Source organism: Megascapheus bottae, chromosome 3 (genome assembly GCF_031878675.1).
Source record: "Megascapheus bottae isolate mThoBot1 chromosome 3, mThoBot2.hap1, whole genome shotgun sequence".
Classification (NCBI taxonomy): Eukaryota; Metazoa; Chordata; class Mammalia; order Rodentia; family Geomyidae; genus Megascapheus; species Megascapheus bottae.
The window spans coordinates 3927130-3988077 of NC_143511.1; the positions used below are offsets into that span (position 1 = coordinate 3927130).

The window sequence follows — 60948 nt, forward strand, 5'->3', positions numbered from 1 at the left end:
GGAAATTAAGAGGGGCTTTCCCTCTTTTTAAACAGTGAATTGATTCCAGAAGAGAGAATAGTCCTAAGAAAGAGTTGTCTGTATAAACTGTGGATCTCCCGAAACCTGAGTTCATGGCATCTTTCAAGAAGACCCTGGAGAAGAGAACCTGACATGTAGGTAGGAAAATGAGGCTGTGGGTTTGTCAGCAAAAAGAGAAACTCAGAGTTTAGCAGAACCCAACAAGAGACAATCTATCATGGGGAAACTTTTGGCCATAGCAAAGGAAAGGGTTAAGGCCCTGTGTCTGCAATCAAGAAGCTGTCCGTCCTGGCTTGATGTATCCTAAGTGTTGGATGAATCCAACAAGACCAAGCTCCCAGGAGGTTTTGACATTCAAGAAACAACATGATCATAGATTCACTTCCTTTACCCCCTTCAGGTGGTGAAGATGCTAGGTCCCCCTACCTAATGATTTAATCACCCCTTGACTTGAAGAAATGCCTATATCAGTTGCTGATTAGCATCAAGCACTAATTAGGTTGAGCAGAAATGGTTTTAGCATCTTGTTACTGATACTGGAAGCCTTCCCACTTTCTTTTCCACCTTTTTTAACCTCCCTTCAAATACACTGGTTTTCCTGAATGTCAGGGCTTGTCACTGGGGTGCAGGAAACCTACATTCTTAGCTGTTATTATGATTCTGTTCTTGGCTGAGGGATTTGGACTTTCCCAACACACTTCCACTTCAAGACAGTCCAGAACCAATTCTAGAGACTAAAGTGTGTCTAGCAACATAGCAAGAGAGAATGAGCCTTTCCTATTTCAGTTTCTCTTTAGTGTGGTTTAACTTACGTTTTTGTAATTTTCCCTGTTGGAGGCTTTCAGCCTCTTGAGAAAGTAAGATTATAAGATGGTGCCTGGCAGCTTGCTGACCAAGAATTACTTTGCATTGGTTGATTTGTTTCTTCCGTGTTTGTGGATAGAGCGTGATCGCTAGATTTTTCCATGTATGCTTGCTGCATGCGCAGATGACCTTTATTGTGATTGGCTGCTTCAGGATATAAATAGTGGAGGATTTCTGGGAAAGGAGAGAAAAAGACAGAAACAGAAAAAAACCTCTGCTTATAGCTATTTGAGTCTATGATCATTCCCAGTCCGTCTCCGAAGTGAATAGGATTCAAAAAACCAAGGTACTTTTAAGGTGAAATTTGCTCTTCCTGAGATTTCTTATACAATGAAAGATGCACTCCACTTCCTCTGTTGCCTGTTTTAAGCTCCTTGTAAATAAACTGGCTTTCCTATTCAATTGGCAAGGTCAATCACTGAGTAGATGCAGAAGACAGATCCTACTGAAGTGGTGATAAAAGAATGCAACACTTAAGATGGAGACTTAAGAGTTTTAGTTGCTACTATTGATTAGGGCCTGAGTATAGCTTAGTGGCATAGCACTGGTCTAGCAAAAACACCTGGGTTTAGCTGGGCACTAGTGGTTCATGCCTTTAATCGTAGTTACTGAAGAGGCTGAGAGCTGAAGGTCACCATTCAAAGCCAGCAAGAAAGATCATGAGTCTCTCATCTGTAATAATCCACCCAAAAATCCCCACCAGAAGTGGAGTTGTGACTCACGTGGTAGAGCACTAACCTCGAGCAAAAAAGTTTAGGAGCAGCACATAGGCCCTGAGTTCAAACCCAGGATGGCACACACACACACACAAAAAAACACATTCCTGGGCTTGATCATCAGCGTAGTAAAATCCATCACCACAAAACAAGAACAACTGCAACAAAGAAAAAAGAAAGGAAAAATTAGATTATACTAAATATGGTAACTACTATTTGAATGTAGTTTGGAACACTTAAAATACTTAGGAGCTAAGTCAGGCACTGTGGCTCACGACTATAGTACTAGCTACTCAGGAGGCTTAGAGTTCAAATTCCATGACCACCAATAACAAAAAAAATCCTTGGAAAACCCTGGGGTCATGGACTTGGTAGGACAGGCAAGGAAATGTCTCATCATGAAAGCTACACTACCTTTCCTTCAGTGGCTAAACTCTCTACTGTGATAGTATAAGATAGCATATGATTATTGGAAAATCAGAGCACCGAGCCTGAAATAAGAGGTAATACTTTGCCAGACCACCCCTAGCCTCCTGTAACGGAACTCCTAAAAACACTAAAAGCACTATCTAAAGGGAACGAAAAAGAACGTGTTGGAGAATTCTGGTTATATGAAATCTCCATGTTTTTTTTTGTTTTTGGTCTGTCATGGGGCTTGAACTCTGGGTTTGGGCATGTCTCTGAGCAATTCAGCTCAAGGCTATTACCCTACCTCTCGAGCCACAGTGCCACTTTTCTAGTGCTTAATTGGAGATAAGAGTCTCCCAGATTTTAGTGCCCTTGCTGGTTTTGAACCGAGATCCTTAGATCTCAGCCTCCTGAGTAGCTAGGATTACAGGAGTAAGCCACCACACATTTTTTTTTCTTTTTGCCAGTCCCGGGCTTGAGCTCATGGCCTGAGCCTTGTCCCTGGACTTTCTCAAGACTAGAGCTCCACCACTTGAGCCTCAGCAGCACTTCCAGCTTTTTTTCCATGCATGTTGTACTGAGGAATAGAACCCAGGTCTACCACTCTACCACTAGGCCAAACTCCCAGCACCTGGCTCCACTTTTTAAACTGGACAAGGAAATCTGTTGGGAATGAAATTTCTTAGCGGGAAGTGTGAAGGAAGTATGATGGCAGGAGCTGATGAAACAAATTGAAATACAATATAAATATATGCAATGCAACAATGAAATCTATACACACATACACAATTAACATATGCCATTTTTTAAAGGCAAAACAAAGAAAAAATAAAAAGGAAAGAACTCTCCAGAATATACCAATTAAAAGATCTAATCCTTGTGAGATAGCCCATGTCTACAATATTAACATTGAGTCAAGAAGATCACAGTTTAGGGCTAGCCTGAAGTACAAACCTAGATCACCACCTTTTTATTTTTATTTATTTATTTATTTATTTATTTATTTTTTTGCCAGTCCTGGGCTTGAGCTCAGGGCCTGAGCACTGTCCTTGGACTTTCTCAAGGCTAGAGCTCTACCACTTGAGCCTCAGCACCACTTCTGGCTTTTTTCCTATGTATGTGGTACCGAGGAATCGAACCCGGGTCTTCATGCATGCTAGGCAAGCACTCTACCACTAGGCCAAATTGCTGGACCCTGATCACCACCTTTTTAAATTGAAACAAGTAAACAAGATGTCCAGTGCTCTAACAATCAGAGATACTGTCTGGAAGAATTGAGTGGGTTCAAGTTTTCATGAAGCTCCTTCTCATTGTGTAAAACTATTAACCTCTTGGGTCTCAGATTTTTCATCAGAAAGCAAGAATGACATGGTATGTATGCACTGCATACAAACTGGATAGTATATGAACATTCATCAAAAACTGCCTGCCTGTAAAATGTTGCTATTGACATAATGCTTACTCCTAGTATCATTCTTTCCAGATTCTTTACAAGGCTAAATGTTTAAGGAATACAAAGATTCAGAACAAGGCTGTAAAACAAACAAAAAACCCTTCACTCTTGAATAACTTCATCAGAATCTCCTTTGCTCTTCATATATTATGGGTAAGAAAAGCCATTATAGTCCCTGATTCAGACATTGTCACCTAAAAGAGAACTGAATCATGAAAGTTTTAAAGTAGTACAGATTATACAACTATACTAATAAAAACCCTAGCTACTTATCAATACCATTTAATCTCTCAAAAGCTAAAAGAGAAGTATTTGATTTCTGGTTATAAAATGTCACTCTAGAGGCCAAGAGTGTGGTCTAGTGGTAGAGTGCTCGACTACCATGCACAAAGCCCTAGGTTCAATTCCTTGGTACCACAGAAAAAGCCGGAAGTAGTGCTTGGCTCAAGGGTAGAATGCTAGCCTTGAGAAAGCTCAAGGACAGTGCCCAGGTTCTGAGTTCAAGCCAAAGGACTGGCAAAAAGAAAAAATGGTCCTCTAGGAACTACAAATGGAACAGAAAAAATAATTTAAGAAATTTAACTATTACCCAATCATTAATCAGTAGGAATCCAAGACAAATGATGCAATGACAAGATAATACTGAGAGAAAAAATACTACAATCACTACTGCTAAAACAAAACAAAACAAAAACAAACCCAGCAGCTTATATGGTAGTTTATATTTTTTCCCTTTTTCTATTTCTTTTAGTCCTAGACATACACATTCAAAATATAGTTCAATTACAATAGAAATAAAAATTTTAGCTGGGCGTGGTGACTCACACCTGTAATCAATCCAGCTACTCAGGAGGCTGAAATCTGAGGATCAAGGTTCAAAGCCATCCCGGGCAATACAAAGCCATGATATTCTTACCTCCAGTTAATCACTAGAAAATGGGAAGTGGGGCTGTGGCTCAAGGGTAGGATGGTAGCTTTGAGCTGAAGAGTTCAGGGACAGCGCACAGGCCAGAGTTCAAGCCCCATGACCAAAAAAAAAAAGAAAAAGAAAGAAAAAAAGAAAAGAAATAAAAATCCCTTTTTAAATGTTGGTTGTGGGACTTGAACTCTTGGCTTTGGCGATCTATATAATATAACATAATGTCTATAGAGTGTATATCTCATCATTGATTTGTATGTCTATGTCCATGACCTTGAGTACCCGAATATTGAGTCCTCGCTCTTGTACTGTTTGGATCTAATATCCACATATTAAGGATATCATGTGCCTTTTCTTCCTTTGGTCTTGATTTGTCTCACTCAACATGATTCGCTCTAATTTCATCCATTTCCCAGCGAATGCCATTATTTTTAAAGGTAAAATGAGCTTTAAGAATAACCATCCCCTCCTTGTTAGCATAGTGCTGAAGTGCCACCATGAAGTGATGGAGAAATTTAGCTGGATTTTCATTAGATTCCTGGGTAATCTCCAGGCTCTCCAGTGACTTGGCATGGATGGGCTGCCCGTAAACCCAGGGCATAGGGAAATCATACAAGATTGGCAGGGGGAAGGACAAGCACAGAAAGCAAGGAAAGCATGAATGTATAGAACATCTAGCTATTTACCATTGGGACAGCAAAAGTTGTCTGGATCTCTGAGAATATTATAATCAAAAGTTCTGGTTTTTGGCCATGGAGACTGGCAGTCTTACATTTTCACTAGGCCTTATTGCAATAAAACACAAGGCACTTTGGCTTTATGGATTCCGTTAGTGAGAGGACATCTAGAGAGGGCAGGAGCGCATCCCAGGGGAGTGTCTTACCTCTGGTGTGACTGGCAGCACTCCATCTGAGGGAGAGACTTGGGGATGGAGTCTGCTGAGTGTAAAGAGCTTAGGCATGGAGGGCTATCCACCCATAATGCCTCTTTCAGAATGAGGGTCAGATTCTGTATTCAGGCATCCTGACAGACCAAGGAGACATAGGAATGCTGTGGCATAACACCACATCTAGAGAGACAGGGGCTCAGAGTAGCACTCATCAGAGGGAGAAGAGGGGTGGTAGGAGACCCATGTCAGGAAGGCAAGGCCAGCAATGATAAAAGCAGGAAGTCCTTGGCAGAGTTCCTGTGGCAGTTTGGTTTGTAAGGTAGGGTCAGGATGGGAATTAGCCCTCAAAAAAAAAAAAAAAGCAAGCAGGTGGCATGGCCCCTCCTGTGTGTCTTTGCCATCAGTTGTAAAGTTTTGACATAAAGGAACTACCATGTGGTTCAGGCAGAGAAAAGTTATATCTGAATTACTGGCCCATACTGGGTGGAAGCTGTGAGAAAAAGGGGGTTAACATCTGGAGGAACTGGGGTTCATATAGAGAGTGGGCCGGGAGGAAGTGTGACCACAGTGGATGGAGATGTGAACTCAGGGTCTGGGAACCTCTCACAAGTCTGTAGGAGGCATGAGTAGGGCAGCCCAGGATGCGACCTCAGAGAAAGGGAAGGACACTGCCCCAATGTGTACAGGTCACCTAGAGAAGGTGACTTTCTACATGGAAAGCAAAGCAGCAAGGGGGAAATCTATGTACACACTCCCTTAGAAAAAGTGGCCCTTTCCTCCAGCAGACCTAACACTTCCACCTGAGGAACTGGTGGTATTAGCAGGCTGAGAGCTGGGGCTGAACCCAGCAGGCAGGGGGTACCTGTCACCCAACCATCAGGCCTTTGATTCCAAGTCTCCGCCCCAGCCAGATCTGGGTCAGCCTGCAGCTCTAGAAGCCAGGTGAAAGTTCTTCTGTTCCTTCCTGCATATCATCAGTTGTTCTCAGCAGGTTTTTATTTTATTTTTGAGGCTGAGAAGACACAAGCCAGAATCGCCAGACCCATGGATGGGAACAGAGCTAAGGAAAATCCAAAGTGGTAGCCAAGGCAGTGCTGAGCCTGGGGGCGGGGCGTTCCTGAAGCTGAGGTGACTGATTGGCCAGGAGCAGGATCCTGAGAGCGCCCTGGGGGCCACCTTAAGACTAGACCCAGTCAGCTGAACTGACCTTGGAGTTGAGAAAATTCTACAGAGGCATTGGTCAGAGGTGACAAAGGAGTTTTATTACAGCTGGCCTTACCCTGGGCTACCTCAGAACCGAGAGCAGCCCTTCTTCCCGGATGTTCCTAGATTACCGTCTCTCGGTTCCTCCGGGTTCCTCCAAACCCTGTCTGGATTCCAGCTCTGCCCGGCCAGTCCCGACACTCCTGGCTATCTGGAGATGCAGGACGGGCCTCGTTCCCTCCTCCTGGAGGCCCAGGCCGGCTCTCGGCCGCGCTTCCCGGGCTGCCAGAGACCTCAGCCTGCCTTTGGCCCTTTGCCTCGGGCTGCTGCCCCAGACCCTGTCCGTTCCCCCCCACCCCCAACCCCGCGCCGCTCCCGCTGGAAACTCGCTCGGACTAAGGCCACCATGCAAGTAACCGGTTACTTCTGGTTCTCGCAGGGCGCAGGCGCGAATCGAGAGCCCGGTGGGCGGGGCGGGGCGGGGCGGGGCGGGGCAGAGGGAGTCTGCTGCACAGAGCTCAGGAGCGGCGGCTGAGGTGACTGTGGCCCCGGGCTGCCTCTGCCTGGACACCCCAGGATACCTAGCGGTTCCTTATTGCAGGCTCCCCGGAACCATTCACCGAACCCTCAGCCCCTCCTCCAGGTCTGCCCCGGGACCCCAGCCGGCCCTCGGTCCTCGTCCAGAGGAGTTGTGAGACACGGCCCGGCCCGCGGCCCCGCCCCCTGTCGCCCCGAGACCCTGGCCGGATCCCGCCTCTGGCCCGGTGCTGCCCCGCAGTTCCGACCCCGGCTCTTGGCCTGGTGTTTCCTGGAGACCCGATCCGGGCCCGGGCCCCTTGGCGGGGTCTGGGGCGTCCCAGGCACTCGCCTGCTCGGCCGCCAGGGGAAGGTTTTGCTTCCTCTGTGTGTTTTGGAAACAGACCAACTGTTAGCACTGATGGCAACTAGATGACCCAACTCCCCACCTGACCTTTCCTGTCCCTTCGTGGGGTGCTGAAGAGCACTGGGAACTGAGAGAGTGCTTTTGGGGAGTGAGCCTGGCTGCTTCACATCCCTTCCATCTCTACAAGCTTTCTCCACTTGATAGGCTATTTTTCCTTCTGCAGGTTATTTTTCCTTCTGCAGCTCCAGGAATATCTTGAAGTTGTTCATCTGTCTACTGAATGAACATTGACAAGACACACAGGTTGTGACCAGCTCTTAAGGAAGTTGGCTCATGCCCTGCACTGATTGCTTTGGGCTCTAGGTTCCTAGCTCTGTGCGCTGCTATATGCTAGAGGGGATCTGTGCATATCCTCAGTAAAACAAAGAGGGAAGAGGTAGGACTCAGAGAAGCCTCTGTGGCTGCATGCAGTTTATGGCTCTCCTCAGTGTGAAGCTGTGGACCCAGCTGCCTATGACAGGATCCCCCAGTGCCTGAGTGTTTTCCTGAATCCAGCGGGACAAGGTCCTTGCTGGCCATGTCTTAATACTTCTGTCCTCTGAGAGCTAAGTCGATGTGAATTATTGTGACTGAGTGAACTGCATAGGTTTTTTGGAGGGTAGCACTCGTGTGTGCCTTCCCAGATGATCTATCCTGTGACTTTCTGCTTTGATTGATTTATTGATTGTATGTATGTGTGTGCATGCGTGTGCACATGCGCGTGTGGGCACATGTGTGTGTGTGAACATGTGCTGATATTGGTGCTTAAACTGGGGGCCTCTTGTTCCTGCTTAGCTTTTTTTGCTCTATATTACTTGAGCCACAGCTCTACATTCTTCTTGCCAATTGTAATCTTCAGATCTCAGCCTCTTGGTGTCTCTACTTGCAGAGGTGGTTTTCCCATCTCCTACTGCTTACTGTCCCTTGTTCTCTGTGCTTGCCTCCCACAGGACCTGAAGCAGAAATTGTGCCTGGAGGAAAGAGCAGGGCAAAGTTGTCATGAGGAACATGAAGTCTGAGCTGCTGTGGCTGCCCAGGGTGGATTGGGAGCTGAACTGACAAGAAAAATGCACCCTGGTGTGGCTGAGCTGCCTCCAGGTGCATTGGGAACCCTAGGTTCCTTCCCAGAGTGTGGCTATTGGTGTGACTATTGCCAGTCCTGCAGGAAGATGAGGGAGAGACTGATGGGCTCCTCACACGGAAGCTGGGCCAACAGGAGAAGCTGCAGAAAACTCTGGTTGACCTGGAATTGGAAAAGTAGGTGAGGGTAAAGTGAGTGAGCTGAACCTGTGGGGCTGCCTTCTGACCACGTGACTGTGGTCACTTTAGTCACATGCAAAATTTGCTTACCTGAAGTTTGGCTGCTGCTGTACTGGTGAACCTGGGAATGTATGACTGTGAATTTGCCTGTTGGCTGAGTTGTGACCAGTTATGATCCTGGGTTGTCTGGGTGGGCCGGTGGCCTCAGGGGGGTAGGGAGGAAGGCCTGCCCCAGCTTCTGCCAACTGTGAGTATAGTGGGAAGAGTCCCTGAGTCAAGGGATATAGGTGCCTCTTACTGCTGGAAAGTAGAAGATGGGTCCTCTCTGGGGCTTCCAGAAGTATCACAGCCAATCTGGTACCTTGTTTGGCCCAGTGAGACTCAGTTTAGATTTCTCAAGTGCGGCAGTAAAAGACTGGATTATTGAGGCTGCTAAATGTGTGCGGTTGTCCTAGCATCAGCAGGGACCTGGCACAGGGAAAGAAAGGCACAAGACATCTGTGAGAGAGATGTGGTGGACTACTGTGTTTCTTCTCCCAGCCTCTGCTGGCACTTGGCTGGTGCTCTGCGGGTAGATGTGCATGAAAAGTTGCCTTGTGAGTATGGAGGAAACTGAGGATCAGAGAAGCCTCCTCTCAGCCAGTGTACAGCAAGCTGGCACTGCACTAGGCCTGCTGGCTTCAGCAGGGGGCCATCTGACTTTCCTACTGCTTCTCACTGGTGACTCTGCTGTGCCCAGCCTACACCAGGCTAATGTTCATGAATCCTGTCCCAGTCTGGAAGACAGCTAGTAGACAGCTGTCTACCATGTTGGCCCTTGTCAGCTGTTACCACCTCACTGCCACTTCCTGAGATGCCCCTATTTGGGTGGTGAAGTATCTATTTTTTCAGGATAGCTAAAGGCTTGCGGTTACCATAAAGCCTCTGACCACTTGTACTGTGCCTCACAGACAGCTGGCATATCAGGAGCCAAAACAGCTCCACATCAAGTGCCTTTCTGTTTCTTTGCATATAGTATGGTTTGTTTTGAAATGGATTTTGGAAAGATTTAGGGCTCTAACATCATTGAAGTATTCCAGGAATGCTTGCTGGCTGTGTGACATCTGTTCTGTGTGCACAGTGAGGAGTAGTAACAGCATCTGCTCACACTAAGTGCTTAGATCAGATCTGCTATGTAGTGATGTAAGACCACTGGCTTTGGAAGGTTACCCACCCTGTGCCTACTATAAACTTAGAAGCAGTGGTTGTAGTCCTGTGCTGATCCAGTGCCCATGATCCTCACGCATTGCTTCAATTCCAAAGGAGCAGTGAGGCTTAGATTTCTGGAGTATGGGCCAGCATGTAAATGGGCAGTGATGCCCCTTACCTAGTCCTTTAGTCTTGCTGGTCCTTAGCTTGCCATGAGGTTGCAGAAATTTGTCTTTGGTATTAAGTCTAGACCTTGGCTTACACCCAAAGTAGATGAGCTGCTGCCCTGACTTCACCCCTTTGGTGGAAGCCCCCTTCTGCTGTGGTTCTGCCTCTGGCAGGGACCTTCACCTCCTCATTTGTATTTTTTTTTCCTGTCTGAAAGGGAACAGAAGCTTTTGCGCCACACTGTCCAAGTATATCATGGGGCTTCGACAGCAAGAGGAAAATAGAGCTGAGTTATTTAACTTGTTCAAGTCTTAACACCTTTGTGGAAAATTCCCACAGAGGTGAGCCAGTGTCTGCCCTGTACTCTGTGTGCTGAGGAACTATTGCTTTGGAAGATAGTCATTCCTTTTAGATAATGGTAATCAGTGGGGGTGCACTGAGATTTAGGACTAAATCCCATCACAGACAAGCTTTCTTGTTCCACTCTGGTCCCTTTAACAGACGTGCTGATTGACAGCAGATAGGTAGAGGGATGCAGAGTGGCCTGTTGGTTGGAGCTGTTGATGGCCTGCCCTTAAGTGCTGGTAGTGTGACATAGCACAGGGCCAGTTCTCATAACCTATCCCTTCAGTCTACTGTTTTGTCCTTTTGGGGGCCACTGTTTATGTTATACAGTGTAGGCTTTGCCTGCCTTTCCACTAAGATCTACACATGGGCCACTTTCCATGCTCCAGGTCTCAGGGAGGTGGAGCACTCATCCTTCTGGATGAGCCATTGAGTGTGGGCCCAGGCCCATGGAGTTTGTTTTCTGTGCTCAGGATTTAAGACTTCCAGCTTCTTGGTTATTTTTCTTGCTGCTCTGGTAAAGGAGGCGAGGACTGAGACTGTCTACTACCTCTCCATCGCAGAACTGGCTTCAGTTCTCCATCTCTTGACAATACCGCTACATTTTCTTTTTGCCTTGAGAGGTCACAGGGTGCCGCCTGGGTGACTGTTCCCCTCTGAACTCCACCTGCAGAACTGAGGCTAATGGAGTCTATCCCAGCAGGCTGTTGCTGGGGCTTCCTCCTCTTCTCTGTGGGAGTTAACTAGGTGTCCCTTCTGCAACTAGGGCCACTCTGGTCTGATGAGAAACCTCTAGGCCTTGTTAGGAAGAGTACAGGCTGTGTGTGCCTGTCTGGACCAGCCCTGTTGAATAGATGGCATGCTGATGTGCCCAGTGTCTGCCCCATAGCACGGGGCATCAGGCGCTAGGAGCTGCTGCTCTGACCAGAGTGGTATAGGCTTCCATGGTCAGTTGGAACTTGCTCTTTCTTACTCCTCTGCAACAGTTTCTCTTTTTTCATATATTTTTATTGTAATTAATAGAAGGGTTACATTATATTCACCAGACAGATGGTGCATTACTTCCAAACATTGATACCCTTTCTCATGTCTTAGTCTCCATTTCCTTTCCCCCACCCCCCTCCACATCTTGTTTTTCCCCTTCCCTATCCAATTTCAAATAACCAGATAAACATATATACGTATATACAGATAAACGCATATATCAGATAATAAGGTGAAATTCTGTAACAATATGAGATAACCAAGGGACAGCAAAAGAGATGAGAGATGCTTAGTACATTAAGGACAATAATCACTCATTACATGGCTTTTGTTTCTATATCCTGTAGATCCTTCCATTTAGCCTCATACTATATGGCCTTATGTATCTAGGTTTTGCTCTATTGTAAATCTCTGCTAGGAGAGCCCAAGGTTTCTGCTGATTATGACAAATGAGGGAAACCATTGAGCCTATGTTCCTTTGAGTCTGGCTCACTTCGCTTAATATGATTTTTTCTAAGTCTTTCCGTTTCCTTACAAATAGGGCGATGTCATTCTTTCTGACAGCAGCATAGAATTCCATTGTGTATAAATACCACATCTTGTTGATCCTCATCAACAAGAGGGGCATTGGGGTTTGTCCATGTCTTTGCTATGGTAAATATTGCTGCAATGAACATCGTTGTGCTTGTGGATTTAATATGTCCTTGTTTGTGGACGATTGGGTAAATGCCAAGTAGTGGAATTGCTGGGTCATAGGGGAGCTCTATGTTTAGCCTTTTGAGGAACTGCCATACTGCTTTCCATAGTGGTTGAATGAGTTTGCACTCCCACCAACAATGTAGTAGTGATCCCTCCTGGCCACATCCCCTCCAGCATCTGTTGTTATTAGTTTTCTTGATCCTGGCCATTCTAACTGGAGTGAGGTGGAATCTTAGAGTTGTTTTGATTTGCATTTCTTTTATGGCCAGAGAAGTCATTTCTTCATGTATCTATAGGCCATTCTTATTTTCTCTTCAGAGAAGACTCTCTCTGCAAGTATTTCTATGCTCAAGGTCTCTGATGTAAGCATGGCTGATTCTTAGGTGGCTGTGGGCAACATCATTTCTTGTGCCCTTCTCCTGTTTGTTCTGGTCTAGGCTCCACATGGGGTTGCCTATGAGTAGGAGGAAGGAGCTGGATTTTGTCCATGCTTTTTCATTGAGGAAAGTATATCTGCTAGGTTCTGGCAGCATCTGTCTGTAATCTGTAGTTACTCAGGAGACTGAGAACAAAGGATATGAGGATTGTGGTTTCAAGGTGGACAGGGGAGAAATGTATGGGAAACTTTATGTCAAATTAACTAGCCCAAACATTGACACTGGCCGCAATTTTTTAAAAATAGTATGATTTCTCATATAGAGACTCCTAGGTGTTAGTGCCCTCCCAAGGTGATGAGACCTCCTCCAGGGGATGAGGTTTCTGCAGATGATGGCATACTTCCTTCCTCCCCTCTGCCACCTGCTACCCTGCTTCTGTGGCCTGCTCCTGGGTCCTGCTGTGATGAGCTGGCAGGGTCACATCTTGTCCTAAGGAAATCCTTCATGGAATAGGTTTTCTGGGAGGTGGAGGGAGTTTGGATGCTCCTTGCGGTGTGGCTTCTGTTTAGGAAAGATTCTCCGGTGATTCACCTGTTGTACTACAGTTTTGTAGCTCACTGTGGGGAGCCTAGTATTTTGGAAGCCTCAGTGCTGTGTGCTTGTCTCCTTGTGCAGTCTACCCTGTCCTACTTGCTGTCTGGTGAGGCTTGAACTCAGTAGGTTTGGGTTCTACTCCCATGTTCTATTCTTCCCAGTGGTAAGGCAGACCTACTAAATTTAGTCTCACAGGAATCATCTTGAGCTTGAGGGAAACCAGGTCATATGCATAGTCTGTGTCAGGCCCTGAGTTCAGATGACATGGGCTTCTTGTAACAGTATCAAGAAGTGGAATAAAAAGGTTTCCACTCTAAGGTGGTATATCTGTAGTCCCAGCTACTTAGGAGGCTTAAGCAAGAGGACTGCTTGAGCCCAGGATTCTCATGCCAGCCTAGGTAATATAGTATAAGTCCTACGTACTCCCAAAACATGCCGCATGGAGTTTGGAGAAAAACAGATTTTTTTTACCCTTCTTGCATTTTTGTGGTGGGGGTGGGGGGCTGGTGGGAGGTTGGCAGTTTGGGGGCACCTATTGGAACCTTCTGTGCAAGAAAGTGACTTGAAGAAGCCTATGCCTAGTGAGGTTGAAGGTGGTGCTGGAAATTGGTGTAAGGGGTTTTTGGAGCAGAGAAGCATTGGGCACTCTGCTGTGGCTTGTGTCCCTGCAGGAGAAGTTACACATTAGTAGGTTGGGAAGTCATGTCTAGGTAGTTCAGGGACCCACTCCTAAAGTAGCTGCATGAGCCGCCTGGGAGTGTGGCCGTGATTGGGAGCAGAGGGTAGGGGTGGGGGGTGTACATGTGTCAGTACTAGGGCTTAAATTCATGGATTGGGCAATCTACCTTAGATTTTTTTTCCTTTAAGGCTGGCAATCTACCACTTGAGCCACAGCTCTGCTTCCAGCTTTTTGGTGGTAAATTGAATATATGAGTCTTAAGGTCTTTCCTCCCTGACCTGGCTCTAAACCACCATCCTCATTTCTCAGCCTTCTGAGTCTCTAGGATTACAGGTGTGGGCCACTGGTGCCTGGCTGTTTTTCTTTCTACATATGATTGTATTATCTTTAGTTGTCAAAGGGGCTACCATTCAGTTTGAGTCTTTTTAGGCCTTGCCAATCATTCAGGATAGTCTGATCCAGTATTCTAGGTTCTGAAGTATGACTACCACGAGGCAGAATTCTGCTCCCTATGTGATCTGGCCCCTTTTGTGGTTGTGATGCTTGAACCTGAGGTCTGGGCACTGTTTCTGAGTTCTATTACTCAAAGCCAGCACTCTGCCACTTAAAGTACAGTGCCACTTCTGGTGGTTAATTGAAGATAAGAATCTCACTTTTCCTGCTCAGGGTGGCTTTGAGCCACCATGCTCAGATCTCAGCCTCCTGAGGTTGGGTTATAGGCATGAGCCACTAGCACCTGGCCAGTGTGGCTTTTTAAGGAAGTTTTGTGGCCACCTTTTGTAGGCCTCCTTCAGCCCCACTGCTTACCCATAAGGGACTTGCAGCTAAATTCAGAGGTTTGGCTGACTAGAGTGAGTGATCTTTGTCCTGGAGTCTGCCTACAGTGGCATAGCACATTCCCTCCCCATTTTAGGGATCCTTGTCTCTGGGGTCCAGGGCAGAAAGATAATTGAAGTGTGGCTCTTCTCTGTGGACAAGGGTCTGACTTCCTAGAGGGCTCTGTTTCCTCAGCTCTAAGGTGGGAACTGTACTCTGACCTAACATTGTTTCCCACAATTGACAATGGTCATCTTTACAATTTGGATTTCTGATAGCTAAGAAATCCAGAGGATTAGGGGAGGTAGAGGCAGATAAGTGAGTGGGTCAGAGTAAAGCACGAGGAAGAGGCTTTGGACTGTCCCTCTCATGACTGTCCCAGGCTGTGATGTATCCTGAACCCAAGGTCATGTGGCTTGGGGGAGCTTGGGCTTGACATTGAGAGTCAGTGGAGAATGGCAGTGGGTATATATGAGTGCTGTGACATGGGACAGCAGAGGCCTTGTGTTAGCTTGGGGCCCTTTTGATCTTCAGGGGTTTGGGTATTACTGAAAGATTTCAAGTGTAGGGCAAACATGGACAGTGGCCATATGATGAACTTGGTCTCCTGGTGTGGTTTGTCTGGAGAGTGACAAGTATGGAAAGTAGAAGAACAGAGAGCGCTATTAGCTGAACAAGGTTATGTGGGGTCTTGAGGAAGAGTACAGACAGGTCCCTGGGAAAGATGAGACAGGGCCCTTTATCTAGGACAGGATTGCAGCTGCTGTTCTACAGGAAAATTAGTTATTTTAGTAGAATAAGGCAAGGACATACACATAGATCACAGTTTAAGCAAAAGGCTCCTCCGTTATCATTGAAATCTCAGCGTATAGGAAAGAAGGGAAACTCCATACGTGATTGATTCCCAGTACTTGTGCCTGAACTCAGGGCCTGGGTACTGTCCTTTATTAGCTTTTTTGTTCAAGGCTGGTACAACTTAACCTCCACTTTATTTTTGCTTATAGTGGTTAATTGGAAATAATAGCTTCACAGACTTCTTACAGAGCCTCATTTCAACCTCCAATCCTTAGATCTCAGACTCCTACATAGCCAAGATTACTGGTGTGAGCCACAAGGTTTTTTTTCTTTTTATAAAACATACAATGACTACAATACTGAATTTAAGACTGACTGCTTCTCTGGCATTGAGGATGAGACAAAAGTGTTCTGAGCATCCTCACCTGTGAATTCAGGTAGGAGAAAGAAAGTCAGGACAGACCAGATGTAAAAGTGTCTCTATTTAGAGAATACAAAATTATGAAGGAATTCTCCAGGTATCAATACAGAGTTATTTGCACTAATTAACAAGGTTAACGGAGTCACCGGAACCAGGGACAATGGACAAAATAGGTTGCATTTCCAGATAATAGCAGTAGGCCACTGAAAGGACATCCAGTTTATAATAGCATCAAAACCATGAAATATCCCTCTTTCCTTGGCTCCATCTTCCCCTCTTGCAAGTACTCATTTCCTGGTACTTTGTTGACTTTGGTTTAGTCTTTTAAAGGAATTGTATAATTTGTGCTCTCCATAAAGTCTATTACACTCAAGTTAATTCATTTGTAACCCATTGCTTACCACCCAGTGCATTTGTAGATTGATAGGTACAAATTAGGTACAAATTAAGGGAAGGGGATGGGTTGAAAGAAGCTGTTGAAATGGTGATCCAGATCAAGATGCATTGTTTGTTACATGGCAAAAAAATTAATTCATAAAACATGTAAGGGAAAGAGGGGTTGGTGGACTGGGAAGGGTGGTGAGAATGTTGAAAGGGATGGCATTGATCAAGATGGAATGTATTCATAAACTGATTCAATCAATAGCAACTCCTTTGTCAGTACTCTCCTTTATCTCAGAGCCCTGTCGGAGTGCTGTGAAACCCTGTTTTTTTTTTTTTCCACCGTGACTTTATCATGTAGGCCTGAGCAGTTACATGATTCGCCACTGATGATCAACACTGCCTTGACCTCTGTTTCTCCAGGTGCAAAGCCCCAACCTTTTTCCCCCATATATCTTTTATTGTAATTATTAGAAGGGTTACATTATATTCACGAGATGGAAGGTACATTACTTCACAAACATTGATACCCTTTCTCATGTCTTGGTCCCCATTTCCCTTCCCCCACCCCTGCCCCTCATCTTGTTTCCTCCCCTTCCCTATCCGATTTCAAATAACCAAATAAGCATATATACAATATATCAGATATTAAGGTAAAATGCTGTAACAATATGAGATAACCAAGGGACAGCAAGAGATGAGGGATAACATAGTACATTAAGGACAACAATCACTCATTATTTGAAAGCCCCAAACTTTTGATGCAGCTTTTGGCTTTCTGGGTACAAGCCCCAAACTGAGGTTTCTATGGGCTGCCACTCATCAGCTAGCTCAGCAGCAACACACACCAAATACCACTGGGGATCTCAAGAGTTTTAGCAGCTGTGCACAGACTAGATCTGCCTCGAAGGTATTACAGGCACCACATTCATGGAGTGAACTGCCAGGGTATCCTGGCATGCCATGTCCTATCAGGATTTTAGAAATTAGCAAACTAATTTCTAAAGTTTCTATAGATGTGTGTAAGACCTGGAATGGACAGGATAATTTTTTAAAGGATGAAATTCAAGAAATGTTACAAAGTGCTAGGGACAATGACAGGTAAATGCATACAACAGAATGGAAAATTCAGAAGTAGTTGAAGAATTCTTTTTAAATCCAAAGTGTAATAATTCAGTGAAAGATCGAGGATCACTCCAAAAGGTGGTACAACACAGAACATCTGTGTGGAAGGAGATGAGGCCAAACTGCAGCTTCCACACCAAATAAACTCCAAATGGCATGTGGGCTATAGAGAAAAGCCAGAATTCTGAAAGCTGAAGTTTGTCAAGGACATAGAGCATGAATTAATTATATTTGGGAAAAATAGAATGCATTGGACTTTAGTTTGCTTTCAAAGGGAGCTAACAAAAGGACAGACTATAGAGAACGTATCCGCAATATGTCTACATCTGTGTACCTGGATGAACATGTGTACCAAAAGTGAATAAGGATTTCTTTTCTCTGGTATTGTGGATTGAGGCCCTCAGCACTTGCTGAGGCCAGATTAGAAAAGGCAGAAGTTGGGGCTCGGTGGTGAAGAAGCTGCCTAGTATGTGCATACTAGGAGATGAGCCCCATCTTCCTTTTTTGAACTAGTGCTTTTTTGAACAGTCGCTTTATGCGATATGGCATATGATTGCTAAATTAGGACATGGAAAGATGTAGCATCAGTAGTCATTAGGGGAGGCTCTTGTTAAGATCACAGGTGCTAGACTGGGATGAGTATCCCACAAAGACTTAAGGTGCTAGTGGAATGGGGTGGGATCCTTGAGATATGGGCTTGGTGGAAGGATGTTATGTTATTGGGGTGTGCCCATGCAGGAGATACTGGGGCTCCCTTCCCTCTCTGTCGTTGTCACACAGCTGCTGGGAGTTAGCAGGCTCACTTCCACTAGGTTGTCCTGTATTGTTACAGGCCCCAAAGCTGTGGTGCTAACTAGTACATACTGAAACCATGAAGGTGTGATCATCCCACTGTAGCAGAGAAAAATACAGAACACACATGTTGATGATGAGCATAGAAAATAGTACAAATAATCACTTTGGATAGTTGGACAGCTTTGTCTTAAATAATTTTTATTGTGATTAATAGGAGGGTTACATTATATTCACCAGAAGAAGGTGCATAACTTCACAAACATTGATACCTTTTCTCATGACATGGTCCCCATTTCCCACCCACCCTCTCCCACTCCCCCCACCACGCATCTTGATTCCCCCCCGTCACTATCCAATTTCAAATAACCAATTAAGTATATTATATCAGATAACAAGGTGAAATATTGTAACAATATGAGATAACCAAGGGATGGCAAAAGAGATGAGCACTAACATCGTACATTACGGACAACAATCACTCATTATATGGCTTTTGTTTCCTTATCCCAGAGGTCTTTACATTTAGTGTCATACTATTTGGCCTAAGGTCTCTAGGTTTTGTTCTGTTGTAAATCTCTGCTAGGAGAGCCCAAAGTTTCTATTGATTATGACAAATGACGGAGACTATTGGGCCTATGTTCCTTTGAGTCTGGCTTACTTCACTTAATATGATTTTTTCTAAGCCTTTCCATTTCCTTGCAAATGGGGCGATGTCGTTCTTTTTGACAGCAGCATAGAATTCCATTCTGTATAAATAGCACATCTTGTTGATTCACTCATCAGCTGAGGGACATCTGGGTTGGTTCCAAATAGTGCTGCAATGAACATCATTGAGCTAGTGGATTTAGTATGCCCTTGTTTGTGGATGATTGGGTAAATGCCAAGTAGTGGAATTGCTGTGTCATAGGGAAACTCTATGTTTAGTCTTGTGAGGAACTGCCATACCACTTTCCATAGTGGTTGAATGAGTTTGCACTCCCACCAACAGTGGGGTAGTGATCCCTCCTGGCCACATCCCCTCCAGCATCTGTTGTTATTAGTTTTCTTGATCCTGGCCATTCTAACTGGAGTGAGGTGGAATCTTAGAGTTGTTTTGATTTGCATTTCTTTTATGGCCAGAGATATTCTAGCATTTCTTCATGTGTCTATAGACCATTATTGTTTCTTCAGAGAAGACTCTCTTTAAGTCTTTGGCCCATCTTTTAATGGATGGTTGTTACTTTGGAGATTAGTTTTGGAGTGATTCAATTTTTTTGAGCTGTTGATATATTTTAGATGTGAGCCCTTTGTCCATTGTATGGTTAGTGAAGATCTTCTCCCACTCTGTAGGCTTTCTAGTTAATTTATTAGCTATGTCCTTTGTTATACAGAAGTTTAATGCAGTCCCACTTATCCAGCCTTTCTCTGATTTGTTGTGTTTCTTGGTTCTTATTGAGAAAGTTTCGCCCTGTGCCAAGGAGGCCTAGTGTGCCTCCTATTAATTCTTGTAAAGTTTTCAGTGTGTTGGCTTTTACCTCGAGGTCTTTGATCCATTTGGAGTTAATTCTAGTGCAGGGTGACAAAGAAGGATCCAACTTTAGTTTTCTGTAGGTGCTTAACCAGTTCTGCCAGCGCCACTTGTTGAAGAGGCTGTCTTTCTTCCCTTCTATTTTTTTGGCTCCCTTGTCAAAGATGAGGTGGCCATAGGTCTGTGGTTTAATATCTGGGTCCTCAGTTCTATTCCATTGGTCTACAGGCCTGCTCTTGTGCCAGTACCAAGCTGTTTTGATAATTAGAGCTCTGTAATAGAGTCTCATATTGCCTCCTGAAGTAGGCAGATACAGCTTATGAGGCCCTCGGGACCTGGCCAGCAAGATCCCGGGTCTCCATATCAGTCCTGAAATCCCATCAGATCATCCAGTAACACAGAAGACTCACAGGGCTCTGTGGGAGCCATTTCTATTTCCATAAACTCCACTTTCAGGACTTGCATATACCAGGTCAGACAAAATTAACTAGATTCCTCCTGGGGAAATGATTCGGAATATATGACAAGGTTGCCCCCTAGTGGTCAACTGGCAAATAGCAAGGGAGGGCGGAGCTGTGGGCAATCCCTCTTCACACTGCCCCTCCCCCACCCTCAGAAGCCTCTGTGACTCTGCCTTGCACTGTGATGCAGCCCAGGGGGTATTGATGAGCCCCTGCCCTGTAGGGGCTCAGATGCCTCAGGCAGCCATAAGATCCAGAACATGGAAAATGGTTTCTCTTTTCTGAAGAGTCATATTGAGTCATGGCTGAGCTTTGGCTCACTTCTCTTAAATGGAGACCCCAGGTTCACCTTTCTAAGTGCCTTGTGGTTTCTACTCCTATGTCTGTGCTACCGGTTATTGAAACCTCCATCACCAAAACTCCTGAAAAAGGACATCCAACAGGTAAGGAAATACGAGAGAATCCCCCAGAGATTCTTTTGGGTTTCCCATCTCTAGCTTGACATCACTGAATGAATGAGTCAGTCTATCTTACAGAGATCTAAGAGAAAGTCCGAAAAGAAGACAAAGCACCCATGTCATAGGGCGTGCTGCCTGGCATGGAGGACTTACGGAGGATTAAAGTTTCCATCTGAAATCCATAGACCGCCTCTCTGCGTTGGAGGGTCTTAGAGAAAGGGCTTACATGGTGACACTGTGGCTCTCATTTGTTTAGTGATGTGAAGAACAGTGGCTCCTAACATTTGGTCCTGGGTGCCCCTGTACCATCACCAGGCTTTTCTTCCTGTTGAGATGGTCACGAGAGCAGCGCTGACCTCTTGAGATCCTCTGGGCAGAGCCTGGCACCTGAGTTATGCCCACAGTTCAGAATCCTCTTTGGGGGAGTACAGTGTGGGGAGTACAGTGGGCTGTTGGCTGCATATTCTATGCCCTCCTCTAGCAGTCTAGCCCAAAACCCCAGTGATAAGACCTTCTTTAAGAAGACAAAGTAAACATACTTGATCATCTTTAGAAGCTAATAAAAGGAAGAATCAGGGCCTGGAATTTGGCCTAGTGGTAGAGTGCTTGCCTAGCATGCATGAAGGCCCAGGTTCGATTCCTTGGTACCACTATATGGAAAAAAGCTGGAAATGGTGCTGTAGCTCAAATGGTAGAGTACTAACCTTGAGAAATGTCCAAGGACAGTGCTCAGGCCCTGAGTTCAAGCCCCACAACTGGCAAAAAAATAATAAAAAAATAAAAAGAAGAATCAAATCTGAATTTAATGTGGAGACATCTTATTATTGAATAATGCTTAGCAGAAATCGCTACAAAGAGGAGCAATAGAAATGAGTCCTGAGACCTCATTCTTTTCTTTTTGCTCTCAATGACAGGGAATAATGAAGAGGAAGAGGAGGAGAGCATTTCGAGGTACGTTGTTTTCCTATCTGATTTAAGCTTACCAAAAATGATTTTTGTCAGAACAGAGGGTGCACCGTCTCTTTCAATATGGATATTAGATCCAAATAATGCATGACTCAATACTAACATACTCCAGCTCGTTGACATGAATTTGGAGATATAAATATGTCTAGATAGACATACAAGTTTATGATGGGATATATATTCTATAGACATATCTATGCCATAAAAAACACTCAGCTTAATTTAATTATGTTCCTAAATTTGTGTCAGTGGTTGCATGTAGAGATTCCTTTTTTGCATACTTGTTTATACAACATGACATTTGAAATATGATGTAAAACCTCACTGTTAATAAACATTTAAAAAAATGCCTTTTGTCATTCTCTTGTTCTCATAGTTTCTCAGGACATTAGCTACTAGGCTACTAGGTTTTTCTCAGAAAATGAGCCCTCCAAGGAGAGGCTCACAGAAAGGCAGACCAGACACACAGCTCAGAGTCCATACTCTGCCAACCATGAGCATGAGGCAGTTCTACACCCAGGCAGTGGGTTCTGCTCACTAGGGGGCCAGGTGATATGTCAAGCCACAATTTCAGTGTGCAGGCATTGTGGAGAGCATTACTCCTGGGTGCTCAGATTTATGTCTGAGGTAACCACTGACTGCAGGGCTTCACATGGTGGATTTGTGCATCACATGGGATGAGGTAGAAGGTATTTTATACATGATGCTAGCTTCATATGAACCTTCTTAATGAAGGAAACTGATCATTTGACTTTGTCTACTCATATTTGGGGATTTTAGCATTTATATCCTAGAGATTGATAGGATTCTTATGTTCCTACTTTTGTTACATGTAATCCATTGTCCTGGTTTTCCAGATCGGAGAAGTCACCGGGAAGAAGTAGAGGAAGGGAGGAAGCTTCTTTCTATTCTGAAAAGGTGATTATGATTTCCCATTCTATTCTGATCTCTGTGTCCTGGGGATGAAGTGCCACCCATCTCAGTCATGGGAGGGATAGCCAGAAAAGGTATGTGAAGGAAGGTTCTGGGGAGAAGCTCTAGTCTGTGTTGAGAGGTCCTAGATGTTAGAGAACATGAAGAAAGTAGCCGGCAGCCCAACAACCACGGGGTCAGTGGGCCTGCTCATCCTTGTGCTAATCATAGATACAGCTTGGTCCCTTCTGTCTCCTGCAGCCCCCTGAACCTACAACATGATACCACCCACTTTCGGCAACTGCTCTGCCCTGACCCTTTCTGTGAGGTATGCAACAGAACAACTGCTGAGGTCAGTCGTCTGCTCTCCCAGGCATACCTGAAGGAAACTGCATGTGCTCTGTCCCCATCCGCTTCCCCAGCTCCCATGAAAAAGTCATCATCTCTGACTACTGCTCTTTCAGCAATTCCTTCAGAACAACCAATCCGAGCCCCTACGCCTACCTTTTCTGTACCCTCACCAAACCAAGACATTCCCTTGAAGGACTTCAGTTCATCCTCACCACTGGAAGAGTCTGAACCATCCAAACCAATTTCTCACAAAGAGATCAAATTCCCAGTGGACCCCTCACCATCTGAGCAACTTGCCTTAATTTCCCCTCCCCTAGCACATCCTACTCAGGGAGGAGAACTTGTTCTCCAACAAGTTTGCCCTTTGTCTACTGTGGACAGCCCTGATAGGTTGTCCACCTGTGACTCAACAATGAGAGACCCTAACTCTTCCAGCTTCGAGGTGTCAGGATTCTCCTGCAGTGAGCCTATTGTGAAAAACACACTCTCTTCCGATTTGGTAGAACATAAGGCCAGGCAGAATTGTCTTGACCTTCATTCTTCTGAGGCCTCTGCAGGAGATAGCACTCCAACCTACTATGTAGAACCTTGTAACCTCTCATTTGTTGGACTTGATGTCCTTAAATTCCTGGAATCACAAATTAAGAAGAGAGAAGGCTTATTGATGTGGAAAGAAAGGGAAAACAAAATTGCTTCCTTTTCAAAACATGATACGCTATTGAGTTCTGTAGGGAAAGTGTTAGGGTCTGTTGCTGAGGAGCAGGACCTGGCAGTTTCCCTTCCATTTGGGATGGCCAAAGGCAAGCAAGAGGAGCTACACAAGTACGTGCAGGCCCCAGGTCCAAATCCCTATGAGGACCACTCACGACAAAAATCATCTGCTAAGCACTTCTGGGGCCTCCCATCACTACACAGTGAGTCCCTGAGCCCTGCTGTTGTTGCCTTAGGTGACTGTACCCTAAAACTTGTCTTCTTTAATATAATCTCCAACGTCGCCACAGCCCATGAATCCCCCATCTTCCCTAACCCTAAACCTTTGCCATTATCTGATATCCAGTCTCAAGTCTTACCTGAAACCTTGTGCCAAGATCTTCCAATGTCCCAGGCCCAGGCCCAGGCCCAGTTTCAATCTCCACTTCCAGTCCTACCACCTTCTCTCTTACCCCAGGTTAGGGCCTGTGGAGTCTGTTTTCATGGACCACAGAGTGAGACACAGATCCTCACAACCTCTGAAATTCATCACATGGAACATAATATACTGCGGAAAAAGCAAGAGAATGTGTGGGGTTTACCCTCTGTGGTCCGGGGATCTCAGGAAGACTTTTGTTCTCCAGCTCCACAACTTTCATTGGCCAGACAATATTCCCAGGCCAATGTTACAGTGTCCATCCTTCCTGGTGATTTCCCCCTCACCAGTGAACTGCGGCAAAAACTAGAGCATCACCTTCGAAAGAGGCTCATCCAGCACCGCTGGGGCCTGCCACACAGGATCCAAGAGTCTCTGTCATGGATAAGTCCTAGGACAGACATTCCCCAGAGCTCTAGGGCAGACATTCCCCAGAGCTCTGAGTCTAAGAGCAGTCAGGGACTCTCATGGTTTTCCTCCCTGAAATGTCAGAGCAGCACACATCCAAACTTTGAATCGATTGAACCAGAAAGCGTTGACGAGAAGAACTCAGAAATACCTCTGCTAGAAGAGGAAGTGGGGAAGGAACAGGGATACAGTCCAGAGATTGGCCCCACAGACCATCTATCCAGTGATTCAGAGGGTGATTCTCATAGTAGTTCAGGATCTGACTCAGAGTCAAGCCCAGAAAGTTACACAGAGAGTATGTCAAGGAATACTGTAAATACCTCACTGAGTCATAAACAACTCAAAGATGCCCTGGAAAAACACTGGGACAAGAAATTTGCAGAAATCAGTAAAGGTCAGATTCCTGGCACTGCAACTGGTTCACTGATGTTCAACAACATGCAATTTCCCTCCCGGGAAAAATCCCCTAGCCAAATGAAACAGACGGCACTGGAACCGTTAATGGGGGTGGAGAGCAGCTTGAGCATACCCCCCAACATTTCCTTCCATGATTCCAGCAAGCAAACTATTTTGGAAGACCGTATTAAGTTTTTCTATATGAAGATGATGCATGGTCTTCTCCAGAAAATCCGGGAAACCGTAGAAATTGTTAATGAAAAAGAAAATCCATACCAGGCCTGTTCCAACTTGAAACTTCCCTCCCCATCCAGTTCCATTTCTGGGGAGGATTCTCAACTTAGTTTCTCTCAGCCTCTTAGCAAAAATTTTGATAGTGAAGAGAAGATAAGATCAACAAATTCAACCTACGTCGTAGATTTTCCTGATCCTGATGCCTTACCTGAAAATAAACAAGAGGAAGGATCCCAACCACTCCGTGTTGTAGATTTTCCTGATCCTGATGCCTTACCTGAAAATAAACAAGAGGAAGGATCCCAACCACACCGTGATATGAAGCATGATCCTGTAGATCTTCACAAAATGGATAGAAATTATCCTTTGCTTTGCCAAACACAAAACATCACCAACAAAGCCATTCAGAAAGTAAAAATAAGGTCAACTGAAGCTGTATCTGAGCCACTGAGTAAGAGAGAAATTTCTGATAAAAGAGTAAAACCACCTCAGGAAAAAAGCATGAGGTTGGGAAATATTTCCATGGCTAGCACAGAAAAATCTAGGGAGCTATCTAAGGTGGAGGATCTCTGTTTTTATCAATCACAAGCCAGTACCACCTTAAAGGTCAGCAAGTGCAAGAGCTCCCTAAGGACAGATGTTGATATGAGAAATGTGGAAACGGCACTGACTACTCAATGTCCCTTAAAGGGAACATTGGGTCCCCGTGGTCCTGATCTCCCAGACTTAAAATATCAACTTTTTGATGAGTTGAAATTGAAAATGGAGAGCAGAAAGAAAGGAAAGGCCCAGGGTCTTCAGGATGACCAGCCTCTGGAGTCAGATAACTTGAAAAACCCGAGTTTGTTTACTTTTGACTCTGGTGATTCCAGTGGGGATGTGGCAACTTCCCATGTGCTACATGCTCTACAGGACAAGTCAAAGATCAGCAGGGAGCAGGCACAGAAGCCTTGCACCACCAGTGACCTCCACAAGAGCCGAGGCAAGAATTTGCCACAAGTTAAGAAGGGCATGAGCCCTGCAACACCCAAATCAAGGGACTTTGGTGGAGGAGATACAGGGCTGGCACCATCACAACCCAGAAAGCAGACCCAGCATCCTCAAGAGAAAGCAAAGGAGAGGCCTGGGACAAAATCCTCCCACCCACTGTCACAGAAGGTACGGCCTCCTCATGAAAACCGCTTCAGAACCCACATGAAGCAGTTTTTTCAGTGGCTTAGTACAGGTAAAAACAGTAAAGGACAAAGTTCCCTGGGAAAGGGCAGTTCTCCATCTGTGCAAGCCAGAAGCCTAGGTAAAGGGAGAGCTGCTATTCCAGCCAACACTGAACATCAGAAAGTCCCCAGAGACACTGGGAAAGTCCCAGGGGTGAAAGGAGTGCAGAGGCATGGAGTAGATACTACGTGCTCCCCAGGACCCTTTTTGTCTTCCGTGAAGTCTGGGAAAACTCAACAGAAGGCAGAAAAGCAAACCCAGCCAGATCATATTCAGGGCCAGAACCTCAACGAGAAAGCTTCCTGCTCTAGCGTGTCATGTGTCAAGTCCAGGATGCAAGAAGCTGCTTGTCCTGGTCAGAGTAACCTTGAGAAGAACAGGAAGGGCACAGGCTGGCATGGAGAGCCAACAAATGTGCTATTTGCTAACCACAGGCATCTCACAGCCATGGCACACAGGGAGCCAGTACTCCATGGCAGACCCACCTGCAAACGTCAAATGCATCAGGTGCCTCCGGCTGCCCCTTCCATTCCTAATGGCAGTGTGTTGGAAAATGTTTCCCTATTGAAAGAGAAAATCTTCATCATTCTCCGGGACAAAAGTTCTCCTCCCTCAACGTAATTCATTTCCTTTCCCCCAATGAACCTTCAACACATTGCCTTATTTTCACCTGCAATAAATGTTCTGACAGTAGTTCTGCCTTTTGCATCTTGTGCATATGAGTTTTGTGTAACTCATGGCTGGTACTTAGGACTAGGGAGCAGTTTGTTCTTACTGATTTTCTCTGTTGTCTTTGATGAGTTGATTGTTGGAGCCCTTGCTGAGAAATCAATGACTAGAATCCAAAAATCTCCTTCCCTACCTAATAAAGCTTATTTTCCATCTTCAGATATAGTAGGGAAGAATTAGCATATCTGTACAAGGGATTAAATGCAAGTATGTGTTTCAGAACAACTTTACTCTGTGTGTGTGTGTGTGTGTGTGTGTGTGTGTGTGTGTGTGTGTGTGTTGCTCCTGGGGCTTAAACTCAGGGCCTGAGCAATGTCCTTAAACTTTTCCTGAAGGCTAGTGTTCCATTAGAGTCACAGCTACATTTCTGGCTTTTTTTGGTAGTTAATTAGAGATAAGAGTCTCATGGAGCTGGCTTGTTTCTGTACCTAGATACTCAAGAAGCTGAGATCTGAGAAGATAGTTCAAAGCCAGCCCAGGCAAGAAAATTTAAGACTTGTATCTCCAATTAACGACCAGAAAACCAGAAGTAGAGCTGTGGCTCAAAATGGTAGAGTATTAGCCTCGAACAAAAAAATCTCAGGAATTGTTATTCATTCTGACTTTGTTACCTAGTACATTGTATACAAGTTTGTTTATTTGAAATAGGAAAGGGCAGGGGAGAAAACAAGAGGATTGGGAGGGGACAGAGGGAGGGAAATGGGGACAAAAACATGAGAAAGGGTATCAATGTGTGAGTAGTAATGCACCTACTACCTGGTGAATGTGACTGTAACCCCTTTATACATTACCCAGACAATAAAAAGGAAAATCTCAGGAATATCACCAAGGCCCTGAGTTCAAGCCCCATGATCTCCCCCACACACACACCAAAAAGTCTCATGACTTTCCTGCACAGATTGGCTTCTAGGATTACAAGTGTGAACCACCAGCAACCAGTAGACAGCTTGACTTTTTTTTAAAGAGGTCAAAATATGTGTATTTTTTTAATAATTTCTTGACACTATGGGTCTTGATCTATGGGTTGTAGGGTAAAGAGGGGCAGTAGAACAATCAAAAGGGAAACAATACCTAATGGAAGTGAAGAAGAGATCCGAAAGATAGGCAGGGCTTCCGCCAAACTAAAGTGCAATTGGTTTGCATACTCTTGGGAAGAAAGCCTCCAGATTCCTTTTCTATGGAATATTGGGAGGAAAAATGATGCAGCCTGGGTGGAAATAGGATTGAAGGCAAAAATGAGTGAAAGTCATAAGTAGACACTGAGCCACTGGCAGGCTGACCACAGATAGCAAGTCTCATGAAAAAATAAAAAAGCTGAAGGGTTAACATAAAAGCTGCAACAGTGCTATCTCTGGAAGATTCAAGAGGATTCAACTTTCCAACCGTTTTGACCTATAGTTTTTTAACCATAAACATGGACACATCGATAAGTGTACATACATACACATATATACTGATTGCTTTTCTTGGAAGCACAAAAATATTTCCAAAGGAAAGCACAATGGGGGCAGCAGCATCTGGACCTCACACAGGCTAACATCTCCCGCCTCTGTTCACCTGACCTGGAAGAAGGCAAAAAGACCTTGACTAGGAGGAAAAGGTCTTCCCCAGCCCTCTGCTTCTCAGCTATTGGTTCTTTTCCAACTTATCCTGGGCACCAAGTGGCTACAATATCAGGAAGAAGGATGGGACCAGAACTTTTGCCTGGGTAACTGAAAACTAAGATAACTATCACCTGCCAAAAGTTGTATCTCTGACAGGAACTGGGGCAAGAAAATGGTGGTGAGGAAAGAGGATAGGTTAGGTAATGGAGTAGGAAGATATATACTCATATCTGTATGAGTATGTACATGTAGATACATATGAATGAGAAAAATCCAGTTATAGAACGAACTAGGGACACAGCTGAAGGACCTCCATGTTCCTTGTTAGATCAGGTTCAAGGGGGGATTAAAATAGATTGGAAACCCTAAGTCAACAGGGAAATTGTGGCAGGAAGGACAGAAACAAGAAACGGCCTCACAAGAAGTAAGATAGTCTTTCCCACCCCTGCCATCCTAGCTCCCCCGCCATCCTAGCTCCTCAACTTTTAAAAAAAACCAATCATCAAAAGGAAGAAAACACAAAGCTTAAGACAAAGGAGGAGAGAAAAAAGTATTCTCATACTAAAAATTCTGCACACAGAAACATCTGTGTGCAGATTTTTCTAATTTCTCCAGAAATTATGGCAGGCTGGGTGTGAGGCACTAGGGAAAGAGAAGACAGAACACACATCACAGAACTAGATAAGACTTCCATTAAACTCTGGTTTTATTTCCAGTGTTCCCATCACAATAGTAATACACAAACCAAGGCAATATTGGTCTTGAACGGAGAATCACAGAGTCCCCTGGCCCTGGACTTGGTACAATATAACTTTGTTATTGCTTCTGGGTCATTTTATCCTCTTGATATTTTGGGGGATCATGTCCTATAGAGTTATATACTGATTTCTCAGCTCTGTATATGATAAACTGAAGGCTGATGACATTTTTTTCTCATCAGTCTCTGCCACAGTGTAGCGATAGTTCTCCACATGGGCATGTTTAGCTATTTTAGAAAACAATTTGGCTCTTACAGTTTAGAAATCTGGCCCAGAAATGGAGCTTCATTCCCAATCGATTTTAGCTTTGCAACTTGTCTCTTCTTCAGTAGATATCCCAAAGTAGTTCTCATTGTCCATCCTGAGACTCAAGAGCTGGACACACATTTAGACTGCGTTACATTTCTGGGGAAGCAGCCAGATCTCAGGTTTCATTTTCTCAAGAATGTCCACCAGCTGCTGGTTGCCTTTTCACATCCCATTGAACATCACAAATATCTTAGAATATCTCTTCACATCTGTCTGAACTTCACTTCCTATAAGTGAGACTATCCAAACCATCGTGGATATTGGTGAGAAGAATGGGGTCAGGAACAGGGAGAATCAGGTCTAAGTAGAGGAGTTTGGTCATGGATGTCTAGGATTGGTTCTTTAAGGTTTGAATACTTTGTGAAAAGTTGTCACCACGTCTTCCACCTGGCTTGTGATAAACTCTGAAAGAATCATCCTTGGGCTTCACTTCCTGATCTACCTTCAGTGATGAGGCCATGGCCCAGCTGGACACTCTGCTAGAGACCAGAGGCTCTAGGGAAGAGGACCAGAGGAACCTGAGGTATCTCAGCTGCCCTCAGGACCTGGTCACACTCACTGGCTTTTTCACTGCTTGTTCATTCTTGCCTCCATCTGCCCAGTCCACCTGTACCCCAGTCTACCCAGTCTCTCCATCTGGCTGCCTGCTATATACTCGCTCCTGAGCTCACCTTCCTGGCTTTTGCCCCTCATGATGGAAGTTACATCACCACAGCTAGATTGTCACATAAGGTTTTGATTCTATTCTGTGGTGTTTGGCAGACAAGTTTCCTCCCTGAAAATAATTCATTCTTTCCCTCAATAAATGTGCGCAGAGCTGGGAGGGGGAAGAGTATGGGAATGGAGCGAGTATTGCTGAAGAATGTGTCATATGTCACATGCTAAGATTCAGAAGCATTCTTTGACCTTCTTGTAAAGATTTCTGGCAAGTCATCTATGGATGATTTTTTCCTCCTAATTATGGGTGTGTCAAAGTAAAAGATTTCTGCTATTTCCTCTCAATATATCTTTATCTCCGGAGTTTTGCCATTGACCCTACCATTCTGACTCCTAGGACTCCAAAAACGTGCAGATTATATGAACATGCTCCTCCTCAGAAGAGGAAGTGGGGACATTTTGGAGGACCTCAATATTCATTTTAGAATCAATTCCCCTATTGTTGGTTTTTAGGGTCCTTTATTTCTATGGAAGTCAGTTTATGCCTTAATTTTAGACATATCGCCAAAAGAAAAACAGAATAATCTGTTTTCTGTGGTGATATAGTTTGACATTCTTCCCCGTTATCTCATTTTTTCTATTTCCAATATTAGTCAAAATTTTCAATTCTAGATTAAATTAACTTTATTATTTTTCTACTATTTCATATGCTATGCTCTTATACTTGTTTCCTTTATCCTAAAGGTTTTATATGTAATCAACATTTCTAAATGTTATCTTCAGATAGGCTTTATTAATTCCCTTTATATCTTTTGTCTGAAAAAATACACATGTTGAAAATCTACTGGAATCATGAAGTTATGGTCAGCTCTCAGGCTCTGCCCTCTCCCAGCTCTGTGCATGTATATTGGGGAAAAGAACGAATTACTTTCAGGGAGGGAATTTTTCTCTGTCATTTGTATAATAGAATCATAAACCTATGTGACACTTTAGCTGGATATATATATATATATATTTTTAAGTCTACCTGTGGTGATGCAACTTCTGGCATGAGGGGCAAAAGCACTATTCGCAATCTTTTATTCCACAAATCATTACCTTGTGCAAATAACTTTCATGGTGAGATAGTTCACACCAGGATTAACAAAAATGAGTAGATAAAGGCTAAAATCCTGGAGAAATTGGAAGTATCTCTCACAGCCAGTAAAAATGTAAAATGATCCAGCTGTTTTAAAAATCATTTTGCCATTTCCTCACATGTTAAGCATAGCATGGCCATATCACACAGCAATTCCATTTCTATTTCTATGCCTGAGAAAAATGCCTAAGTTCACACAGAAACTTGTATGTAAATGTTTATAGCTGCATCACAGCCCAGACCAGAAACAGCTCACTTATCCAACTAAAGAATAGATGAACAAAATGTTTATTAGAGCAGAAAATAGCTTTTAGTAATAAAAAGGAATAAAATATTGATACATGCCACAATATGGATGAACTTTGAAAACACTGTTAACGAAAGGAAGTCACGTGCAATTGACTATATATGATTCCATTACACCCAGAAAATGAACATTACATTTACAGAGACAGAAAGACTAATGGTCGATGAGAGATGAGGAGGGATAAGTGTGAATAAAATCTCAAGGTCACAGAGTCCCCTTTTAAAGTCATGAAAATACTTTGAATTTGACTCTGGTATGTTTGTACAGCATAAAAATTATACATGACCTAGGTGGGTGGTATGGTATGTGTTATGGTACATTTCAATACAACTTAAATGATATAAAAAGTAGAAGTGCTTAAAAAGTGAACGACAGCTAGAAGCAGAGGAAGCCATCCCAAAATCATTCTATGAAGCCAAAATCACATTCATCTCCAAACCAGGGAAAGACCCCTCCCTACAAAAAGAGAACTACAGACCAATCTCTCTGATGAACACAGACACAAAGCTCCTCAATAAAATACTAAGCAACAGAATCCAGAGACAAATTTCAAAAATTATACACCACGATCAAGTAGGCTTCATCCCACAGATGCAAGGTTGGTTTAACATTTGCAAATCAACTAATATAATACATCATATCAATAGAGCTAAGGTTAAGAATCATATGATAATTTCTCTGGACACCGAGAAGGCATTTGACAAAATACAACATCCATTCATCTTGAAAGCACTAGAAAAAATAGGAATAGCAGGTACATTCCTTAAAATAATTAAAGCCATATATGACAAACTACAGCCAGTATCATATTAAATGGAGAAAGACTAGAATCATTTACTTTAAAATCAGGAACTAGACAGGGATGCCCACTTCCTCCACTTCTCTTCAATATAGTGCTGGAACCCTTAGCTATAGAAATAAGACAAGAGAAGGACATCAAAGGGATCCACATAGGGAAAGAAGAAATCAAACTATCCCTACTTGCAGATGACATGATCCTATATCTGAACAACCCAATAAACTCCACTCCTAAACTCCTAGAACTAATAAATCACTTTAGCAAAATGGCAGGATACAAAATCAACCTGCAAAAGTCAGTAGCCTTTCTATACGCCAAAAATACACAAACAGTGGGAAAAATCAAGAAAATGATCCCTTTTGCAAAAGAGTAAAATGTTTAGAGATTAACTTAGCCAACGATGTAAAGGAATTATTTCATGAAAACTATAAAAGCCTAATGAAAGAAATCGAAGAGGACATGGAACAACATCCCACGCTCATGGATAGGAAGAACCAATATAGTGAAAATGGCCATATTGCCAAAATTGATATACAAATTCAGTGCAATCCCCATCAAAATCCCAAAGACAATTCTTTACTCAAATAGAAGATACAATCCAAAGGTTCATATGGAGCAACAAAAGACCTAGAATAGCCAAAGCAATTCTAGGCAAAAAGAGTAATGCAGGTGGTACTGTAATACCAGACTTCAAACTCTACTATAGAGCCAAATAACAAAAACAACATAGACAAGAAGATCAATGGAACAGAAGATCCAGAAATAAAACCACATACCTATAGTCATCTTATATTTGACAAAGGAGCTAGAGATCTACCGTGGAACAAACACAGCCTATTCAATTATTGGTGCTGGCAAAACTGGGTAGCCACATTCAGAAAACTGAAATTGATCTCAGCCTGTTGCCATGCATAAATGTTAACTCAAAATGGATCAAAGATCTCAATATCAGACCTGAAACTCTGAAAGCGTTACATGATAGAGTAGGAGAGACATTGGAACACATAGGCACAGGCAAAGCCTTCCTGAACAGAGTCCCAGATCACAACAGAGTGGAGAGATTTGACAAGTGGAACTACCTAAAAATAAAAAGTTTCTGCACAGATGAAAACATAGCTACTAAAACAGAAAGATAGCCAACCAACTGGCGAAAGATATTTACCAATAATACATCAGACAAATGCCTAATACTCAATATCTAAAGGGAATTCAAGGAACTAATTCCCCCAAAGCCAATAAACCAGTCACAAAGTGGGAAAGGGATCTAAACAGAGACTTATCAAAAGAAGAGGTTAAGATAGCAAAGAAACATATGAGAAAATGCTCATCATCCATGGACACAAAGGAAATGAAAATAAAAACAACCCTAAGATACCATCTTACCCCAATCAGCATAACCAATATTCTGAACTCAGACAGCAACAAATGCTGGTGGGGATGTGGAGAAAGAGGAACCCTACTGCACTGCTGGTGGGAATGGAAACAAATTCAGCCACTCTGGAAGGCAGTTTGGAGGTTCCTCAACAAACTAAATATAGACCTTTCCTACAATCCAGCCATACCACTCCTGGATATCTACTCTAAGCATCATAACCCAGGATATGATAAGGACATCTGCTCAGCCATGATCATAGCTGCACTAGTCACAATACCCAAGAGATGGAAACAACCCAGATGCCCTACTAGAGATGAATGGATACAAAAAATGTGGTATGCATATATACAATGGAATTCTATATAACCACCAGATAAGATAAAATAATGGCATTCACGGTGAGGTGGATGAAATTAGAGTGAATCATGTTGAGCGAGATAAATCAAGACCAAAGGAACAAAAGTCATACTGTCTCCTGATATGTGGATCTTAGATTCAAATAGTACAAGAGTGATGACTCAATACTTTTGGCCTTTGAGATATGAATATAACTATATGGACATATAAATCTATGGTGGGATATATATTCTAAAGACATTATGTTATATTGTATAGAGCAATGCATATCTATGACGCAGTTTCAGCTTAACTTTAATTTTGTTCCTAAATTTATGTGCCTGTGATTGCATATAGAGATTCCCTTCTTGAATATTGTTTGTTAAACTTGACATTTGAAATTTGATGTAAAAAAATCAGTATTAATAAAATCTTTTTTTTTAAGTGAATGTCAGGAATAGGAGAGGCTATTACAGAAGAGCTCAATATATTTTTGAAATCTGGAGGAGAGGTAATGACTTAGCAAAACAGAAAAGCACCTTCAAGCTAGATTCTACCATGAATCCCTGAAGACAGATGATTCAGTAGGAACCAATAAGAAAGAGACCTGGGGCTGGGAATGTGGCCTAGTGGTAGAGTGCTTGCCTAGCATGCACGAAGCCCTGGGTTGATTCCCCAGTACCCCATACATAGAAAAAGCCAGAAGTGATGCTGTGGCTCAAGCAGTAGAGTGTTACCCTTGAGAAATTCCAAGGACAGTGCCCAGGCCTTGAGGTCAACCCTCAGGACTGGCAAAATAGAAAGAACGAAAGGAAAGAAGGAAGGAAGGCAGGAAGGAAGGAAGGAAGGAAGGAAGGAAGGAAGGAAGGAAGGAAGGACAGGAGGAGGAGGAGGAGGAGGAGGAGAAGGAGAAGAAGAAGAAGAAGAAGAAGAAGAAGAAGAAGAAGAAGAAGAAGAAGAAGAAGAAGAAGAAGAAGAAGAGGAGGAGGAGGAGGAGGAAGAAGAAGAAGAGGAAGAAGAAGAAGAAGAAGAAGAAGAAGAAGAAGAAGAAGAAGAAGAAGAAGAAGAAGAAGAAGAAGAAGAAGAGGAGGAGGAGGAAGAAGAAGAAGAGGAAGAAGAAGAAGAAGAAGAAGAAGAAGAAGAAGAAGAAGAAGAAGAAGAAGAAGAAGAAGAAGAAGAAGAGGAATAAGAAGAAGAAGAAAAGGAAGGAAGGAAGGAAGGAAGGAAAAGAAAGAAAGAAGAAAAGAAAGAAAGAAAGGAAAGAAAGAAAAAAGAAAAAAAGGAAGGAAGAAAAAACCCAATTGTTACATATTTTGGATGTGATTCCTTGAAATTTTGGTTTCAAGGAATCAAGATTTTCCTTGGAACAGAGTTGAGACAACCATTTCGAAAATGGTGTTGGGTGTACCTGTGGTGTGAGGAAGTTGTGGGAACCAAAGCCAAAAATTTTAAAAGTTATGCCAGGCTCAGTACAATGTAGTCAATGGTCAAGTTAAAAATATAGTTGTTTAAAGCTGGGCACCAGTGGCTCACATCTGCAATACTAGCTACTGAGGAGGCTGAGATCTGAAGATCGTGGTTTGAAACCAGCTCGGGCAGAAAAATTTGTGAGACTCTTATTTTCAGTTAATCACAGAAAAAGCCAGAAGTGATCTTGTGGCACAAGTGGTTGAGTGCTAGCTTTGAGCAAAAGCACCCGGGCCCAGAGTTTAATGTTCACGATCAACAAAAGGAAGGTAGTTTAAAGTGAAGAGTGTGGCTCAGTGGCAGAGCATCCACATAGTAAAAGGCCCTCAGATCAAATCCTATTATCAAGAAAAAAATGTATTTAAAACAAACTTGAAAAAAGTTAAATTGATCGTAAATAACAATGTATAATTTAACTGGATTTACTTCTTGCTAATGTTTAACCCATTTGCTGGTTTTTCTCTCTTCCCTCATGTATATTTATATACATATGTGTATATGACATGTTATTTGTTTACATGTATATATGTGTATCTTTGTACACACATATATGTAGGCAAGAACATATATACAAAAATAAATTTATATACTTGAGGAGAAATTTCATACGTATGAATGGTTATATTTCATCTATTAAAATAATACTAAATTTAACACTTAATACTTGATTATCTTTCAGTAACGTTAACACAGTTACAATTTTTATTATCTTTAAGTAGTTATAAAATTTTAAATCATTCATCCTTATTGTATATGTAGTATGTATTTGTGCTTTTCTTTTCTTTTCCAGTTGTGGGGCTTGAACTCAGGGACTGGGTGCTATCTGTGAGCCTCTTTGTGTTCAAGGCAAATGCTCTACCACTTGAGTCACAGTGCCACTTCTGTTTTTTAGAGATAAGAGGTTAATTGGAGAATAAGAGTCTTATGGAGGCTTCTCTGCCCATCTGGCTTGCAATCATGATGCTCAGATCTCAGCCTCCTGGAGTAGCTGGGATTATAGGCATGAGTTACTGCACCCAGCTGTTTCCTCTTTTCTTTTCTTTTTATTTTTTTAACATCTCCATTACAAGGGCAGTCTGTAATTTCCTATTGTGTTTAGCTGTGTGACATCAGTCTCTTTTAATCTGGAATAGTACTTTTTTATGACCTGATCTCTTTTGAGGAATATACCTATTGTTTCAGTTTTATGACCCCTCCCCCAGGTTTACTTTTCGTTTTTTTAAATTTTATTGTTGGGGTAATGTATAGAGGGATTACAGTTGTAATTCGTCAGGTAGTAGGTGCATTACTTCTCACACATGGATACCCCTTTTCATATTTGGCCCTGTTTCCCTCCCCCCCACTCCCTCCCAATCATCTTGTTTCCTCCTTCCCTTCCTTATTTGAAATAAACAAACAAACATATATACATACTATACCAGGTAACAAAATCAGATACGTTCACTTTTGTGATGAGGTTTCTCCTGGTCATATATTAAAGGATATTTTTGTGTTTGTGAGTTTGCTTGTTACAAACAACAACAAAGCAACACCAGGAATGCAAGGCTATATAAGAGGTATTTCTGAACAGACCTCCTCTAGTCAAGGGAAGGCAGATGGGAGGAAGTCGGCTTGACAAGACAATGGAGAAGCTACGCATGCAGGACAGGACAAAGAACAGTCTAGTATTTCTGGTAAGCTTTCATTGTAAGAAAAAGCAAGGATTGGGTGTCTGGGGTGAAGGTGGATTCATCAAACCTGATGGCTAAACAATACTATGAGGGAACAACACAGGGCTTAACCAGTTTATAAACTTCTGAAGCTAAAAGATCTATTTTTGGTGGTACTGGAGCTGGAATTTGGGGGCCTCAGGTGCAATACTGCTTACAACTCTGTTTTTCACTGTTTCGTTTGGTTTGGTTTTGTTCCTGTCTAGGTATGCATCTGAGCCACAATCTGCCTCCATCGTGGATCACAGGAATGTGCCACGGTCCAGTTTCCGCCATGGAGGAAGAACCTCACGGATTTTCCTGACTGTGCTGTCCTGCCACTGCAGTCCTCCCAATCTCAGCGTCCCTTCTAACTTGGGATTCTGCTCTAGCTAGCTTTGAACTGCAATCCTCTGGTCCTCAGTATCCCATATAGTGAGGATTGCAGGTTTGAACTATCAGAGCCTGGCTGTAAATACATAAGTTTTAAGAGTTTTAAGGGTTAAGTGAACTAATATTATGAAAGGATAATAGATATACTATACAATAGCCACCAAAATAACATCTCTCTCTCTATATGAACCAATGGAAATTTTGGTGAAAAGTTACAAAGTAGATGGAGGAAAAAGCTCATAAAGTAACCATAAATGTGGTTTAAAGCAAAGGGCCTTGCCAAATGAAGTTCAATCAGCCTAATTAGAAGACCCATGATGCTAAGGTGAAGCCTACCCCTCACATCAGGATGGATCTGGTTGTGTGGGCTTTGGACATGTACAATTGCTCTGTACAACTGATGCAAAACTATGGGAGAGGGAAGGCAGAATGAGGAGGAAGCAGGGTTGGAGAGAGAAAGAATGATTGAAAACATGTTGAAAATGTTTGTTGTGTCGTCTCCCTTTTATGCTTTTTTGGATTCTGTTCATTGGTGTAAAGTACTGTGCTCTCTACAGGCTTTTAGCATTATCACTGAACCTTTTGAGAAATCTCAAGGGGTTTTGTGTTCAAGGTTTCTGTTTTTGTGCAGGTAAAAAGCATTGTGTATTTGAGGAGCTGTAGGTGAGAGCAGAATAGAACTTGTAAGTCCCTGAGCATGCAAAGCTTTCAAAGATTACATGTTATCCAAAGGGAGATCACAATGCAATAAAAGGATCTCTTATAATATCTAGGTAGTAGGTAGAATGATTAAAATATTGAGGTAAACACACTCTATTGAAAGGGTGTAGTGAAGGCATCTATAGGACACAAGAGGGATGAACAGATTAGCATATCTGGGTGATGGAGGGAAGCTGTAGGTTCAATTCCCTTATGTTGTTTTCTCCACCACCAGCCTTAAGAATCTTTGCTTTCTGCTCAGGCTCTGTGATGTGGCGTGGAACTGTGTGTAATTTAGAATGTGTACTCAGTGCCTGGATTCTGATGTGGATCTTCTTCTTTGACCTCGAAGCCATACCACAGCATAACTGAACTTCAACTTGACTTCTTGAGTATTCCTATCTCCGACTTCCTGTCTGGGTTTCTCCTTCTCTCTCTGTGCTAACAGAAGAGGAATTTGTATTTCCCAATAGCCTAGAAACAGAGAGATCTCAAACAGGTAATAAAACTAGAGCTGCTCCGAGTGTAATACATGGATTTAATGTGATAAACTTCCCTTTAAACACTACCTTTGCCGCATCCAACACATTTTTCTAAGTTGCATTTTCATTTTATTTACTTTTACATATTTTAAACCTCTCAAAAAATTTGATCAATGAGTTAATGCTTTGTTTAATCTCAGATCATTTTGGGATTTTTCTAACTACCTTTCCTTTACTGATTTCTATTTTAACAGCTTTTGGCCTAAAAGCATATTTCATATGGCTACTGTTCTTTTTTATTTATTAAGGCATAGCTTATTTCCCAAAATGTGTTATATCCTGGAGGATGTACCACTTGAGCATGGGGAAATGATTATGTATTCTGTTCAGCTTGGGGAGATTATTTGATAATATTAATGATATCCAAGTGATTGAATGTGTTGTTTCAGACTATGTCCTGATGATTTGCAGCACAACCAAGCTTCAATTTCTGTTATAAAGTTTGTTGAAGCTGTTAACAATATCAGTAGGTTCATCTATTTCCTTTCCTATTTCTAACAGTTTGTCATACATTTTGACAATCTGTTATTAGATATATACACAATGTTTTCCTTATGTTGTTGGAAAATTGAACCCTTCATTATTATTTGATACTTCTTTTATCACTGGTAACTTTTCTTATGCTTTGCTTGAAATTAATACTATTTCTGTTTCCTTTCCTTTTTTTCTTTGTGGGTCATGGGGCTTGAACTGGGCCTGGGTGCTGTCCCTGAGCTCTTCAGCTCAAGGCTTACCACCCTACCCTTGATCCAAGCCCCACTTCCCATTGTCAAGAGGTTAACTGGAGAAAAGAGTCTTAGGTCTTTTGTGCCTGGACTGGCTTTGAATCTTGGTCCTCAGATCTGAGCCTCCTGAGTAGCTAGGATTACAGGCATGAGCCACCACACTCAGCCTGTTTTCTTTTGATTCATGGCAATATTTCATGGCAAATATCTATAGGATTTATATGTTAAGAGTATTATCTCATATCTTCAACTTTAATATTCATTATACCCAATCTTCCTTTTTATTTTCCCTTTTTTTCTCCTTTACGTTATCTTAAACAGGAATTTTGTTTAATTTTATTTGGATCCCTTTTTCTAGAAGTTCTAACTGTGTATTTTTAGGGTATATAACATGATGCTGAGTATTCTTTCCTATTTATCTTCCCATTTCCTTTTCCCATACCGTGGTGACCACTCTTACAGCCTTACTCTCTATTTATATGTATTCAGTGTTTTTAAAATAATTCCTGCCAGGCACTAGTGACTCACACCTATAGTCCTAGCTACTCAGAAGGCTAAGATCAGAGGATCACTGTTCAAAGTCTAGGCAGGAAAGTCTGTGAGATGTTTATCTCCAATTAATCACAAGAATATTTTAAATGGCACTGTGGCTCAAAATGATACGGTACTAAGGCTTGAACTTGGGGCTTGGGAACTGTCTGTCCCTTAGCTTTGTTGCTCAAGGCTTGCACTCTACCATTTGAGCTTTTTTGATGGTTAATTGGATATAAGAGTCTCATTGATTTTCCACCTGTAGCTGCCTTCAAACCAAAAACCTCAGATCTCAGCATCCTGAGTAAGTTAGGATTATGGCTGTAAGACCCTGGCACCTAGCAATGGTCTTTTTCACTCCCAGAGAGGTCTTGGTTTCAGTGATAAAACATGTGATCATTCTATTTTGTAGGATCCCAGGAAATAGCTTTGGGCACTTTGTGAGTTTTCTGTTGTTGTTTTGATTTTTTGAAAGCCATTAATGATGTTCACTAATAGGAACTACTAGTGGTAGAATTTATGTTAAGTTCCTAGGAACTGGGCTGTGTTTAATGTTTTCTATAGTTATAACCATCAGAGTTTCAAATTTCTTCTAGTACCCAGGTTTTGTCTCTGGTGCTTTAGTTTTTCATAAGGTTACTTCCTTAAGTAGAGCATTCATGACACAGCTCATGTTGGGTTTAAATCTCCTATTTCTAGTAGGTATGAGTCCCTGGGCTGTGGGGTTCATTCGTGACTTTAGGTTTGTTTTTCTGAATCTTAGGGTAACACAGGGTGGGTAGAAGAGGCTGGAGATAGGCAACTTTCCTTCTCCCATATGACATAGCACCTAGTGTTGATGTCTTCTACTAAGAAGGCTCCTGTTAAAGAGAATAATTGGGGTCTGTTTGAAAATGGTTCCTTTTCTCTCTTCCTGATGGAAATATGAAGGTTTTCCCATGGATCTTCACTATGAGAGCCTGACGGGGAATCTTGCACGAAATAAAATGTAGGAAACTGTGTAAGATTAAAACCTATGGAGCAGCCTCACTCTAATGATAGTTCACAAACATTCTTTGGCAATTCATCAAATTGTCCACTTAAATGTTCTTTCCAGTTTACGATTCCATTGGATTTTGCCTTGATTATGCTTTCTGTGAAGAGGTGGGAGGTGGTTTTACTTGGGAGCTCCATTATCTGATAGCACTAAAAAAATTTTTTTTTAGCTTATTCAGTTTTCCAAAGCTCCTTAATGCCATAATTGACTCTTTTCTCACAGGATGATTCTTTAGCTTCCTATTCACCTTCTCACATTGCTAGATGACTTTTGATTGGCCCAGAGAGATATCAGAGATAAGAAGCCTAGGAGAGACCAGGAGATCATTCCTCTAGAGCAATAGATCGGCAAGGCTAGAGATTCAGGTAGGGATAATGTTTACATTTGCAGTTCACAGCCAACTAATCTGGGTATGAGGGATTCCAAGCACCAGTTCCATGATTCTGACTTATCTTAGTTACAGATTACAAGTGCTCTAAAGGGGAATGGACTCTTTGTACCACTTGATCCTATGTTTCACTTAATGTCAAGCATTTTCACCAAGCCTTCCTCCATGTTGGGCAAATCTAGAGAGGAGAGACTTCTGACTAAACTTCAAGTATGAACTCAAGTCCTTCTTTTAGATTCTCAAAAAAAATAAATTGAAAAATCTGATCATCTTATAAAATTAATCAAGAAAGGAATAAACTATTATTTAAAATTGGGAATAATATTATTTTTAGATAATGGATATCTATATTTCCTAAGAGTAGCTTCTTTATGTTTCTTTTCTTCTTAGCATCAGGGAAGAACCAAGAAAAGAAAGGTAGGAAATGTTAAGGTAAGGTGCCACTTGTTTGAACTAGCACCTCAAAGGTGACTTGCCTGTCTTTCGATGAGATCCTAGGTTGATCATCTCTGAGGATATGAATATTTGGGTTTTTTTTGTCAGTTGTGAGGCTTGAACTTCCTTAGGGTTTGAGTGCTGTTCCTGAGCTTTTTTGTTACCAAATTGAGCCACAGCACCACTTCCGGTTTTCTTTCATTGAAGGTAAGAAGAGGATCACTGGGATGGCTTTGAACCACAATCCTCAGATCTCAGTTTCTGAGTAGCTAAGATAACATGCATAAGCCACTAGTGCTCAGCTGAAGACATCAGTTTTAAGCAGTGTCTTTCAGAAAATAAAGCCTGTAGAGGAGAAGTAAGGAGGAAGGGCAGTCAAACTCAACACTTCTCAGTCTGTATTCTGCCCAGCCACAGGCATGAAGCAGTGATGAGCCTGAAGAGTGGGTGCTGGTCAAGTGAGGAACACATAGCCTGGCAAGGAAAGTTTAGTGGTTGCTTTGGAGTCACAACTTCTGTGTTCCATGCTTTATTTTGGGATGCTCAGACTCATCTCTGCGGTAACCTCCTGTGGTGATTCTGAGTATCACAGTACTTTATAAATGAAGCCACATAAGTATGTGAACTTTCCTCATAACCTCACCATTTCAGCTACCTGTCAAGCCAGCTACTTAGGCAAAAGTTAGATCCCATCTCAAAAAAAAAAAAAGAAATAAATATGGTGGCACTCTTCTGTCATTCCAGCTGTGTGGGAAATACAAATTCAATAATCACTGACTAGGCCACCATAGGCCCAAACAAAAAACCCTATTTTAACAAACAAACAAAAAATAAAACAAAGCCAAAGGCTATGGGTGTGACTCAGGTGATAGAGCTCCAGCCTAGCAAGCACAAAAAAAATCACCAAAACAAAAAATTGTAGTTATCTTGTCCCCTGATTCTTGGTGCTTTCTGATTTAAATATCACATGGGATTCCCATAAATGGACTCCTGTATGTTTCTACTTTCATTATGTATATCACTCTCCTGGTTGTCTAGGTCAGAGAAATTGCCATACAGAAGTAGACCAAGACATGAGAAAGGGTACCAATGTTTATTAAGTAATGCACCTTCTATCTGGTGAATATAATGTAACCCTTCAATTAATTACAATAAAAATATATGGAAAAAAGAAGAGCAGCAAGAAGATTCTTTATGTTCTGAAAAAGTGATTGGTCTTTTTTTTCTATGCCCTTTATTTTATATGTTCTGTTATACTAGGGTTATCAGTGCTACTTGTCTAGGAAAAGGAAGCTCCTGGAGAGAGATTATAGAAAACTGAGAGACAATGAACATGGGAGAAAGTAAAGAAGGTCTCAGGCTTTACTCTGCTAGGCTCCCATGTCTTCCATTTGGCTACAGCTTTGTGTTTTCTCTCTTTCAGCCCTCCAGGCCAGTGTAGAAATACCACCTTTCAACACCATGCCAATCCCATTCATAAGGTATGTAATAAAAGCAACTGCTGGGGCCAGTCATTTGCTTTCACAGGCATTCCTAAATTATGTGCCCTCTTTGTTGCCTTTGGCTCCCACAGCTCTTCACATACTCCTGTGACTCAGTCATCACCTCCTCTGCACTCTGCTTACTCAGAAATCCCTCCTCCAGACCTAATGCCAGCTTCTCTGCCTGAGCTTTCTCGACTTGCCCTTCCATCCTCTCACTTAACCAGATCACGTTCCTGTTTGGTTGAATTTCTTTCATCCTCACAACTGGGTAACAAACTCTCTACCACAAAAGCTTAGCCCTCTCCTTCATCCCAAGTTTCCCTCGCTAACTGCATGCATCTTCATCCTTCAACACATCACACTCAAGAGAACAGATTCTATTCTCTAACCACAGGCCATTTTGTTTCTGGTAGGTAGTCCTGCTGATGTCCTCTTTATGTCCCAACGATCAAAGGCAAAGAGTATTAAAACATGGAGATTTCTCAATTCTCTTGGTGGCAGGCTCATAACAAGAACACATTTCTCCCAAGATTGCCACACTGTGGTTTTCAGCAAGAAAATGTTTCCTTCCATCCTCCGGATTCCTATTTCTGGAGACACTCTAATGCATCACATGTGGAGAACAGACATATTCCCTTTCTTGACCTTAATATACAGGAACTTTTAAAGAGACAAGAGAAGAAGAAAACGATTTTTGAAACTTTGGAAAAGGCAGGAAAGGAGGATGATAGACCAGTTTTTGAACAAAAGTGGTCAGAAAAGCAATTGACATCTTCATGGTACTCTATGCATTCCCTTGTTGGTGAGCAGGATACCATAGCCCCCCAAACTGACTGGGACATGAAAGGCAAAACAGAGCATTTAGGAATTCATCAGCAGCTCCTATATATGAAGACCATGGGGAAGAATTTAGAGCAGAAAGACAGTCAACTTTTCTGGGGTCTTCCATCTCTGCACAGTGAGTCAATAGTGGCTACGTTCTTGGTGTCTAGGGAAGGTGGCTCAATAGAACCTCATCTTATCTTATTCAATGAAATTTGTAAAGATCCTGTAGCCCAAATGCAGGGCAGACGACCACCACCACTTCCTCAATCCATCCCTCTTCCTCTGGCCAATGTGCATACCCAACCCATGACACAATCTCAGACTCTACCTTTTACACGGACCCATTTCCATACCTGTGCGAACCCTCCTCTTCTCACGATACCACTGTATTCTCCACCCTGTGGAAATCCTTCCCACAGTCCACAGAACAGGAATAACCCTGTCACCTTAAATGGAAATCAATACCTGGACTGTCACATGGTACAGAAACATCAAGATAGTTCATGGGGTTCAGTTCCTGAGGTCCAAAATCGTCAAGAATCTATTTGCCCTCTAGCTTCCAGTGTAAAATTTGTGAGGCAAACCCCACAATCCTATGTCCCAGTGTCTGCCTTTTCTGGCCATTTTTGTGAACCCCAGAACCTGCAGCTCCATGTGCCAAATAGGCTAATCCCACCCTGGTGCTTCCAGGCCTATCTCAGCCCAGGGTCTTTGGTACTAATGGAACCACAATGCAATTCAACACAGATAGCTCACCACAATTGCAATCCTGTTTCCTTGCAACCCTTTGAGTATCACGACCATATTTGCAATGACCAAAGGAAGAGTCAAGTGAGTCAACTGGGAACTTTCTATGAGAGTGTTGCTACAAGCTCGCAGCTGAGAAGGGATACAGCACAGAATCTTGGACACATCTTAGGGAAATACCCATTAAATAATTTACCAATGGATTCAGAATACTATGTGTTAAACTGTCCAACAGCTGCACCTGAGAGACAAAATAAATGGGTGTATAATTCAAGGAATAGTTCAGGTAATACATTACTAAGGCTCCCAATGAATAATCTGAATGAGCTTCAAATAAGAAGCATTCTTAGGCTGCACGTGATCAGAAAATTTTGGCAGATCAGTGTAGGTCAGATTCCTTTGATGGTGTGTCGTTCGTGGCTGGTTGGTGACAATATGGTACCTCATTCTGGGAGTTCTCATACACATATGGAAAAAACAAATTTGCTACCACTATTAAGTAGAAGCTTCTGCTCTGTTACTACACTGGAACTTCCCTTTCTTGATCAAAAAACACAACAGATGCTAGAAGCCCATATTATAAGGTTTCAGATGAGTCAGAGGTGGGGCCTTCCCCTCAAGGTTCTTGAATCTATTAAATTCTACATGTTGAGAGAAGCAAAAACATGGCCCCTTCCCCAATTTGACTTCCTCTCAACCTCCAGGCACCTTGCACGCAGTGCTACATCTTTTCAAGAAGATGTGGTAGGGACAACAAATTCAATGCCTATCTTGCGTCATTCTCTCTCTGCCAACTTACATGTAGATCAGAAAGGACATGGGCTCCTGACACGATTACCTTCTAATATTGAGCATGAGCTTGTAGATCAGACTTTTTTGCTCTGTACACACAATACCGTAGAAAAAGTGAATCTGAATGAAAGTGAATTAGAAAGTAGATACAGTCCAGGGCAGTTCACAAAGCAAGATGTGGCTGGGCCTAATCCAAGAGATGAAAGGGTAAGTTTTAGCCACACAGAAAAAATGCTTCAGGACAAAAGCATGGGGGAAATCTCAGAACATTTTCCAACATCCGATATAGACAGAGTTAATGAGAAAAAAACTGTATTAGCCAACAGATACAGCCCAAAGTGTAGGAGACAAAATGGAGTTATGCATACATCAGAGGATGGGAATTCTCACCACAGAAGAGGAGTGCTTCAAAAACAAAATATGGTGCATGAGAATCTAGAACATTTTACAAAACCCAACCAGTTGGGAAGTACACAAATGACAAATACACATTTAAGTAAAGTGGAAACTACCTTGACCACTGAATATGACCCAATAAGCCTATCAATTCTGAAAGATCCTACACTAAAGTTTAAGTTGAATACTGGGTCACATAACCAGGATGAGTCTTCTTCCAGTGACATGTCCTTTCCTTCAGGCAGCCTTACTTCTGAATCATCGTTGTCTTATGACAACAGTATCTCCAGTGGGGAAGTGGAAGCTTTCCAGGAACTGCATACTTACCTGGATGGCATAAGGCGCAATACAGAGCAATGGGACACTGGTAAGCATGCCAAGTTCCAGGGCAAATGTTACACACTACCTGAGAGAAGACTGATCTCACCAGAATCCAAAAAAGAAGAATTTATAAGGGAGGACTCGGGGTTAGAGATATCCACAGCAACAAGTAAGAGCCACGATGATCAGGAAAGGAAAGCAGAGAATCCTTCTGAAAGCAACTTCAGAAAAAAAATAAGGCAATTTTTTCAGTGGATTCATTTTAGGAAGAAAAGCACAGGAGAGGAAAGATCTGAGAAAGATAAAGCTCTCTTTATGAGTTGTGGGCCTCCTGAAGCCCATGAGCTAATGGAAACTCTTGGAAAGCTATTGGAGAAGAAACTGGCATGTAGACAGGTACCTCAGGACATGGGGATGAGTCAGGAGAAAGAATTGCAGGACTGGACAAAGCTCAACAAAGAACAACCTTCTACCTCGGACTCACAGCAAGAAGCTATCTCTCCTCGCCCGAGTTACTGTTCAACTGTGGAATGGATCTATGAGAATAACAGACCTCCTCAAAAGATTACAGCCTTCAGAGAACAGTTATGAGTCCAGAAACTTTCTTCCTCCCTGCACCCTCCAAAATGCCAAAGTCCTATCCAAGCTTTACCTGCAAGCAAGCATGCCAGATATTTGTACATGCTCTCATATTTTTGAACACCTTGAAGGCTAATTCATGTTTGAAAAGAAGTGCGTTTGCAGCATTTACAAGAAGGAAAACATTCATAAAGGAACTCAAATTTCTGTTTAAAAATTTCTTCAGTATAACACATCCTGTGATGGGAATAACCACTCTAATAGCAAATCAAGAATAAATGTTTCTTTTAATAGAATTACTTTCTCTGTCGTCTGCACTAGGGTTTGGGGATCCTGGATATATGCACAGGGAAATGAAGGAATTACAGTAGCTGTTAATGAGATTTGTCTTATTTCACTTCTAAAGTAGATGGCCAATTCTGTTTAAGGAGCCTGACAATAGCTTTCTCAGCTTTATCCCACATCTTTAACTTCACCATTTTCAGATATATTTCATCTAAAATAATTTTTTGTGCTAGGCACTGGTGTCTCACACTGGGAATCTTAGCTACTCAGGAGGCTGAAATCTGAACATTGTGGTTCAAAGCCAGCCCAAGCCAGGAAACTCTATGAGACTCTTATCTTCAATCAAAACAGCTGGAAATGGAGCTGTGGCTCAAGTGGTAGAATACTAGCCTTGAGCAAAAGAATAGCTCAGGAATAATACACAGATCTTGAGTTCTAGCCTCAGGGTGCACGTGAGCGCAAGTGTGTGCACACACACCCCTCCCCCACGTGCACAGGCGCACACACACACACACAGTTTTCATGAAAAGAAAAATAACTCCAAGTGTTCAGACACACATTTCCAAAAATCAAGAATGTGGTTCAGATCATCTTTTTACCTACTTCTCAATATTCCAAACTACAAACAATTGTAGGTAAGATGAGTTATTCTACAATAGAGCCACAAATTCCCCTTGCTGACTCCAGGAAGTCTTGGAACTGTAATTATGGTATTGATTAGACATTAGCCCAACCTGAAATCAGTCATAAGAACAAGTGTGCGAGAAAGGGTTTCATGTCACCTATTCCAACTATTCTTTTTATAACAGTACAAAGAATGGAACTGTGAAAGTGGCCAGGTATAAGAATGTTTTCCTAGAAATTGTCTCATTCTTTCCTAAAAAACAAACAAAACCAGATTTGAGCTGTCACTAGTGGTTTACACCTGTAATCCTTGCTATTGGGAGGCTGAAATTAGGGAATTATGGTTTGAGGTTAGCCAAGGGAGAACCCATGCTGGCAACAGTGGTATGTTCCTGCCTTCTCAACCTATTTTGTTGTGAGCAATAAGGAGGATTGTTTAGGCCAGTCCAAGCAGAAAAGTCCTAGAGACTTCATCTCCACAGAGGGAAGCTGGAAGCAGTGGCATATATCTGTGACCCAAGCAATGATGGGAAGCCTAAAGTAAGGAGGTTGTGGTTGATGTGCCTACTTGAGTAGAAGGCAAGATCCTCTCTCAAAAGTAATTAGCCCTTGCTGGGACTTTGGCCTAGTGGTAGAGTGCTTGCCCAGCATGCACAAAGGCCTGGGTTCGATTCCTCGGTCCCACATACATTAAAAAAAAGCCGGAAATGGTGCTAAGGCCCAAGTGATAAAGTCCAAGGACAGTGCTCAGGCAGTGAGCTCAAGACTGGCAAAAAAAATAATTGGCCCTTGATTTTACAAGGGCTGAAGGTGTGGCTCAGGTGGTAGAGAATCAGCAGAGCAAGGCAACTACTCTTGTGAGGCCCAAAAGTAAAACAACTCTTGATTCACATATTACACAGGTAAGTGCTGTGTGTGATGTGTTAAGTATGTGGAGTGAGGGATAGGTATTGGTGTTGTGGAAGCTGCACAGAAGCCATCAAAAAACATCTCATATCATGTTACTTTATCTTGAACTCCCATTATTCATATTTTGAGCTCAACAATTATGTCTCACTGCACATCAGGGTACCTTGAAGAATTGTAGAACAAAAGAGACATAGAGGAAGTTAACTATAGCAATAGAATAAGAATAAAAAACAATGACCTTGTGTTGGTCATTCTATCTACCATCAGCCTCTTACCTAACCTCTGGAAGCTAGTAAGGACTTTCTACAGAAAGACACTACCATTTCATGATAGAAGTACAGGGATGCCCTTCTCAACGTGAAGACAACACAAAGACATCATGTGCAGAGATGTCAGATTCTATATTACCCTCTTTGAAGATTTTGGGCTCTATCTGCCAGCTGTGAAGTTTTTCGTACAAAGTTTATAATCACTTAGGGCATGTTATAGAAACTATAAATTTAGTCATTTAATAACTACTCACAATTTTTGTGGATCAGGAGTCCAGGAATAGTCAATTTGGGTTTCCTCATCAACATTCTTCCCAAGATTGTAATCAAGCTGTTGACTCCATCTGGTGTCTCATCTGAAGGCTTGACCAGAGAAGTGATTCATTTCCAATGTTCACTGGGTAGCTGCTGACAGAATTTAGTTCCTCCATCCTATTGAGCTGAGGTTCTCAATTTCTTGCTAACTAATGGCTAGAGTTGGTTGGAGGCCTTGCTGTATTCCTTGTAAAATTCTCCAATGTGGCAGCAGCTTGTTTCATCAAATCCAGGAAAGCAGAAATGCTGATAGCAAGACAAAAATCACAATTGTTTGCCTGCTGAAAATGCAAGTAACATCTCATCACCTTTCCCTTCTCTAACTGGTTAGATATCTAAATCCAAATATGTAAGCAAATACATTAATTTTTGACGCACTGAGGATGAAATGAAATAACACACATGTGAATGCTAGGAAGCAGGGTGAACAGGGACTCTCAGAAGTCTTCCTGGCATTTGGATGTCTTATTGGAAACCACATTGTGTGTACTGATAGCACTTTTGACCAAAGGTGCCAAGTGGATCCTTATCCTCATCCAAATATAAATAATCAAAATCAAGAGGGTATAAACTCCAGTGGAATGATGTCTGGTAAAGAATTAGGAAAATTTTGTTCCAAGGGGAGAGTGCTAGTCTTGAGCACAAAAGCTCAGGGATGGACCCAGGCTCTGAGTTCAAGCTCCAGGATTAGCATCAAGAAAAACAGTGTAAGTGTAGGGAGCACTTGCTTGCCTAGCATACATGAAGACCCGGGTTCGATTCCTTGGTACCACGTATAGAAAAAAGCCGGAAGTGGTGCTGAGGCTCAAGTGGTAGAGCTCTAGCCTTGAGGAAGTCCAAGGACAGTGCTCAGGCCATGAGCTCAAGCCCAGGACTGGCAAAAAAAAAGAGTAGGGAGCACTAAAGCTTTCCCACTGACACACTCACTGTCTCAGGTACGATTTTTCAAGGCCTGAGTGATTTGTGGGTAGTTCATCGCCAGTGTGGAGCGCACAGTTTCCTAGTTACTATCTGCCCACTTGCCCACTTTGAAGATACAAGGGTCAAGCATGGAACAGGAACAAAAGCCGTGGGCTCCCAAGCACCTCTTACACAATTCTGAGAATTATACGAGTAAGTTCCATGCCAGCTAAAAAGAGACTAAGCATTTTAAGAGACAAAAGATACAGTAAAATACAGGAGTGAAGACTCAGGATGAGAGACATCGAGGGCATAATAAAGAGCCATGCTGAAAGGACAGGAAATTAAGAGGGGCTTTCCCTCTTTTTAAACAGTGAATTGATTCCAGAAGAGAGAATAGTCCTAAGAAAGAGTTGTCTGTATAAACTGTGGATCTCCCGAAACCTGAGTTCATGGCATCTTTCAAGAAGACCCTGGAGAAGAGAACCTGACATGTAGGTAGGAAAATGAGGCTGTGGGTTTGTCAGCAAAAAGAGAAACTCAGAGTTTAGCAGAACCCAACAAGAGACAATCTATCATGGGGAAACTTTTGGCCATAGCAAAGGAAAGGGTTAAGGCCCTGTGTCTGCAATCAAGAAGCTGTCCGTCCTGGCTTGATGTATCCTAAGTGTTGGATGAATCCAAGAAGACCAAGCTCCCAGGAGGTTTTGACATTCAAGAAACAACATGATCATAGATTCACTTCCTTTACCCCCTTCAGGTGGTGAAGATGCTAGGTCCCCCTACCTAATGATTTAATCACCCCTTGACTTGAAGAAATGCCTATATCAGTTGCTGATTAGCATCAAGCACTAATTAGGTTGAGCAGAAATGGTTTTAGCATCTTGTTACTGATACTGGAAGCCTTCCCACTTTCTTTTCCACCTTTTTTAACCTCCCTTCAAATACACTGGTTTTCCTGAATGTCAGGGCTTGTCACTGGGGTGCAGGAAACCTACATTCTTAGCTGTTATTATGATTCTGTTCTTGGCTGAGGGATTTGGACTTTCCCAACACACTTCCACTTCAAGACAGTCCAGAACCAATTCTAGAGACTAAAGTGTGTCTAGCAACATAGCAAGAGAGAATGAGCCTTTCCTATTTCAGTTTCTCTTTAGTGTGGTTTAACTTACGTTTTTGTAATTTTCCCTGTTGGAGGCTTTCAGCCTCTTGAGAAAGTAAGATTATAAGATGGTGCCTGGCAGCTTGCTGACCAGGAATTACTTTGCATTGGTTGATTTGTTTCTTCCGTGTTTGTGGATAGAGCGTGATCGCTAGATTTTTCCATGTATGCTTGCTGCATGCGCAGATGACCTTTATTGTGATTGGCTGCTTCAGGATATAAATAGTGGAGGATTTCTGGGAAAGGAGAGAAAAAGACAGAAACAGAAAAAAACCTCTGCTTATAGCTATTTGAGTCTATGATCATTCCCAGTCCGTCTCCGAAGTGAATAGGATTCAAAAAACCAAGGTACTTTTAAGGTGAAATTTGCTCTTCCTGAGATTTCTTATACAATGAAAGATGCACTCCACTTCCTCTGTTGCCTGTTTTAAGCTCCTTGTAAATAAACTGGCTTTCCTATTCAATTGGCAAGGTCAATCACTGAGTAGATGCAGAAGACAGATCCTACTGAAGTGGTGATAAAAGAATGCAACACTTAAGATGGAGACTTAAGAGTTTTAGTTGCTACTATTGATTAGGGCCTGAGTATAGCTTAGTGGCATAGCACTGGTCTAGCAAAAACACCTGGGTTTAGCTGGGCACTAGTGGTTCATGCCTTTAATCGTAGTTACTGAAGAGGCTGAGAGCTGAAGGTCACCATTCAAAGCCAGCAAGAAAGATCACGAGTCTCTCATCTGTAATAATCCACCCAAAAATCCCCACCAGAAGTGGAGTTGTGACTCACGTGGTAGAGCACTAACCTCGAGCAAAAAAGTTTAGGAGCAGCACATAGGCCCTAAGTTCAAATCCCAGGATGGCACACACACACAAAAAAAAAACAAATTCCTGGGCTTGATCATCAGCGTAGTAAAATCCATCACCACAAAACAAGAACAACTGCAACAAAGAAAAAAGAAAGGAAAAATTAGATTATACTAAATATGGTAACTACTATTTGAATGTAGTTTGGAACACTTAAAATATTTAGGAGCTAAGTCAGGCACTGTGGCTCACGACTATAGTACTAGCTACTCAGGAGGCTTAGAGTTCAAATTCCATGACCACCAATAACAAAAAAAATCCTTGGAAAACCCTGGGGTCATGGACTTGGTAGGACAGGCAAGGAAATGTCTCATCATGAAAGCTACACTACCTTTCCTTCAGTGGCTAAACTCTCTACTGTGATAGTATAAGATAGCATATGATTATTGGAAAATCAGAGCACCGAGCCTGAAATAAGAGGTAATACTTTGCCAGACCACCCCTAGCCTCCTGTAACGGAACTCCTAAAAACACTAAAAGCACTATCTAAAGGGAACGAAAAAGAACGTGTTGGAGAATTCTGGTTATATGAAATCTCCATGTTTTTTTTTGTTTTTGGTCTGTCATGGGGCTTGAACTCTGGGTTTGGGCATGTCTCTGAGCAATTCAGCTCAAGGCTATTACCCTACCTCTCGAGCCACAGTGCCACTTTTCTAGTGCTTAATTGGAGATAAGAGTCTCCCAGATTTTAGTGCCCTTGCTGGTTTTGAACCGAGATCCTTAGATCTCAGCCTCCTGAGTAGCTAGGATTACAGGAGTAAGCCACCACACATTTTTTTTTCTTTTTGCCAGTCCCTGGCTTGAGCTCATGGCCTGAGCGTTGTCCCTGGACTTTCTCAAGACTAGAGCTCCACCACTTGAGCCTCAGCAGCACTTCCAGCTTTTTTTCCATGCATGTTGTACTGAGGAATAGAACCCAGGTCTACCACTCTACCACTAGGCCAAACTCCCAGCACCTGGCTCCACTTTTTAAACTGGACAAGGAAATCTGTTGGGAATGAAATTTCTTAGCGGGAAGTGTGAAGGAAGTATGATGGCAGGAGCTGATGAAACAAATTGAAATACAATATAAATATATGCAATGCAACAATGAAATCTATACACACATACACAATTAACATATGCCATTTTTTAAAGGCAAAACAAAGAAAAAATAAAAAGGAAAGAACTCTCCAGAATATACCAATTAAAAGATCTAATCCTTGTGAGATAGCCCATGTCTACAATATTAACATTGAGTCAAGAAGATCACAGTTTAGGGCTAGCCTGAAGTACAAACCTAGATCACCACCTTTTTATTTTTATTTATTTATTTATTTATTTTTTTGCCAGTCCTGGGCTTGAGCTCAGGGCCTGAGCACTGTCCTTGGACTTTCTCAAGGCTAGAGCTCTACCACTTGAGCCTCAGCACCACTTCTGGCTTTTTTCCTATGTATGTGGTACCGAGGAATCGAACCCGGGTCTTCATGCATGCTAGGCAAGCACTCTACCACTAGGCCAAATTGCTGGCCCCTGATCACCACCTTTTTAAATTGAAACAAGTAAACAAGATGTCCAGTGCTCTAACAATCAGAGATACTGTCTGGAAGAATTGAGTGGGTTCAAGTTTTCATGAAGCTCCTTCTCATTGTGTAAAACTATTAACCTCTTGGGTCTCAGATTTTTCACCAGAAAGCAAGAATGACATGGTATGTATGCACTGCATACAAACTGGATAGTATATGAACATTCATCAAAAACTGCCTGCCTGTAAAATGTTGCTATTGACATAATGCTTACTCCTAGTATCATTCTTTCCAGATTCTTTACAAGGCTAAATGTTTAAGGAATACAAAGATTCAGAACAAGGCTGTAAAACAAACAAAAAACCCTTCACTCTTGAATAACTTCATCAGAATCTCCTTTGCTCTTCATATATTATGGGTAAGAAAAGCCATTATAGTCCCTGATTCAGACATTGTCACCTAAAAGAGAACTGAATCATGAAAGTTTTAAAGTAGTACAGATTATACAACTATACTAATAAAAACCCTAGCTACTTATCAATACCATTTAATCTCTCAAAAGCTAAAAGAGAAGTATTTGATTTCTGGTTATAAAATGTCACTCTAGAGGCCAAGAGTGTGGTCTAGTGGTAGAGTGCTCGACTACCATGCACAAAGCCCTAGGTTCAATTCCTTGGTACCACAGAAAAAGCCGGAAGTAGTGCTTGGCTCAAGGGTAGAATGCTAGCCTTGAGAAAGCTCAAGGACAGTGCCCAGGTTCTGAGTTCAAGCCAAAGGACTGGCAAAAAGAAAAAATGGTCCTCTAGGAACTACAAATGGAACAGAAAAAATAATTTAAGAAATTTAACTATTACCCAATCATTAATCAGTAGGAATCCAAGACAAATGATGCAATGACAAGATAATACTGAGAGAAAAAATACTACAATCACTACTGCTAAAACAAAACAAAACAAAAACAAACCCAGCAGCTTATATGGTAGTTTATATTTTTTTCCCTTTTTCTATTTCTTTTAGTCCTAGACATACACATTCAAAATATAGTTCAATTACAATAGAAATAAAAATTTTAGCTGGGCGTGGTGACTCACACCTGTAATCAATCCAACTACTCAGGAGGCTGAAATCTGAGGATCAAGGTTCAAAGCCATCCCGGGCAATACAAAGCCATGATATTCTTACCTCCAGTTAATCACTAGAAAATGGGAAGTGGGGCTGTGGCTCAAGGGTAGGATGGTAGCTTTGAGCTGAAGAGTTCAGGGACAGCGCACAGGCCAGAGTTCAAGCCCCATGACCAAAAAAAAAAGAAAAAGAAAGAAAGAAAGGAAGAAAGAAAAAAAGAAAAGAAATAAAAATCCCTTTTTAAATGTTGGTTGTGGGACTTGAACTCTTGGCTTGGGCGATCTATATAATATAACATAATGTCTATAGAGTGTATATCTCATCATTGATTTGTATGTCTATGTCCATGACCTTGAGTACCCGAATATTGAGTCCTCGCTCTTGTACTGTTTGGATCTAATATCCACATATTAAGGATATCATGTGCCTTTTCTTCCTTTGGTCTTGATTTGTCTCACTCAACATGATTCGCTCTAATTTCATCCATTTCCCAGCGAATGCCATTATTTTTAAAGGTAAAATGAGCTTTAAGAATAACCATCCCCTCCTTGTTAGCATAGTGCTGAAGTGCCACCATGAAGTGATGGAGAAATTTAGCTGGATTTTCATTAGATTCCTGGGTAATCTCCAGGCTCTCCAGTGACTTGGCATGGATGGGCTGCCCGTAAACCCAGGGCATAGGGAAATCATACAAGATTGGCAGGGGGAAGGACAAGCACAGAAAGCAAGGAAAGCATGAATGTATAGAACATCTAGCTATTTACCATTGGGACAGCAAAAGTTGTCTGGATCTCTGAGAATATTATAATGAAAAGTTCTGGTTTTTGGCCATGGAGACTGGCAGTCTTACATTTTCACTAGGCCTTATTGCAATAAAACACAAGGCACTTTGGCTTTATGGATTCCGTTAGTGAGAGGACATCTAGAGAGGGCAGGAGCGCATCCCAGGGGAGTGTCTTACCTCTGGTGTGACTGGCAGCACTCCAGCTGAGGGAGAGACTTGGGGATGGAGTCTGCTGAGTGTAAAGAGCTTAGGCATGGAAGGCTATCCACCCATAATGCCTCTTTCAGAATGAGGGTCAGATTCTGTATTCAGGCATCCTGACAGACCAAGGAGACATAGGAATGCTGTGGCATAACACCACATCTAGAGAGACAGGGGCTCAGAGTAGCACTCATCAGAGGGGGAAGAGGGGTGGTAGGAGACCCATGTCAGGATTGCAAGGCCAGCAATGATAAAAGCAGGAAGTCCTTGGCAGAGTTCCTGTGGCAGTTTGGTTTGTAAGGTAGGGTCAGGATGGGAATTAGCCCTCAAAAAAAAAAAAAGCAAGCAGCTGGCATGGCCCCTCCTGTGTGTCTTTGCCATCAGTTGTAAAGTTTTGACATAAAGGAACTACCATGTGGTTCAGGCAGAGAAAAGTTATATCTGAACTACTGGCCCATACTGGGTGGAAGCTGTGAGAAAAAGGGGGTTAACATCTGGAGGAACTGGGGTTCATATAGAGAGTGGGCCGGGAGGAAGTGTGACCACAGTGGATGCAGATGTGAACTCAGGGTCTGGGAACCTCTCACAAGTCTGTAGGAGGCATGAGTAGGGCAGCCCAGGATGCGACCTCAGAGAAAGGGAAGGACACTGCCCCAATGTGTACAGGTCACCGAGAGAAGGTGACTTTCTACATGGAAAGCAAAGCAGCAAGGGGGAAATCTATGTACACACTCCCTTAGAAAAAGTGGCCCTTTCCTCCAGCAGACCTAACACTTCCACCTGTGGAACTGGTGGTATTAGCAGGCTGAGAGCTGGGGCTGAACCCAGCAGGCAGGGGGTACCTGTCACCCAACCATCAGGCCTTTGATTCCAAGTCTCCGCCCCAGCCAGATCTGGGTCAGCCTGCAGCTCTAGAAGCCAGGTGAAAGTTCTTCTGTTCCTTCCTGCATATCATCAGTTGTTCCCAGCAGGTTTTTATTTTATTTTTGAGGCTGAGAAGACACAAGCCAGAATCGCCAGACCCATGGATGGGAACAGAGCTAAGGAAAATCCAAAGTGGTAGCCAAGGCAGTGCTGAGCCTGGGGGCGGGGCGTTCCTGAAGCTGAGGTGACTGATTGGCCAGGAGCAGGATCCTGAGAGCGCCCTGGGGGCCACCTTAAGACTAGACCCAGTCAGCTGAACTGACCTTGGAGTTGAGAAAATTCTACAGAGGCATTGGTCAGAGGTGACAAAGGAGTTTTATTACAGCTGGCCTTATCCTGGGCTACCTCAGGACCGAGAGCAGCCCTTCTTCCCGGATGTTCCTAGACTACCGTCTCTCGGTTCCTCCGGGTTCCTCCAAACCCTGTCCGGATTCCAGCTCTGCCCGGCCAGTCCCGACACTCCGGGCTATCTGGAGATGCGGGACGGGCCTCGTTCCCTCCTCCCGGAGGCCCAGGCCGGCTCTAGGCCGAGCTTCCGGGGCGGCCAGAGACCTCAGCCTGCCTTTGGCCAGGTGGGCGGGGCGGGGCGCGGCGGGGCGGCGCTGGGCGGGGAGGGGTGGGGCGGGGCGGGGCGGGGCGGGGCGGGGCCGGGCGGGGCGGGGCGGGGCAGAGGGAGTCTGCAGCAAGGAGCTTGGGAGCTGCGGCTGAGGCGACTGTGGCCCCGGGCTGCCTCTGCCTCCACACCCCAGGATACCTCGCGGTTCCTTATCCCAGGCTCCCCGGGACCATTCACCGAACCCTCAGCCCCTCCTCCAGGTCTGCCCTGGGACCCCAGCCGGCCCTCGGTCCTCGTCCAGAGGAGTCGTGAGACACTGCCCGGCCCGCGGCCTTGCGCCCCCTGTCGCCCCTAGACCCCGGCCGGATCCCGCCTCTGGCCCGGTGCTGCCCCGCAGTTCCGACCCCGGCTCTTGGCCTGGTGTTTCCTGGAGACCCGATCCGGGCCCGGGCCCCTTGGCGGGGTCTGGGGCGTCCCTGGCACTCGCCTGCTGGGCCGCCAGGGGAAGGTTTTGCTTCATCTGTGTGTTTTGGAAACACACCAACTATTAGCACTGATGGCAACTAGATGACCCAACTCCCCACCTGACCTTTCCTGTCCCTTGGTGGGGTGCTGAAGAGCACTGGGAACTGAGAGAGTGCTTTTGGGGAGTGAGCCTGGCTGCTTCACATCCATTCCATCTCTACAAGCTTTCTCCACTTGATAGGCTATTTTTCCTTCTGCAGGTTATTTTTCCTTCTGCAGCTCCAGGAATATCTTGAAGTTGTTCATCTGTCTACTGAATGAACATTGACAAGAGACACAGGTTGTGACCAGCTCTTAAGGAAGTTGGCTCATGCCCTGCACTGATTGCTTTGGGCTCTAGGTTCCTAGCTCTGTGCGCTGCTATATGCTAGAGGGGATCTGTGCATATCCTCAGTAAAACAAAGAGGGAAGAGGTAGGACTCAGAGAAGCCTCTGTGGCTGCATGCAGTTTATGGCTCTCCGCACTGTGAAGCTGTGGGCCCAGCTGCCTATGACAGGATCCCCCAGTGCCTGAGTGTTTTCCTGAATCCAGCAGGACAAGGTCCTTGCTGGCCATGTCTTAATACTTCTGTCCTCTGAGAGCTAAGTCCATGTGAATTATTGTGACTGAGTGAACTGCATAGGTTTTTTGGAGGGTAGCACTCGTGTGTGCCTTCCCAGATGATCTATCCTGTGACTTTCTGCTTTGATTGATTTATTGATTGTATGTATGTGTGTGCATGCGTGTGCACATGCGCGTGAGGGCACATGTGTGTGTGTGAACATGTGCTGATATTGGTGCTTAAACTGGGGGCCTCTTGTTCCTGCTTAGCTTTTTTTGCTCTATATTACTTGAGCCACAGCTCTACATTCTTCTTGCCAATTGTAATCTTCAGATCTCAGCCTCTTGGTGTCTCTACTTGCAGAGGTGGTTTTCCCATCTCCTACTGCTTACTGTCCCTTGTTCTCTGTGCTTGCCTCCCACAGGACCTGAAGCAGAAATTGTGCCTGGAGGAAAGAGCAGGGCAAAGTTGTCATGAGGAACATGAAGTCTGAGCTGCTGTGGCTGCCCAGGGTGGATTGGGAGCTGAACTGACAAGAAAAATGCACCCTGGTGTGGCTGAGCTGCCTCCAGGTGCATTGGGAACCCTAGGTTCCTTCCCAGGGTATGGCTATTGGTGTGACTATTGCCAGTCCTGCAGGAAGATGAGGGAGAGACTGATGGGCTCCTCACACGGAAGCTGGGCCACCAGGAGAAGCTGCAGAAAACTCTGGTTGACCTGGAATTGGAAAAGTAGGTGAGGGTAAAGTGAGTGAGCTGAACCTGTGGGGCTGCCTTCTGACCACGTGACTGTGGTCACTTTAGTCACATGCAAAATTTGCTTACCTGAAGTTTGGCTGCTGCTGTACTGGTGAACCTGGGAATGTATGACTGTGAATTTGCCTGTTGGCTGAGTTGTGACCAGTTATGATCCTGGGTTGTCTGGGTGGGCCGGTGGCCTCAGGGGGGTAGGGAGGAAGGCCTGCCCCAGCTTCTGCCAACTGTGAGTATAGTGGGAAGAGTCCCTGAGTCAAGGGATATAGGTGCCTCTTACTGCTGGAAAGTAGAAGATGGGTCCTCTCTGGGGCTTCCAGAAGTATCACAGCCAATCTGGTACCTTGTTTGGCCCAGTGAGACTCAGTTTAGATTTCTCAAGTGCGGCAGTAAAAGACTGGATTATTGAGGCTGCTAAATGTGTGCGGTTGTCCTAGCATCAGCAGGGACCTGGCACAGGGAAAGAAAGGCACAAGACATCTGTGAGAGAGATGTGGTGGACTACTGTGTTTCTTCTCCCAGCCTCTGCTGGCACTTGGCTGGTGCTCTGCGGGTAGATGTGCATGAAAAGTTGCCTTGTGAGTATGGAGGAAACTGAGGATCAGAGAAGCCTCCTCTCATCCAGTGTACAGCAAGCTGGCACTGCACTAGGCCTGCTGGCTTCAGCAGGGGGCCATCTGACTTTCCTACTGCTTCTCACTGGTGACTCTGCTGTGCCCAGCCTACACCAGGCTAATGTTCATGAATCCTGTCCCAGTCTGGAAGACAGCTAGTAGACAGCTGTCTACCATGTTGGCCCTTGTCAGCTGTTACCACCTCACTGCCACTTCCTGAGATGCCCCTATTTGGGTGGTGAAGTATCTATTTTTTCAGGATAGCTAAAGGCTTGCGGTTACCATAAAGCCTCTGACCACTTGTACTGTGCCTCACAGACAGCTGGCATATCAGGAGCCAAAACAGCTCCACATCAAGTGCCTTTCTGTTTCTTTGCATATAGTATGGTTTGTTTTGAAATGGATTTTGGAAAGATTTAGGGCTCTAACATCATTGAAGTATTCCAGGAATGCTTGCTGGCTGTGTGACATCTGTTCTGTGTGCACAGTGAGGAGTAGTAACAGCATCTGCTCACACTAAGTGCTTAGATCAGATCTGCCATGTAGTGATGTAAGACCACTGGCTTTGGAAAGTTACCCACCCTGTGCCTACTATAAACTTAGAAGCAGTGGTTGTAGTCCTGTGCTGATCCAGTGCCCATGATCCTCACGCACTGCTTCCATTCCAAAGGAGCAGTGAGGCTTAGATTTCTGGAGTATGGGCCAGCATGTAAATGGGCAGTGATGCCCCTTACCTAGTCCTTTAGTCTTGCTGGTCCTTAGCTTGCCATGAGGTTGCAGAAATTTGTCTTTGGTATTAAGTCTAGACCTTGGCTTACACCCAAAGTAGATGAGCTGCTGCCCTGACTTCACCCCTTTGGTGGAAGCCCCCTTCTGCTGTGGTTCTGCCTTTGGCAGGGACCTTCACCTCCTCATTTGTATTTTTTTTTCCTATCTGAAAGGGAACAGAAGCTTTTGCGCCACACTGTCCAAGTATATCATG

The 60948-nt window shown here is 43.3% G+C and overlaps 2 protein-coding genes and 1 pseudogene across 2 annotated transcripts; 2 read left to right on the forward strand and 1 right to left on the reverse strand.

Moving 5' to 3' along the window:
* Positions 1–20291: 20291 nt before the first annotated feature.
* On the forward strand, positions 20292–26677 carry LOC150064841 (spermatogenesis-associated protein 31D3-like). The gene is made up of 4 exons (XM_090329268.1): positions 20292–20433; positions 21363–21399; positions 22588–25021; positions 25532–26677. The coding sequence occupies exons 1-4, from the start codon at positions 20292–20294 to the stop codon at positions 26675–26677; spliced, it is 3759 nt and encodes a 1252-aa protein (XP_090185394.1).
* Positions 26678–29162: 2485 nt separating this feature from the next.
* LOC150064842 (proteasome activator complex subunit 3 pseudogene) lies at positions 29163–29916 on the reverse strand (annotated as a pseudogene).
* Positions 29915–47128, forward strand: LOC150064843 (spermatogenesis-associated protein 31D1-like). The gene is made up of 4 exons (XM_090329269.1): positions 29915–29979; positions 43396–43453; positions 44267–46706; positions 46875–47128. Exons 1-4 carry the CDS (start codon positions 29915–29917, stop codon positions 47126–47128), a joined length of 2817 nt encoding a protein of 938 aa, XP_090185395.1.
* The last annotated feature ends 13820 nt before the right edge of the window (positions 47129–60948 follow it).

Excerpts from the sequence above, each read along its gene's own strand:
- LOC150064843 (XM_090329269.1), top strand. The coding sequence starts at position 29,915 with ATGGCCCAGCTGGACACTCTGCTAGAGACCAGAGGCTCTAGGGAAGAG. Across the intron at positions 29,980-43,395 it reads GAGGACCAGAGGAACCTGAG|CCCTCCAGGCCAGTGTAGAA; the intron begins GTATCTCAGCTG and ends TCTCTCTTTCAG. Across the intron at positions 43,454-44,266 it reads ATGCCAATCCCATTCATAAG|GATACCATAGCCCCCCAAAC; the intron begins GTATGTAATAAA and ends GTTGGTGAGCAG.
- LOC150064841 (XM_090329268.1), top strand. The coding sequence starts at position 20,292 with ATGGCTGAGCTTTGGCTCACTTCTCTTAAATGGAGACCCCAGGTTCAC. Across the intron at positions 20,434-21,362 it reads TGAAAAAGGACATCCAACAG|GGAATAATGAAGAGGAAGAG; the intron begins GTAAGGAAATAC and ends TCTCAATGACAG. Across the intron at positions 25,022-25,531 it reads CAACAAATTCAACCTACGTC|GGAACATTGGGTCCCCGTGG; the intron begins GTAGATTTTCCT and ends TGTCCCTTAAAG.